Source organism: Ictidomys tridecemlineatus, unplaced genomic scaffold (genome assembly GCF_052094955.1).
Source record: "Ictidomys tridecemlineatus isolate mIctTri1 unplaced genomic scaffold, mIctTri1.hap1 Scaffold_581, whole genome shotgun sequence".
Lineage (NCBI taxonomy): Eukaryota > Metazoa > Chordata > Mammalia > Rodentia > Sciuridae > Ictidomys > Ictidomys tridecemlineatus.
This window is the reverse complement of record NW_027523927.1, coordinates 155,373-227,461: the sequence shown is the minus strand read 5'-3', so window position 1 is coordinate 227,461 and position 72,089 is coordinate 155,373. Positions and strand designations below refer to the sequence as shown.

Below are 72,089 nucleotides of genomic sequence, written 5' to 3'. Positions count from 1 at the left end.
TCCAAAGTGGGACGCCAAGCCCAGCAGTGGGCGCAGATCCAAAGAAGCTAGGACTGCCGCCCACCGGAAAGCTTAGCGCACCTCACCTGTCCTCTGGACCTGACTGTCACCGCGCCCAGGACCGCGCCGCCTGCGCCCCGCACTCACTTTGCCCCGAAACGGGAGCATCCACCGCAGCGCCGTCGACATGGTGGGCATTCGTCCACGCAGCCCCAGCGCCTGCCCTGCGCCCTGGGGGGACCACAGCCTGCAGGACCTGGCCCTGCCAAACGCCGCCGACTAGACGAGCCTGCAGACCCTGCAGAGGCCCCGGCGGAACCCACCTCGCAAAACTCTGCAGCAGCAGCAGCCAACGCCACCGCGCTCACCTCCGTGGTGGTTCTGGCCGCGGGCTGCTCCTTACAGGTACCCATGGATGACGGCGACCTGCTGCTACAGCCTGCGCCAAGCTCGGTCCTGCAAGTGAATCTCCAAGGACACAACCTCATTCTGATCCCCGAGGGCCTCGTGGGAGCCACCGACCAACGCCCAGGAGGCCAGGGAGACTGTCCCGAAGACCCGGAACTGGGCGCCTTCCTGAGACCCCTCGGTGAGAACATGGTCGTCGAGCAGGGATTCTTCTGCGAATTTATGCCAGAGATCGTCAGAAAAATAGAGGCCTTCGAGGAGCAATGGATGGACCCTCCAGCCGGCCCGCAGGGGCCCAACCCATATCTCCCTGCTTGGGCCCCGCCCCTAGTCCAGTGAGGCGCTCTTCTAATCCCGCCTACGACGTGGATTTCCACCTTCTGAGGCCCTTCCCCACCTCACCGCTGCAACCTCTACCTCCCTCTCCAAGTTCAAGTCCCCAGGTGCATCCTCAGCCCTCTCCACGCCCTAGGAGCAAAGCCTGCAGACGTCTGTTCTAGGAAGAAAGGAACTTCTCCCCACCCCACCGCCGGACCCATCATCTCCTGCACACTCTCCTGGGGGGCCTGCTGGATCCCCAGAGCCCCTCAATAGTCAGCAAGTCTGTGCTGACCATTGTTTTTTCTGTACCCGATTGTAAGGAAGTAAAGACATCAATCACCAAGAGAAGGCAGATTCTACATTTCATCTTGGAAATGGAAAATCTTCAGGGAAACCAAAAACTGTGTTTTCAGATTTGGGGGATTCTTCACAGGATCATTCTCTAAACAAACACACACACACACACACACACACACACACACACACACACACACACACCATTTCCCTGCATTTTGTTGACGTTGTTTTCTCTCAAATGCACTATTGAACTCCTATCACCATTCTCCTCCTTTTCCCACAAACCAAGAAATCACTGGATTTCTTATGCTGTGAGTTTCCTTCTGTGTTTGCCCATGGATTTATGAAGACGTTCAGCCATAGCATGTCTAGTTCTTCATTTTTCCACCTGCTGCCCCAGTGAACTGCCAAAGACTATGATGGTTGCTACATCTGATTGTATGGTGTTTGTTCTCAGCAGTCTCTTAACCTGTTGAAGAAATTCTCTTCCAATCTTACTTCTTAAGGTAAATGAGATTTATGTGGAATTTTATCAGATGTTGTCAGCATGCATTGGAATATATTTTTTAAATATATGTTCCTCTGGTGATTTAAACCAATAGACTGATGGAAATGTTTGCTTTACTGCTATTCCGCAGTGTTTTCTACCATTTAAATTGTACCCTGTTTATTTTTTCTAATGTAAATAAAACTTGTAACATTTGAAATGTTAATTTATTACCATGTTTGCTTCATTTCTATAAAGTAAAATATTACAAAACTGAAGTCAAAGGGTCATTTCATTTCAAAACACCAGTAAATATTCAGATTGACCACTGCACCTTACTAATTTTTATTTTTAATTTTTAGTTGTAGCTGAACAGAATACCTTTATTTTATTTATTCCTCTATTTTTTTTTTTTTTCATGTCATGCTGAGGATTGAACCCAGCGCCTGCATGGACTAGGCAAGGGTTCTACTGCTGAGCTACAACTCCAACCCCACATTACCAATTCTTTCCTACCTTTTTTATTCTTAACATTCTACTCATTCAGTCTAGCCTCAATTTTCATCTGGCTGAAGAATATCCTTTAATAGATATTTCTACCATGTCCGAGTGTGGTAAACTCTCTTGGTTCTATAAGTTTGCACATGGTTTTGCATGATAAACTCTTGAAATTCTACGCCTGTTTTTATCCCTCCACCCAAGAAACACCAGTGATTCTGCCCCTTAAGGGCCCAGACAGGTATTTCCCCACAGAGACACCCCACAGCCAAAGCTATTTGCCAGTCGACTCGACTCCTCCCATCTAGGGGCGGAGCTTAGCGTGACACTGGAACTTGGGTTGCGCAGGCCATATCATTGGCCCTCCAGGGCGCATCCAGGTCAGTGCATAGGAGCAAGGTTCCAAGGTGGGACGCCAAGCCCAGCAGTGGGCGCAGATCCAAAGAAGCTAGGACTGCCGCCCACCGGAAAGCTTAGCGCACCTCACCTGTCCTCTGGACCTGACTGTCACCGCGCCCAGGACCGCGCCGCCTGCGCCCCGCACTCACTTTGCCCCGAAACGGGAGCATCCACCGCAGCGCCGTCGACATGGTGGGCATTCGTCCACGCAGCCCCAGCGCCTGCCCTGCGCCCTGGGGGGGACCACAGCCTGCAGGACCTGGCCCTGCCAAACGCCGCGGACTAGACGAGCCTGCAGACCCTGCAGAGGCCCCGGCGGAACCCACCTCGCAAAACTCTGCAGCAGCAGCAGCCAACGCCACCGCGCTCACCTCCGTGGTGGTTCTGGCCGCGGGCTGCTCCTTACAGGTACCCATGGATGACGGCGACCTGCTGCTACAGCCTGCGCCAAGCTCGGTCCTGCAAGTGAATCTCCAAGGACACAACCTCATTCTGATCCCCGAGGGCCTCGTGGGAGCCACCGACCAACGCCCAGGAGGCCAGGGAGACTGTCCCGAAGACCCGGAACTGGGCGCCTTCCTGAGACCCCTCGGTGAGAACATGGTCGTCGAGCAGGGATTCTTCTGCGAATTTATGCCAGAGATCGTCAGAAAAATAGAGGCCTTCGAGGAGCAATGGATGGACCCTCCAGCCGGCCCGCAGGGGCCCAACCCATATCTCCCTGCTTGGGCCCCCGCCCCTAGTCCAGTGAGGCGCTCTTCTAATCCCGCCTACGACGTGGATTTCCACCTTCTGAGGCCCTTCCCCACCTCACCGCTGCAACCTCTACCTCCCTCTCCAAGTTCAAGTCCCCAGGTGCATCCTCAGCCCTCTCCACGCCCTAGGAGCAAAGCCTGCAGACGTCTGTTCTAGGAAGAAAGGAACTTCTCCCCACCCCACCGCCGGACCCATCATCTCCTGCACACTCTCCTGGGGGGCCTGCTGGATCCCCAGAGCCCCTCAATAGTCAGCAATTCTGTGCTGACCATTGTTTTTTCTGTACCCGATTGTAAGGAAGTAAAGACATCAATCACCAAGAGAAGGCAGATTCTACATTTCATCTTGGAAATGGAAAATCTTCAGGGAAACCAAAAACTGTGTTTTCAGATTTGGGGGATTCTTCACAGGATCATTCTCTAAACAAACACACACACACACACACACACACACACACACACACACACACACACCATTTCCCTGCATTTTGTTGACGTTGTTTTCTCTCAAATGCACTATTGAACTCCTATCACCATTCTCCTCCTTTTCCCACAAACCAAGAAATCACTGGATTTCTTATGCTGTGAGTTTCCTTCTGTGTTTGCCCATGGATTTATGAAGACGTTCAGCCATAGCATGTCTAGTTCTTCATTTTTCCACCTGCTGCCCCAGTGAACTGCCAAAGACTATGATGGTTGCTACATCTGATTGTATGGTGTTTGTTCTCAGCAGTCTCTTAACCTGTTGAAGAAATTCTCTTCCAATCTTACTTCTTAAGGTAAATGAGATTTATGTGGAATTTTATCAGATGTTGTCAGCATGCATTGGAATATATTTTTTAAATATATGTTCCTCTGGTGATTTAAACCAATAGACTGATGGAAATGTTTGCTTTACTGCTATTCCGCAGTGTTTTCTACCATTTAAATTGTACCCTGTTTATTTTTTCTAATGTAAATAAAACTTGTAACATTTGAAATGTTAATTTATTACCATGTTTGCTTCATTTCTATAAAGTAAAATATTACAAAACTGAAGTCAAAGGGTCATTTCATTTCAAAACACCAGTAAATATTCAGATTGACCACTGCACCTTACTAATTTTTATTTTTAATTTTTAGTTGTAGCTGAACAGAATACCTTTATTTTATTTATTCCTCTATTTTTTTTTTTTCATGTCATGCTGAGGATTGAACCCAGCGCCTGCATGGACTAGGCAAGGGTTCTACTGCTGAGCTACAACTCCAACCCCACATTACCAATTCTTTCCTACCTTTTTTATTCTTAACATTCTACTCATTCAGTCTAGCCTCAATTTTCATCTGGCTGAAGAATATCCTTTAATAGATATTTCTACCATGTCCGAGTGTGGTAAACTCTCTTGGTTCTATAAGTTTGCACATGGTTTTGCATGATAAACTCTTGAAATTCTACGCCTGTTTTTATCCCTCCACCCAAGAAACACCAGTGATTCTGCCCCTTAAGGGCCCAGACAGGTATTTCCCCACAGAGACACCCCACAGCCAAAGCTATTTGCCAGTCGACTCGACTCCTCCCATCTAGGGGCGGAGCTTAGCGTGACACTGGAACTTGGGTTGCGCAGGCCATATCATTGGCCCTCCAGGGCGCATCCAGGTCAGTGCATAGGAGCAAGGTTCCAAAGTGGGACGCCAAGCCCAGCAGTGGGCGCAGATCCAAAGAAGCTAGGACTGCCGCCCACCGGAAAGCTTAGCGCACCTCACCTGTCCTCTGGACCTGACTGTCACCGCGCCCAGGACCGCGCCGCCTGCGCCCCGCACTCACTTTGCCCCGAAACGGGAGCATCCACCGCAGCGCCGTCGACATGGTGGGCATTCGTCCACGCAGCCCCAGCGCCTGCCCTGCGCCCTGGGGGGGACCACAGCCTGCAGGACCTGGCCCTGCCAAACGCCGCCGACTAGACGAGCCTGCAGACCCTGCAGAGGCCCCGGCGGAACCCACCTCGCAAAACTCTGCAGCAGCAGCAGCCAACGCCACCGCGCTCACCTCCGTGGTGGTTCTGGCCGCGGGCTGCTCCTTACAGGTACCCATGGATGACGGCGACCTGCTGCTACAGCCTGCGCCAAGCTCGGTCCTGCAAGTGAATCTCCAAGGACACAACCTCATTCTGATCCCCGAGGGCCTCGTGGGAGCCACCGACCAACGCCCAGGAGGCCAGGGAGACTGTCCCGAAGACCCGGAACTGGGCGCCTTCCTGAGACCCCTCGGTGAGAACATGGTCGTCGAGCAGGGATTCTTCTGCGAATTTATGCCAGAGATCGTCAGAAAAATAGAGGCCTTCGAGGAGCAATGGATGGACCCTCCAGCCGGCCCGCAGGGGCCCAACCCATATCTCCCTGCTTGGGCCCCCGCCCCTAGTCCAGTGAGGCGCTCTTCTAATCCCGCCTACGACGTGGATTTCCACCTTCTGAGGCCCTTCCCCACCTCACCGCTGCAACCTCTACCTCCCTCTCCAAGTTCAAGTCCCCAGGTGCATCCTCAGCCCTCTCCACGCCCTAGGAGCAAAGCCTGCAGACGTCTGTTCTAGGAAGAAAGGAACTTCTCCCCACCCCACCGCCGGACCCATCATCTCCTGCACACTCTCCTGGGGGGCCTGCTGGATCCCCAGAGCCCCTCAATAGTCAGCAATTCTGTGCTGACCATTGTTTTTTCTGTACCCGATTGTAAGGAAGTAAAGACATCAATCACCAAGAGAAGGCAGATTCTACATTTCATCTTGGAAATGGAAAATCTTCAGGGAAACCAAAAACTGTGTTTTCAGATTTGGGGGATTCTTCACAGGATCATTCTCTAAACAAACACACACACACACACACACACACACACACACACACACACACACACACATTTCCCTGCATTTTGTTGACGTTGTTTTCTCTCAAATGCACTATTGAACTCCTATCACCATTCTCCTCCTTTTCCCACAAACCAAGAAATCACTGGATTTCTTATGCTGTGAGTTTCCTTCTGTGTTTGCCCATGGATTTATGAAGACGTTCAGCCATAGCATGTCTAGTTCTTCATTTTTCCACCTGCTGCCCCAGTGAACTGCCAAAGACTATGATGGTTGCTACATCTGATTGTATGGTGTTTGTTCTCAGCAGTCTCTTAACCTGTTGAAGAAATTCTCTTCCAATCTTACTTCTTAAGGTAAATGAGATTTATGTGGAATTTTATCAGATGTTGTCAGCATGCATTGGAATATATTTTTTAAATATATGTTCCTCTGGTGATTTAAACCAATAGACTGATGGAAATGTTTGCTTTACTGCTATTCCGCAGTGTTTTCTACCATTTAAATTGTACCCTGTTTATTTTTTCTAATGTAAATAAAACTTGTAACATTTGAAATGTTAATTTATTACCATGTTTGCTTCATTTCTATAAAGTAAAATATTACAAAACTGAAGTCAAAGGGTCATTTCATTTCAAAACACCAGTAAATATTCAGATTGACCACTGCACCTTACTAATTTTTATTTTTAATTTTTAGTTGTAGCTGAACAGAATACCTTTATTTTATTTATTCCTCTATTTTTTTTTTTTCATGTCATGCTGAGGATTGAACCCAGCGCCTGCATGGACTAGGCAAGGGTTCTACTGCTGAGCTACAACTCCAACCCCACATTACCAATTCTTTCCTACCTTTTTTATTCTTAACATTCTACTCATTCAGTCTAGCCTCAATTTTCATCTGGCTGAAGAATATCCTTTAATAGATATTTCTACCATGTCCGAGTGTGGTAAACTCTCTTGGTTCTATAAGTTTGCACATGGTTTTGCATGATAAACTCTTGAAATTCTACGCCTGTTTTTATCCCTCCACCCAAGAAACACCAGTGATTCTGCCCCTTAAGGGCCCAGACAGGTATTTCCCCACAGAGACACCCCACAGCCAAAGCTATTTGCCAGTCGACTCGACTCCTCCCATCTAGGGGCGGAGCTTAGCGTGACACTGGAACTTGGGTTGCGCAGGCCATATCATTGGCCCTCCAGGGCGCATCCAGGTCAGTGCATAGGAGCAAGGTTCCAAAGTGGGACGCCAAGCCCAGCAGTGGGCGCAGATCCAAAGAAGCTAGGACTGCCGCCCACCGGAAAGCTTAGCGCACCTCACCTGTCCTCTGGACCTGACTGTCACCGCGCCCAGGACCGCGCCGCCTGCGCCCCGCACTCACTTTGCCCCGAAACGGGAGCATCCACCGCAGCGCCGTCGACATGGTGGGCATTCGTCCACGCAGCCCCAGCGCCTGCCCTGCGCCCTGGGGGGGACCACAGCCTGCAGGACCTGGCCCTGCCAAACGCCGCCGACTAGACGAGCCTGCAGACCCTGCAGAGGCCCCGGCGGAACCCACCTCGCAAAACTCTGCAGCAGCAGCAGCCAACGCCACCGCGCTCACCTCCGTGGTGGTTCTGGCCGCGGGCTGCTCCTTACAGGTACCCATGGATGACGGCGACCTGCTGCTACAGCCTGCGCCAAGCTCGGTCCTGCAAGTGAATCTCCAAGGACACAACCTCATTCTGATCCCCGAGGGCCTCGTGGGAGCCACCGACCAACGCCCAGGAGGCCAGGGAGACTGTCCCGAAGACCCGGAACTGGGCGCCTTCCTGAGACCCCTCGGTGAGAACATGGTCGTCGAGCAGGGATTCTTCTGCGAATTTATGCCAGAGATCGTCAGAAAAATAGAGGCCTTCGAGGAGCAATGGATGGACCCTCCAGCCGGCCCGCAGGGGCCCAACCCATATCTCCCTGCTTGGGCCCCCGCCCCTAGTCCAGTGAGGCGCTCTTCTAATCCCGCCTACGACGTGGATTTCCACCTTCTGAGGCCCTTCCCCACCTCACCGCTGCAACCTCTACCTCCCTCTCCAAGTTCAAGTCCCCAGGTGCATCCTCAGCCCTCTCCACGCCCTAGGAGCAAAGCCTGCAGACGTCTGTTCTAGGAAGAAAGGAACTTCTCCCCACCCCACCGCCGGACCCACCATCTCCTGCACACTCTCCTGGGGGGCCTGCTGGATCCCCAGAGCCCCTCAATAGTCAGCAAGTCTGTGCTGACCATTGTTTTTTCTGTACCCGATTGTAAGGAAGTAAAGACATCAATCACCAAGAGAAGGCAGATTCTACATTTCATCTTGGAAATGGAAAATCTTCAGGGAAACCAAAAACTGTGTTTTCAGATTTGGGGGATTCTTCACAGGATCATTCTCTAAACAAACACACACACACACACACACACACACACACACACACACACACACATTTCCCTGCATTTTGTTGACGTTGTTTTCTCTCAAATGCACTATTGAACTCCTATCACCATTCTCCTCCTTTTCCCACAAACCAAGAAATCACTGGATTTCTTATGCTGTGAGTTTCCTTCTGTGTTTGCCCATGGATTTATGAAGACGTTCAGCCATAGCATGTCTAGTTCTTCATTTTTCCACCTGCTGCCCCAGTGAACTGCCAAAGACTATGATGGTTGCTACATCTGATTGTATGGTGTTTGTTCTCAGCAGTCTCTTAACCTGTTGAAGAAATTCTCTTCCAATCTTACTTCTTAAGGTAAATGAGATTTATGTGGAATTTTATCAGATGTTGTCAGCATGCATTGGAATATATTTTTTAAATATATGTTCCTCTGGTGATTTAAACCAATAGACTGATGGAAATGTTTGCTTTACTGCTATTCCGCAGTGTTTTCTACCATTTAAATTGTACCCTGTTTATTTTTTCTAATGTAAATAAAACTTGTAACATTTGAAATGTTAATTTATTACCATGTTTGCTTCATTTCTATAAAGTAAAATATTACAAAACTGAAGTCAAAGGGTCATTTCATTTCAAAACACCAGTAAATATTCAGATTGACCACTGCACCTTACTAATTTTTATTTTTAATTTTTAGTTGTAGCTGAACAGAATACCTTTATTTTATTTATTCCTCTATTTTTTTTTTTTTTCATGTCATGCTGAGGATTGAACCCAGCGCCTGCATGGACTAGGCAAGGGTTCTACTGCTGAGCTACAACTCCAACCCCACATTACCAATTCTTTCCTACCTTTTTTATTCTTAACATTCTACTCATTCAGTCTAGCCTCAATTTTCATCTGGCTGAAGAATATCCTTTAATAGATATTTCTACCATGTCCGAGTGTGGTAAACTCTCTTGGTTCTATAAGTTTGCACATGGTTTTGCATGATAAACTCTTGAAATTCTACGCCTGTTTTTATCCCTCCACCCAAGAAACACCAGTGATTCTGCCCCTTAAGGGCCCAGACAGGTATTTCCCCACAGAGACACCCCACAGCCAAAGCTATTTGCCAGTCGACTCGACTCCTCCCATCTAGGGGCGGAGCTTAGCGTGACACTGGAACTTGGGTTGCGCAGGCCATATCATTGGCCCTCCAGGGCGCATCCAGGTCAGTGCATAGGAGCAAGGTTCCAAGGTGGGACGCCAAGCCCAGCAGTGGGCGCAGATCCAAAGAAGCTAGGACTGCCGCCCACCGGAAAGCTTAGCGCACCTCACCTGTCCTCTGGACCTGACTGTCACCGCGCCCAGGACCGCGCCGCCTGCGCCCCGCACTCACTTTGCCCCGAAACGGGAGCATCCACCGCAGCGCCGTCGACATGGTGGGCATTCGTCCACGCAGCCCCAGCGCCTGCCCTGCGCCCTGGGGGGGACCACAGCCTGCAGGACCTGGCCCTGCCAAACGCCGCGGACTAGACGAGCCTGCAGACCCTGCAGAGGCCCCGGCGGAACCCACCTCGCAAAACTCTGCAGCAGCAGCAGCCAACGCCACCGCGCTCACCTCCGTGGTGGTTCTGGCCGCGGGCTGCTCCTTACAGGTACCCATGGATGACGGCGACCTGCTGCTACAGCCTGCGCCAAGCTCGGTCCTGCAAGTGAATCTCCAAGGACACAACCTCATTCTGATCCCCGAGGGCCTCGTGGGAGCCACCGACCAACGCCCAGGAGGCCAGGGAGACTGTCCCGAAGACCCGGAACTGGGCGCCTTCCTGAGACCCCTCGGTGAGAACATGGTCGTCGAGCAGGGATTCTTCTGCGAATTTATGCCAGAGATCGTCAGAAAAATAGAGGCCTTCGAGGAGCAATGGATGGACCCTCCAGCCGGCCCGCAGGGGCCCAACCCATATCTCCCTGCTTGGGCCCCCGCCCCTAGTCCAGTGAGGCGCTCTTCTAATCCCGCCTACGACGTGGATTTCCACCTTCTGAGGCCCTTCCCCACCTCACCGCTGCAACCTCTACCTCCCTCTCCAAGTTCAAGTCCCCAGGTGCATCCTCAGCCCTCTCCACGCCCTAGGAGCAAAGCCTGCAGACGTCTGTTCTAGGAAGAAAGGAACTTCTCCCCACCCCACCGCCGGACCCATCATCTCCTGCACACTCTCCTGGGGGGCCTGCTGGATCCCCAGAGCCCCTCAATAGTCAGCAATTCTGTGCTGACCATTGTTTTTTCTGTACCCGATTGTAAGGAAGTAAAGACATCAATCACCAAGAGAAGGCAGATTCTACATTTCATCTTGGAAATGGAAAATCTTCAGGGAAACCAAAAACTGTGTTTTCAGATTTGGGGGATTCTTCACAGGATCATTCTCTAAACAAACAAACACACACACACACACACACACACACACACACACACACACCATTTCCCTGCATTTTGTTGACGTTGTTTTCTCTCAAATGCACTATTGAACTCCTATCACCATTCTCCTCCTTTTCCCACAAACCAAGAAATCACTGGATTTCTTATGCTGTGAGTTTCCTTCTGTGTTTGCCCATGGATTTATGAAGACGTTCAGCCATAGCATGTCTAGTTCTTCATTTTTCCACCTGCTGCCCCAGTGAACTGCCAAAGACTATGATGGTTGCTACATCTGATTGTATGGTGTTTGTTCTCAGCAGTCTCTTAACCTGTTGAAGAAATTCTCTTCCAATCTTACTTCTTAAGGTAAATGAGATTTATGTGGAATTTTATCAGATGTTGTCAGCATGCATTGGAATATATTTTTTAAATATATGTTCCTCTGGTGATTTAAACCAATAGACTGATGGAAATGTTTGCTTTACTGCTATTCCGCAGTGTTTTCTACCATTTAAATTGTACCCTGTTTATTTTTTCTAATGTAAATAAAACTTGTAACATTTGAAATGTTAATTTATTACCATGTTTGCTTCATTTCTATAAAGTAAAATATTACAAAACTGAAGTCAAAGGGTCATTTCATTTCAAAACACCAGTAAATATTCAGATTGACCACTGCACCTTACTAATTTTTATTTTTAATTTTTAGTTGTAGCTGAACAGAATACCTTTATTTTATTTATTCCTCTATTTTTTTTTTTTTCATGTCATGCTGAGGATTGAACCCAGCGCCTGCATGGGCTAGGCAAGGGTTCTACTGCTGAGCTACAACTCCAACCCCACATTACCAATTCTTTCCTACCTTTTTTATTCTTAACATTCTACTCATTCAGTCTAGCCTCAATTTTCATCTGGCTGAAGAATATCCTTTAATAGATATTTCTACCATGTCCGAGTGTGGTAAACTCTCTTGGTTCTATAAGTTTGCACATGGTTTTGCATGATAAACTCTTGAAATTCTACGCCTGTTTTTATCCCTCCACCCAAGAAACACCAGTGATTCTGCCCCTTAAGGGCCCAGACAGGTATTTCCCCACAGAGACACCCCACAGCCAAAGCTATTTGCCAGTCGACTCGACTCCTCCCATCTAGGGGCGGAGCTTAGCGTGACACTGGAACTTGGGTTGCGCAGGCCATATCATTGGCCCTCCAGGGCGCATCCAGGTCAGTGCATAGGAGCAAGGTTCCAAGGTGGGACGCCAAGCCCAGCAGTGGGCGCAGATCCAAAGAAGCTAGGACTGCCGCCCACCGGAAAGCTTAGCGCACCTCACCTGTCCTCTGGACCTGACTGTCACCGCGCCCAGGACCGCGCCGCCTGCGCCCCGCACTCACTTTGCCCCGAAACGGGAGCATCCACCGCAGCGCCGTCGACATGGTGGGCATTCGTCCACGCAGCCCCAGCGCCTGCCCTGCGCCCTGGGGGGGACCACAGCCTGCAGGACCTGGCCCTGCCAAACGCCGCCGACTAGACGAGCCTGCAGACCCTGCAGAGGCCCCGGCGGAACCCACCTCGCAAAACTCTGCAGCAGCAGCAGCCAACGCCACCGCGCTCACCTCCGTGGTGGTTCTGGCCGCGGGCTGCTCCTTACAGGTACCCATGGATGACGGCGACCTGCTGCTACAGCCTGCGCCAAGCTCGGTCCTGCAAGTGAATCTCCAAGGACACAACCTCATTCTGATCCCCGAGGGCCTCGTGGGAGCCACCGACCAACGCCCAGGAGGCCAGGGAGACTGTCCCGAAGACCCGGAACTGGGCGCCTTCCTGAGACCCCTCGGTGAGAACATGGTCGTCGAGCAGGGATTCTTCTGCGAATTTATGCCAGAGATCGTCAGAAAAATAGAGGCCTTCGAGGAGCAATGGATGGACCCTCCAGCCGGCCCGCAGGGGCCCAACCCATATCTCCCTGCTTGGGCCCCCGCCCCTAGTCCAGTGAGGCGCTCTTCTAATCCCGCCTACGACGTGGATTTCCACCTTCTGAGGCCCTTCCCCACCTCACCGCTGCAACCTCTACCTCCCTCTCCAAGTTCAAGTCCCCAGGTGCATCCTCAGCCCTCTCCACGCCCTAGGAGCAAAGCCTGCAGACGTCTGTTCTAGGAAGAAAGGAACTTCTCCCCACCCCACCGCCGGACCCATCTCCTGCACACTCTCCTGGGGGGCCTGCTGGATCCCCAGAGCCCCTCAATAGTCAGCAATTCTGTGCTGACCATTGTTTTTTCTGTACCCGATTGTAAGGAAGTAAAGACATCAATCACCAAGAGAAGGCAGATTCTACATTTCATCTTGGAAATGGAAAATCTTCAGGGAAACCAAAAACTGTGTTTTCAGATTTGGGGGATTCTTCACAGGATCATTCTCTAAACAAACACACACACACACACACACACACACACACACACACACACACACACACCATTTCCCTGCATTTTGTTGACGTTGTTTTCTCTCAAATGCACTATTGAACTCCTATCACCATTCTCCTCCTTTTCCCACAAACCAAGAAATCACTGGATTTCTTATGCTGTGAGTTTCCTTCTGTGTTTGCCCATGGATTTATGAAGACGTTCAGCCATAGCATGTCTAGTTCTTCATTTTTCCACCTGCTGCCCCAGTGAACTGCCAAAGACTATGATGGTTGCTACATCTGATTGTATGGTGTTTGTTCTCAGCAGTCTCTTAACCTGTTGAAGAAATTCTCTTCCAATCTTACTTCTTAAGGTAAATGAGATTTATGTGGAATTTTATCAGATGTTGTCAGCATGCATTGGAATATATTTTTTAAATATATGTTCCTCTGGTGATTTAAACCAATAGACTGATGGAAATGTTTGCTTTACTGCTATTCCGCAGTGTTTTCTACCATTTAAATTGTACCCTGTTTATTTTTTCTAATGTAAATAAAACTTGTAACATTTGAAATGTTAATTTATTACCATGTTTGCTTCATTTCTATAAAGTAAAATATTACAAAACTGAAGTCAAAGGGTCATTTCATTTCAAAACACCAGTAAATATTCAGATTGACCACTGCACCTTACTAATTTTTATTTTTAATTTTTAGTTGTAGCTGAACAGAATACCTTTATTTTATTTATTCCTCTATTTTTTTTTTTTTCATGTCATGCTGAGGATTGAACCCAGCGCCTGCATGGGCTAGGCAAGGGTTCTACTGCTGAGCTACAACTCCAACCCCACATTACCAATTCTTTCCTACCTTTTTTATTCTTAACATTCTACTCATTCAGTCTAGCCTCAATTTTCATCTGGCTGAAGAATATCCTTTAATAGATATTTCTACCATGTCCGAGTGTGGTAAACTCTCTTGGTTCTATAAGTTTGCACATGGTTTTGCATGATAAACTCTTGAAATTCTACGCCTGTTTTTATCCCTCCACCCAAGAAACACCAGTGATTCTGCCCCTTAAGGGCCCAGACAGGTATTTCCCCACAGAGACACCCCACAGCCAAAGCTATTTGCCAGTCGACTCGACTCCTCCCATCTAGGGGCGGAGCTTAGCGTGACACTGGAACTTGGGTTGCGCAGGCCATATCATTGGCCCTCCAGGGCGCATCCAGGTCAGTGCATAGGAGCAAGGTTCCAAGGTGGGACGCCAAGCCCAGCAGTGGGCGCAGATCCAAAGAAGCTAGGACTGCCGCCCACCGGAAAGCTTAGCGCACCTCACCTGTCCTCTGGACCTGACTGTCACCGCGCCCAGGACCGCGCCGCCTGCGCCCCGCACTCACTTTGCCCCGAAACGGGAGCATCCACCGCAGCGCCGTCGACATGGTGGGCATTCGTCCACGCAGCCCCAGCGCCTGCCCTGCGCCCTGGGGGGGACCACAGCCTGCAGGACCTGGCCCTGCCAAACGCCGCCGACTAGACGAGCCTGCAGACCCTGCAGAGGCCCCGGCGGAACCCACCTCGCAAAACTCTGCAGCAGCAGCAGCCAATGCCACCGCGCTCACCTCCGTGGTGGTTCTGGCCGCGGGCTGCTCCTTACAGGTACCCATGGATGACGGCGACCTGCTGCTACAGCCTGCGCCAAGCTCGGTCCTGCAAGTGAATCTCCAAGGACACAACCACATTCTGATCCCCGAGGGCCTCGTGGGAGCCACCGACCAACGCCCAGGAGGCCAGGGAGACTGTCCCGAAGACCCGGAACTGGGCGCCTTCCTGAGACCCCTCGGTGAGAACATGGTCGTCGAGCAGGGATTCTTCTGCGAATTTATGCCAGAGATCGTCAGAAAAATAGAGGCCTTCGAGGAGCAATGGATGGACCCTCCAGCCGGCCCGCAGGGGCCCAACCCATATCTCCCTGCTTGGGCCCCCGCCCCTAGTCCAGTGAGGCGCTCTTCTAATCCCGCCTACGACGTGGATTTCCACCTTCTGAGGCCCTTCCCCACCTCACCGCTGCAACCTCTACCTCCCTCTCCAAGTTCAAGTCCCCAGGTGCATCCTCAGCCCTCTCCACGCCCTAGGAGCAAAGCCTGCAGACGTCTGTTCTAGGAAGAAAGGAACTTCTCCCCACCCCACCGCCGGACCCATCTCCTGCACACTCTCCTGGGGGGCCTGCTGGATCCCCAGAGCCCCTCAATAGTCAGCAATTCTGTGCTGACCATTGTTTTTTCTGTACCCGATTGTAAGGAAGTAAAGACATCAATCACCAAGAGAAGGCAGATTCTACATTTCATCTTGGAAATGGAAAATCTTCAGGGAAACCAAAAACTGTGTTTTCAGATTTGGGGGATTCTTCACAGGATCATTCTCTAAACAAACACACACACACACACACACACACACACACACACACACCATTTCCCCTGCATTTTGTTGACGTTGTTTTCTCTCAAATGCACTATTGAACTCCTATCACCATTCTCCTCCTTTTCCCACAAACCAAGAAATCACTGGATTTCTTATGCTGTGAGTTTCCTTCTGTGTTTGCCCATGGATTTATGAAGACGTTCAGCCATAGCATGTCTAGTTCTTCATTTTTCCACCTGCTGCCCCAGTGAACTGCCAAAGACTATGATGGTTGCTACATCTGATTGTATGGTGTTTGTTCTCAGCAGTCTCTTAACCTGTTGAAGAAATTCTCTTCCAATCTTACTTCTTAAGGTAAATGAGATTTATGTGGAATTTTATCAGATGTTGTCAGCATGCATTGGAATATATTTTTTAAATATATGTTCCTCTGGTGATTTAAACCAATAGACTGATGGAAATGTTTGCTTTACTGCTATTCCGCAGTGTTTTCTACCATTTAAATTGTACCCTGTTTATTTTTTCTAATGTAAATAAAACTTGTAACATTTGAAATGTTAATTTATTACCATGTTTGCTTCATTTCTATAAAGTAAAATATTACAAAACTGAAGTCAAAGGGTCATTTCATTTCAAAACACCAGTAAATATTCAGATTGACCACTGCACCTTACTAATTTTTATTTTTAATTTTTAGTTGTAGCTGAACAGAATACCTTTATTTTATTTATTCCTCTATTTTTTTTTTTTCATGTCATGCTGAGGATTGAACCCAGCGCCTGCATGGGCTAGGCAAGGGTTCTACTGCTGAGCTACAACTCCAACCCCACATTACCAATTCTTTCCTACCTTTTTTATTCTTAACATTCTACTCATTCAGTCTAGCCTCAATTTTCATCTGGCTGAAGAATATCCTTTAATAGATATTTCTACCATGTCCGAGTGTGGTAAACTCTCTTGGTTCTATAAGTTTGCACATGGTTTTGCATGATAAACTCTTGAAATTCTACGCCTGTTTTTATCCCTCCACCCAAGAAACACCAGTGATTCTGCCCCTTAAGGGCCCAGACAGGTATTTCCCCACAGAGACACCCCACAGCCAAAGCTATTTGCCAGTCGACTCGACTCCTCCCATCTAGGGGCGGAGCTTAGCGTGACACTGGAACTTGGGTTGCGCAGGCCATATCATTGGCCCTCCAGGGCGCATCCAGGTCAGTGCATAGGAGCAAGGTTCCAAAGTGGGACGCCAAGCCCAGCAGTGGGCGCAGATCCAAAGAAGCTAGGACTGCCGCCCACCGGAAAGCTTAGCGCACCTCACCTGTCCTCTGGACCTGACTGTCACCGCGCCCAGGACCGCGCCGCCTGCGCCCCGCACTCACTTTGCCCCGAAACGGGAGCATCCACCGCAGCGCCGTCGACATGGTGGGCATTCGTCCACGCAGCCCCAGCGCCTGCCCTGCGCCCTGGGGGGGACCACAGCCTGCAGGACCTGGCCCTGCCAAACGCCGCCGACTAGACGAGCCTGCAGACCCTGCAGAGGCCCCGGCGGAACCCACCTCGCAAAACTCTGCAGCAGCAGCAGCCAACGCCACCGCGCTCACCTCCGTGGTGGTTCTGGCCGCGGGCTGCTCCTTACAGGTACCCATGGATGACGGCGACCTGCTGCTACAGCCTGCGCCAAGCTCGGTCCTGCAAGTGAATCTCCAAGGACACAACCTCATTCTGATCCCCGAGGGCCTCGTGGGAGCCACCGACCAACGCCCAGGAGGCCAGGGAGACTGTCCCGAAGACCCGGAACTGGGCGCCTTCCTGAGACCCCTCGGTGAGAACATGGTCGTCGAGCAGGGATTCTTCTGCGAATTTATGCCAGAGATCGTCAGAAAAATAGAGGCCTTCGAGGAGCAATGGATGGACCCTCCAGCCGGCCCGCAGGGGCCCAACCCATATCTCCCTGCTTGGGCCCCCGCCCCTAGTCCAGTGAGGCGCTCTTCTAATCCCGCCTACGACGTGGATTTCCACCTTCTGAGGCCCTTCCCCACCTCACCGCTGCAACCTCTACCTCCCTCTCCAAGTTCAAGTCCCCAGGTGCATCCTCAGCCCTCTCCACGCCCTAGGAGCAAAGCCTGCAGACGTCTGTTCTAGGAAGAAAGGAACTTCTCCCCACCCCACCGCCGGACCCATCATCTCCTGCACACTCTCCTGGGGGGCCTGCTGGATCCCCAGAGCCCCTCAATAGTCAGCAATTCTGTGCTGACCATTGTTTTTTCTGTACCCGATTGTAAGGAAGTAAAGACATCAATCACCAAGAGAAGGCAGATTCTACATTTCATTCATCTTGGAAATGGAAAATCTTCAGGGAAACCAAAAACTGTGTTTTCAGATTTGGGGGATTCTTCACAGGATCATTCTCTAAACAAACAACACACACACACACACACACACACACACACACACACACACACACCATTTCCCTGCATTTTGTTGACGTTGTTTTCTCTCAAATGCACTATTGAACTCCTATCACCATTCTCCTCCTTTTCCCACAAACCAAGAAATCACTGGATTTCTTATGCTGTGAGTTTCCTTCTGTGTTTGCCCATGGATTTATGAAGACGTTCAGCCATAGCATGTCTAGTTCTTCATTTTTCCACCTGCTGCCCCAGTGAACTGCCAAAGACTATGATGGTTGCTACATCTGATTGTATGGTGTTTGTTCTCAGCAGTCTCTTAACCTGTTGAAGAAATTCTCTTCCAATCTTACTTCTTAAGGTAAATGAGATTTATGTGGAATTTTATCAGATGTTGTCAGCATGCATTGGAATATATTTTTTAAATATATGTTCCTCTGGTGATTTAAACCAATAGACTGATGGAAATGTTTGCTTTACTGCTATTCCGCAGTGTTTTCTACCATTTAAATTGTACCCTGTTTATTTTTTCTAATGTAAATAAAACTTGTAACATTTGAAATGTTAATTTATTACCATGTTTGCTTCATTTCTATAAAGTAAAATATTACAAAACTGAAGTCAAAGGGTCATTTCATTTCAAAACACCAGTAAATATTCAGATTGACCACTGCACCTTACTAATTTTTATTTTTAATTTTTAGTTGTAGCTGAACAGAATACCTTTATTTTATTTATTCCTCTATTTTTTTTTTTTCATGTCATGCTGAGGATTGAACCCAGCGCCTGCATGGACTAGGCAAGGGTTCTACTGCTGAGCTACAACTCCAACCCCACATTACCAATTCTTTCCTACCTTTTTTATTCTTAACATTCTACTCATTCAGTCTAGCCTCAATTTTCATCTGGCTGAAGAATATCCTTTAATAGATATTTCTACCATGTCCGAGTGTGGTAAACTCTCTTGGTTCTATAAGTTTGCACATGGTTTTGCATGATAAACTCTTGAAATTCTACGCCTGTTTTTATCCCTCCACCCAAGAAACACCAGTGATTCTGCCCCTTAAGGGCCCAGACAGGTATTTCCCCACAGAGACACCCCACAGCCAAAGCTATTTGCCAGTCGACTCGACTCCTCCCATCTAGGGGCGGAGCTTAGCGTGACACTGGAACTTGGGTTGCGCAGGCCATATCATTGGCCCTCCAGGGCGCATCCAGGTCAGTGCATAGGAGCAAGGTTCCAAAGTGGGACGCCAAGCCCAGCAGTGGGCGCAGATCCAAAGAAGCTAGGACTGCCGCCCACCGGAAAGCTTAGCGCACCTCACCTGTCCTCTGGACCTGACTGTCACCGCGCCCAGGACCGCGCCGCCTGCGCCCCGCACTCACTTTGCCCCGAAACGGGAGCATCCACCGCAGCGCCGTCGACATGGTGGGCATTCGTCCACGCAGCCCCAGCGCCTGCCCTGCGCCCTGGGGGGGACCACAGCCTGCAGGACCTGGCCCTGCCAAACGCCGCCGACTAGACGAGCCTGCAGACCCTGCAGAGGCCCCGGCGGAACCCACCTCGCAAAACTCTGCAGCAGCAGCAGCCAACGCCACCGCGCTCACCTCCGTGGTGGTTCTGGCCGCGGGCTGCTCCTTACAGGTACCCATGGATGACGGCGACCTGCTGCTACAGCCTGCGCCAAGCTCGGTCCTGCAAGTGAATCTCCAAGGACACAACCTCATTCTGATCCCCGAGGGCCTCGTGGGAGCCACCGACCAACGCCCAGGAGGCCAGGGAGACTGTCCCGAAGACCCGGAACTGGGCGCCTTCCTGAGACCCCTCGGTGAGAACATGGTCGTCGAGCAGGGATTCTTCTGCGAATTTATGCCAGAGATCGTCAGAAAAATAGAGGCCTTCGAGGAGCAATGGATGGACCCTCCAGCCGGCCCGCAGGGGCCCAACCCATATCTCCCTGCTTGGGCCCCCGCCCCTAGTCCAGTGAGGCGCTCTTCTAATCCCGCCTACGACGTGGATTTCCACCTTCTGAGGCCCTTCCCCACCTCACCGCTGCAACCTCTACCTCCCTCTCCAAGTTCAAGTCCCCAGGTGCATCCTCAGCCCTCTCCACGCCCTAGGAGCAAAGCCTGCAGACGTCTGTTCTAGGAAGAAAGGAACTTCTCCCCACCCCACCGCCGGACCCATCATCTCCTGCACACTCTCCTGGGGGGCCTGCTGGATCCCCAGAGCCCCTCAATAGTCAGCAAGTCTGTGCTGACCATTGTTTTTTCTGTACCCGATTGTAAGGAAGTAAAGACATCAATCACCAAGAGAAGGCAGATTCTACATTTCATCTTGGAAATGGAAAATCTTCAGGGAAACCAAAAACTGTGTTTTCAGATTTGGGGGATTCTTCACAGGATCATTCTCTAAACAAACACACACACACACACACACACACACACACACACACACACACACCATTTCCCTGCATTTTGTTGACGTTGTTTTCTCTCAAATGCACTATTGAACTCCTATCACCATTCTCCTCCTTTTCCCACAAACCAAGAAATCACTGGATTTCTTATGCTGTGAGTTTCCTTCTGTGTTTGCCCATGGATTTATGAAGACGTTCAGCCATAGCATGTCTAGTTCTTCATTTTTCCACCTGCTGCCCCAGTGAACTGCCAAAGACTATGATGGTTGCTACATCTGATTGTATGGTGTTTGTTCTCAGCAGTCTCTTAACCTGTTGAAGAAATTCTCTTCCAATCTTACTTCTTAAGGTAAATGAGATTTATGTGGAATTTTATCAGATGTTGTCAGCATGCATTGGAATATATTTTTTAAATATATGTTCCTCTGGTGATTTAAACCAATAGACTGATGGAAATGTTTGCTTTACTGCTATTCCGCAGTGTTTTCTACCATTTAAATTGTACCCTGTTTATTTTTTCTAATGTAAATAAAACTTGTAACATTTGAAATGTTAATTTATTACCATGTTTGCTTCATTTCTATAAAGTAAAATATTACAAAACTGAAGTCAAAGGGTCATTTCATTTCAAAACACCAGTAAATATTCAGATTGACCACTGCACCTTACTAATTTTTATTTTTAATTTTTAGTTGTAGCTGAACAGAATACCTTTATTTTATTTATTCCTCTATTTTTTTTTTTCATGTCATGCTGAGGATTGAACCCAGCGCCTGCATGGACTAGGCAAGGGTTCTACTGCTGAGCTACAACTCCAACCCCACATTACCAATTCTTTCCTACCTTTTTTATTCTTAACATTCTACTCATTCAGTCTAGCCTCAATTTTCATCTGGCTGAAGAATATCCTTTAATAGATATTTCTACCATGTCCGAGTGTGGTAAACTCTCTTGGTTCTATAAGTTTGCACATGGTTTTGCATGATAAACTCTTGAAATTCTACGCCTGTTTTTATCCCTCCACCCAAGAAACACCAGTGATTCTGCCCCTTAAGGGCCCAGACAGGTATTTCCCCACAGAGACACCCCACAGCCAAAGCTATTTGCCAGTCGACTCGACTCCTCCCATCTAGGGGCGGAGCTTAGCGTGACACTGGAACTTGGGTTGCGCAGGCCATATCATTGGCCCTCCAGGGCGCATCCAGGTCAGTGCATAGGAGCAAGGTTCCAAAGTGGGACGCCAAGCCCAGCAGTGGGCGCAGATCCAAAGAAGCTAGGACTGCCGCCCACCGGAAAGCTTAGCGCACCTCACCTGTCCTCTGGACCTGACTGTCACCGCGCCCAGGACCGCGCCGCCTGCGCCCCGCACTCACTTTGCCCCGAAACGGGAGCATCCACCGCAGCGCCGTCGACATGGTGGGCATTCGTCCACGCAGCCCCAGCGCCTGCCCTGCGCCCTGGGGGGGACCACAGCCTGCAGGACCTGGCCCTGCCAAACGCCGCCGACTAGACGAGCCTGCAGACCCTGCAGAGGCCCCGGCGGAACCCACCTCGCAAAACTCTGCAGCAGCAGCAGCCAACGCCACCGCGCTCACCTCCGTGGTGGTTCTGGCCTGGCCGCGGGCTGCTCCTTACAGGTACCCATGGATGACGGCGACCTGCTGCTACAGCCTGCGCCAAGCTCGGTCCTGCAAGTGAATCTCCAAGGACACAACCTCATTCTGATCCCCGAGGGCCTCGTGGGAGCCACCGACCAACGCCCAGGAGGCCAGGGAGACTGTCCCGAAGACCCGGAACTGGGCGCCTTCCTGAGACCCCTCGGTGAGAACATGGTCGTCGAGCAGGGATTCTTCTGCGAATTTATGCCAGAGATCGTCAGAAAAATAGAGGCCTTCGAGGAGCAATGGATGGACCCTCCAGCCGGCCCGCAGGGGCCCAACCCATATCTCCCTGCTTGGGCCCCCGCCCCTAGTCCAGTGAGGCGCTCTTCTAATCCCGCCTACGACGTGGATTTCCACCTTCTGAGGCCCTTCCCCACCTCACCGCTGCAACCTCTACCTCCCTCTCCAAGTTCAAGTCCCCAGGTGCATCCTCAGCCCTCTCCACGCCCTAGGAGCAAAGCCTGCAGACGTCTGTTCTAGGAAGAAAGGAACTTCTCCCCACCCCACCGCCGGACCCATCATCTCCTGCACACTCTCCTGGGGGGCCTGCTGGATCCCCAGAGCCCCTCAATAGTCAGCAATTCTGTGCTGACCATTGTTTTTTCTGTACCCGATTGTAAGGAAGTAAAGACATCAATCACCAAGAGAAGGCAGATTCTACATTTCATCTTGGAAATGGAAAATCTTCAGGGAAACCAAAAACTGTGTTTTCAGATTTGGGGGATTCTTCACAGGATCATTCTCTAAACAAACACACACACACACACACACACACACACACACACACACACACACACCATTTCCCTGCATTTTGTTGACGTTGTTTTCTCTCAAATGCACTATTGAACTCCTATCACCATTCTCCTCCTTTTCCCACAAACCAAGAAATCACTGGATTTCTTATGCTGTGAGTTTCCTTCTGTGTTTGCCCATGGATTTATGAAGACGTTCAGCCATAGCATGTCTAGTTCTTCATTTTTCCACCTGCTGCCCCAGTGAACTGCCAAAGACTATGATGGTTGCTACATCTGATTGTATGGTGTTTGTTCTCAGCAGTCTCTTAACCTGTTGAAGAAATTCTCTTCCAATCTTACTTCTTAATGTAAATGAGATTTATGTGGAATTTTATCAGATGTTGTCAGCATGCATTGGAATATATTTTTAAATATATGTTCCTCTGGTGATTTAAACCAATAGACTGATGGAAATGTTTGCTTTACTGCTATTCCGCAGTGTTTTCTACCATTTAAATTGTACCCTGTTTATTTTTTCTAATGTAAATAAAACTTGTAACATTTGAAATGTTAATTTATTACCATGTTGCTTCATTTCTATAAAGTAAAATATTACAAAACTGAAGTCAAAGGGTCATTTCATTTCAAAACACCAGTAAATATTCAGATTGACCACTGCACCTTACTAATTTTTATTTTTAATTTTTAGTTGTAGCTGAACAGAATACCTTTATTTTATTTATTCCTCTATTTTTTTTTTTTCATGTCATGCTGAGGATTGAACCCCAGCGCCTGCATGGACTAGGCAAGGTTCTACTGCTGAGCTACAACTCCAACCCCACATTACCAATTCTTTCCTACCTTTTTTATTCTTAACATTCTACTCATTCAGTCTAGCCTCAATTTTCATCTGGCTGAAGATATCCTTTAATAGATATTTCTACCATGTCCGAGTGTGGTAAACTCTCTTGGTTCTATAAGTTTTGCACATGGTTTTGCATGATAAACTCTTGAAATTCTACGCCTGTTTTTATCCCTCCACCCAAGAAACACCAGTGATTCTGCCCCTTAAGGGCCCAGACAGGTATTTCCCCACAGAGACACCCCACAGCCAAAGCTATTTGCCAGTCGACTCGACTCCTCCCATCTAGGGGCGGAGCTTAGCGTGACACTGGAACTTGGGTTGCGCAGGCCATATCATTGGCCCTCCAGGGCGCATCCAGGTCAGTGCATAGGAGCAAGGTTCCAAGGTGGGACGCCAAGCCCAGCAGTGGGCGCAGATCCAAAGAAGCTAGGACTGCCGCCCACCGGAAAGCTTAGCGCACCTCACCTGTCCTCTGGACCTGACTGTCACCGCGCCCAGGACCGCGCCGCCTGCGCCCCGCACTCACTTTGCCCCGAAACGGGAGCATCCACCGCAGCGCCGTCGACATGGTGGGCATTCGTCCACGCAGCCCCAGCGCCTGCCCTGCGCCCTGGGGGGGACCACAGCCTGCAGGACCTGGCCCTGCCAAACGCCGCCGACTAGACGAGCCTGCAGACCCTGCAGAGAGGCCCCGGCGGAACCCACCTCGCAAAACTCTGCAGCAGCAGCAGCCAACGCCCGCGCTCACCTCCGTGGTGGTTCTGGCCGCGGGCTGCTCCTTACAGGTACCCATGGATGACGGCGACCTGCTGCTACAGCCTGCGCCAAGCTCGGTCCTGCAAGTGAATCTCCAAGGACACAACCTCATTCTGATCCCCGAGGGCCTCGTGGGAGCCACCGACCAACGCCCAGGAGGCCAGGGAGACTGTCCCGAAGACCCGGAACTGGGCGCCTTCCTGAGACCCCTCGGTGAGAACATGGTCGTCGAGCAGGGATTCTTCTGCGAATTTATGCCAGAGATCGTCAGAAAAATAGAGGCCTTCGAGGAGCAATGGATGGACCCTCCAGCCGGCCCGCAGGGGCCCAACCCATATCTCCCTGCTTGGGCCCCCGCCCCTAGTCCAGTGAGGCGCTCTTCTAATCCCGCCTACGACGTGGATTTCCACCTTCTGAGGCCCTTCCCCACCTCACCGCTGCAACCTCTACCTCCCTCTCCAAGTTCAAGTCCCCAGGTGCATCCTCAGCCCTCTCCACGCCCTAGGAGCAAAGCCTGCAGACGTCTGTTCTAGGAAGAAAGGAACTTCTCCCCACCCCACCGCTGGACCCATCATCTCCTGCACACTCTCCTGGGGGGCCTGCTGGATCCCCAGAGCCCCTCAATAGTCAGCAATTCTGTGCTGACCATTGTTTTTTCTGTACCCGATTGTAAGGAAGTAAAGACATCAATCACCAAGAGAAGGCAGATTCTACATTTCATCTTGGAAATGGAAAATCTTCAGGGAAACCAAAAACTGTGTTTTCAGATTTGGGGGATTCTTCACAGGATCATTCTCTAAACAAACACACACACACACACACACACACACACACACACACACACACCATTTCCCTGCATTTTGTTGACGTTGTTTTCTCTCAAATGCACTATTGAACTCCTATCACCATTCTCCTCCTTTTCCCACAAACCAAGAAATCACTGGATTTCTTATGCTGTGAGTTTCCTTCTGTGTTTGCCCATGGATTTATGAAGACGTTCAGCCATAGCATGTCTAGTTCTTCATTTTTCCACCTGCTGCCCCAGTGAACTGCCAAAGACTATGATGGTTGCTACATCTGATTGTATGGTGTTTGTTCTCAGCAGTCTCTTAACCTGTTGAAGAAATTCTCTTCCAATCTTACTTCTTAATGTAAATGAGATTTATGTGGAATTTTATCAGATGTTGTCAGCATGCATTGGAATATATTTTTTAAATATATGTTCCTCTGGTGATTTAAACCAATAGACTGATGGAAATGTTTGCTTTACTGCTATTCCGCAGTGTTTTCTACCATTTAAATTGTACCCTGTTTATTTTTTCTAATGTAAATAAAACTTGTAACATTTGAAATGTTAATTTATTACCATGTTTGCTTCATTTCTATAAAGTAAAATATTACAAAACTGAAGTCAAAGGGTCATTTCATTTCAAAACACCAGTAAATATTCAGATTGACCACTGCACCTTACTAATTTTTATTTTTAATTTTTAGTTGTAGCTGAACAGAATACCTTTATTTTATTTATTCCTCTATTTTTTTTTTTTTCATGTCATGCTGAGGATTGAACCCAGCGCCTGCATGGACTAGGCAAGGGTTCTACTGCTGAGCTACAACTCCAACCCCACATTACCAATTCTTTCCTACCTTTTTTATTCTTAACATTCTACTCATTCAGTCTAGCCTCAATTTTCATCTGGCTGAAGAATATCCTTTAATAGATATTTCTACCATGTCCGAGTGTGTAAACTCTCTTGGTTCTATAAGTTTGCACATGGTTTTGCATGATAAACTCTTGAAATTCTACGCCTGTTTTTATCCCTCCACCCAAGAAACACAAGTGATTCTGCCCCTTAAGGGCCCAGACAGGTATTTCCCACAGAGACACCCACAGCCAAAGCTATTTGCCAGTCGACTCGACTCCTCCCATCTAGGGGCGGAGCTTAGCGTGACACTGGAACTTGGGTTGCGCAGGCCATATCATTGGCCCTCCAGGGCGCATCCAGGTCAGTGCATAGGAGCAAGGTTCCAAAGTGGGACGCCAAGCCCAGCAGTGGGCGCAGATCCAAAGAAGCTAGGACTGCCGCCCACCGGAAAGCTTAGCGCACCTCACCTGTCCTCTGGACCTGACTGTCACCGCGCCCAGGACCGCGCCGCCTGCGCCCGGCACTCACTTTGCCCCGAAACGGGAGCATCCACCGCAGCGCCGTCGACATGGTGGGCATTCGTCCACGCAGCCCCAGCGCCTGCCCTGCGCCCTGGGGGGGACCACAGCCTGCAGGACCTGGCCCTGCCAAACGCCGCCGACTAGACGAGCCTGCAGACCCTGCAGAGGCCCCGGCGGAACCCACCTCGCAAAACTCTGCAGCAGCAGCAGCCAACGCCACCGCGCTCACCTCCGTGGTGGTTCTGGCCGCGGGCTGCTCCTTACAGGTACCCATGGATGACGGCGACCTGCTGCTACAGCCTGCGCCAAGCTCGGTCCTGCAAGTGAATCTCCAAGGACACAACCTCATTCTGATCCCCGAGGGCCTCGTGGGAGCCACCGACCAACGCCCAGGAGGCCAGGGAGACTGTCCCGAAGACCCGGAACTGGGCGCCTTCCTGAGACCCCTCGGTGAGAACATGGTCGTCGAGCAGGGATTCTTCTGCGAATTTATGCCAGAGATCGTCAGAAAAATAGAGGCCTTCGAGGAGCAATGGATGGACCCTCCAGCCGGCCCGCAGGGGCCCAACCCATATCTCCCTGCTTGGGCCCCCGCCCCTAGTCCAGTGAGGCGCTCTTCTAATCCCGCCTACGACGTGGATTTCCACCTTCTGAGGCCCTTCCCCACCTCACCGCTGCAACCTCTACCTCCCTCTCCAAGTTCAAGTCCCCAGGTGCATCCTCAGCCCTCTCCACGCCCTAGGAGCAAAGCCTGCAGACGTCTGTTCTAGGAAGAAAGGAACTTCTCCCCACCCCACCGCCGGACCCATCATCTCCTGCACACTCTCCTGGGGGGCCTGCTGGATCCCCAGAGCCCCTCAATAGTCAGCAATTCTGTGCTGACCATTGTTTTTTCTGTACCCGATTGTAAGGAAGTAAAGACATCAATCACCAAGAGAAGGCAGATTCTACATTTCATCTTGGAAATGGAAAATCTTCAGGGAAACCAAAAACTGTGTTTTCAGATTTGGGGGATTCTTCACAGGATCATTCTCTAAACAAACACACACACACACACACACACACACACACACACACACACACACACCATTTCCCTGCATTTTGTTGACGTTGTTTTCTCTCAAATGCACTATTGAACTCCTATCACCATTCTCCTCCTTTTCCCACAAACCAAGAAATCACTGGATTTCTTATGCTGTGAGTTTCCTTCTGTGTTTGCCCATGGATTTATGAAGACGTTCAGCCATAGCATGTCTAGTTCTTCATTTTTCCACCTGCTGCCCCAGTGAACTGCCAAAGACTATGATGGTTGCTACATCTGATTGTATGGTGTTTGTTCTCAGCAGTCTCTTAACCTGTTGAAGAAATTCTCTTCCAATCTTACTTCTTAAGGTAAATGAGATTTATGTGGAATTTTATCAGATGTTGTCAGCATGCATTGGAATATATTTTTTAAATATATGTTCCTCTGGTGATTTAAACCAATAGACTGATGGAAATGTTTGCTTTACTGCTATTCCGCAGTGTTTTCTACCATTTAAATTGTACCCTGTTTATTTTTTCTAATGTAAATAAAACTTGTAACATTTGAAATGTTAATTTATTACCATGTTTGCTTCATTTCTATAAAGTAAAATATTACAAAACTGAAGTCAAAGGGTCATTTCATTTCAAAACACCAGTAAATATTCAGATTGACCACTGCACCTTACTAATTTTTATTTTTAATTTTTAGTTGTAGCTGAACAGAATACCTTTATTTTATTTATTCCTCTATTTTTTTTTTTTCATGTCATGCTGAGGATTGAACCCAGCGCCTGCATGGACTAGGCAAGGGTTCTACTGCTGAGCTACAACTCCAACCCCACATTACCAATTCTTTCCTACCTTTTTTATTCTTAACATTCTACTCATTCAGTCTAGCCTCAATTTTCATCTGGCTGAAGAATATCCTTTAATAGATATTTCTACCATGTCCGAGTGTGGTAAACTCTCTTGGTTCTATAAGTTTGCACATGGTTTTGCATGATAAACTCTTGAAATTCTACGCCTGTTTTTATCCCTCCACCCAAGAAACACCAGTGATTCTGCCCCTTAAGGGCCCAGACAGGTATTTCCCCACAGAGACACCCCACAGCCAAAGCTATTTGCCAGTCGACTCGACTCCTCCCATCTAGGGGCGGAGCTTAGCGTGACACTGGAACTTGGGTTGCGCAGGCCATATCATTGGCCCTCCAGGGCGCATCCAGGTCAGTGCATAGGAGCAAGGTTCCAAAGTGGGACGCCAAGCCCAGCAGTGGGCGCAGATCCAAAGAAGCTAGGACTGCCGCCCACCGGAAAGCTTAGCGCACCTCACCTGTCCTCTGGACCTGACTGTCACCGCGCCCAGGACCGCGCCGCCTGCGCCCCGCACTCACTTTGCCCCGAAACGGGAGCATCCACCGCAGCGCCGTCGACATGGTGGGCATTCGTCCACGCAGCCCCAGCGCCTGCCCTGCGCCCTGGGGGGGACCACAGCCTGCAGGACCTGGCCCTGCCAAACGCCGCCGACTAGACGAGCCTGCAGACCCTGCAGAGGCCCCGGCGGAACCCACCTCGCAAAACTCTGCAGCAGCAGCAGCCAACGCCACCGCGCTCACCTCCGTGGTGGTTCTGGCCGCGGGCTGCTCCTTACAGGTACCCATGGATGACGGCGACCTGCTGCTACAGCCTGCGCCAAGCTCGGTCCTGCAAGTGAATCTCCAAGGACACAACCTCATTCTGATCCCCGAGGGCCTCGTGGGAGCCACCGACCAACGCCCAGGAGGCCAGGGAGACTGTCCCGAAGACCCGGAACTGGGCGCCTTCCTGAGACCCCTCGGTGAGAACATGGTCGTCGAGCAGGGATTCTTCTGCGAATTTATGCCAGAGATCGTCAGAAAAATAGAGGCCTTCGAGGAGCAATGGATGGACCCTCCAGCCGGCCCGCAGGGGCCCAACCCATATCTCCCTGCTTGGGCCCCCGCCCCTAGTCCAGTGAGGCGCTCTTCTAATCCCGCCTACGACGTGGATTTCCACCTTCTGAGGCCCTTCCCCACCTCACCGCTGCAACCTCTACCTCCCTCTCCAAGTTCAAGTCCCCAGGTGCATCCTCAGCCCTCTCCACGCCCTAGGAGCAAAGCCTGCAGACGTCTGTTCTAGGAAGAAAGGAACTTCTCCCCACCCCACCGCCGGACCCATCATCTCCTGCACACTCTCCTGGGGGGCCTGCTGGATCCCCAGAGCCCCTCAATAGTCAGCAATTCTGTGCTGACCATTGTTTTTTCTGTACCCGATTGTAAGGAAGTAAAGACATCAATCACCAAGAGAAGGCAGATTCTACATTTCATCTTGGAAATGGAAAATCTTCAGGGAAACCAAAAACTGTGTTTTCAGATTTGGGGGATTCTTCACAGGATCATTCTCTAAACAACACACACACACACACACACACACACACACACACACACACACACACCATTTCCCTGCATTTTGTTGACGTTGTTTTCTCTCAAATGCACTATTGAACTCCTATCACCATTCTCCTCCTTTTCCCACAAACCAAGAAATCACTGGATTTCTTATGCTGTGAGTTTCCTTCTGTGTTTGCCCATGGATTTATGAAGACGTTCAGCCATAGCATGTCTAGTTCTTCATTTTTCCACCTGCTGCCCCAGTGAACTGCCAAAGACTATGATGGTTGCTACATCTGATTGTATGGTGTTTGTTCTCAGCAGTCTCTTAACCTGTTGAAGAAATTCTCTTCCAATCTTACTTCTTAAGGTAAATGAGATTTATGTGGAATTTTATCAGATGTTGTCAGCATGCATTGGAATATATTTTTTAAATATATGTTCCTCTGGTGATTTAAACCAATAGACTGATGGAAATGTTTGCTTTACTGCTATTCCGCAGTGTTTTCTACCATTTAAATTGTACCCTGTTTATTTTTTCTAATGTAAATAAAACTTGTAACATTTGAAATGTTAATTTATTACCATGTTTGCTTCATTTCTATAAAGTAAAATATTACAAAACTGAAGTCAAAGGGTCATTTCATTTCAAAACACCAGTAAATATTCAGATTGACCACTGCACCTTACTAATTTTTATTTTTAATTTTTAGTTGTAGCTGAACAGAATACCTTTATTTTATTTATTCCTCTATTTTTTTTTTTTCATGTCATGCTGAGGATTGAACCCAGCGCCTGCATGGACTAGGCAAGGGTTCTACTGCTGAGCTACAACTCCAACCCCACATTACCAATTCTTTCCTACCTTTTTTATTCTTAACATTCTACTCATTCAGTCTAGCCTCAATTTTCATCTGGCTGAAGAATATCCTTTAATAGATATTTCTACCATGTCCGAGTGTGGTAAACTCTCTTGGTTCTATAAGTTTGCACATGGTTTTGCATGATAAACTCTTGAAATTCTACGCCTGTTTTTATCCCTCCACCCAAGAAACACCAGTGATTCTGCCCCTTAAGGGCCCAGACAGGTATTTCCCCACAGAGACACCCCACAGCCAAAGCTATTTGCCAGTCGACTCGACTCCTCCCATCTAGGGGCGGAGCTTAGCGTGACACTGGAACTTGGGTTGCGCAGGCCATATCATTGGCCCTCCAGGGCGCATCCAGGTCAGTGCATAGGAGCAAGGTTCCAAAGTGGGACGCCAAGCCCAGCAGTGGGCGCAGATCCAAAGAAGCTAGGACTGCCGCCCACCGGAAAGCTTAGCGCACCTCACCTGTCCTCTGGACCTGACTGTCACCGCGCCCAGGACCGCGCCGCCTGCGCCCCGCACTCACTTTGCCCCGAAACGGGAGCATCCACCGCAGCGCCGTCGACATGGTGGGCATTCGTCCACGCAGCCCCAGCGCCTGCCCTGCGCCCTGGGGGGGACCACAGCCTGCAGGACCTGGCCCTGCCAAACGCCGCCGACTAGACGAGCCTGCAGACCCTGCAGAGGCCCCGGCGGAACCCACCTCGCAAAACTCTGCAGCAGCAGCAGCCAACGCCACCGCGCTCACCTCCGTGGTGGTTCTGGCCGCGGGCTGCTCCTTACAGGTACCCATGGATGACGGCGACCTGCTGCTACAGCCTGCGCCAAGCTCGGTCCTGCAAGTGAATCTCCAAGGACACAACCTCATTCTGATCCCCGAGGGCCTCGTGGGAGCCACCGACCAACGCCCAGGAGGCCAGGGAGACTGTCCCGAAGACCCGGAACTGGGCGCCTTCCTGAGACCCCTCGGTGAGAACATGGTCGTCGAGCAGGGATTCTTCTGCGAATTTATGCCAGAGATCGTCAGAAAAATAGAGGCCTTCGAGGAGCAATGGATGGACCCTCCAGCCGGCCCGCAGGGGCCCAACCCATATCTCCCTGCTTGGGCCCCCGCCCCTAGTCCAGTGAGGCGCTCTTCTAATCCCGCCTACGACGTGGATTTCCACCTTCTGAGGCCCTTCCCCACCTCACCGCTGCAACCTCTACCTCCCTCTCCAAGTTCAAGTCCCCAGGTGCATCCTCAGCCCTCTCCACGCCCTAGGAGCAAAGCCTGCAGACGTCTGTTCTAGGAAGAAAGGAACTTCTCCCCACCCCACCGCCGGACCCATCATCTCCTGCACACTCTCCTGGGGGGCCTGCTGGATCCCCAGAGCCCCTCAATAGTCAGCAATTCTGTGCTGACCATTGTTTTTTCTGTACCCGATTGTAAGGAAGTAAAGACATCAATCACCAAGAGAAGGCAGATTCTACATTTCATCTTGGAAATGGAAAATCTTCAGGGAAACCAAAAACTGTGTTTTCAGATTTGGGGGATTCTTCACAGGATCATTCTCTAAACAAACACACACACACACACACACACACACACACACACACACACACACACCATTTCCCTGCATTTTGTTGACGTTGTTTTCTCTCAAATGCACTATTGAACTCCTATCACCATTCTCCTCCTTTTCCCACAAACCAAGAAATCACTGGATTTCTTATGCTGTGAGTTTCCTTCTGTGTTTGCCCATGGATTTATGAAGACGTTCAGCCATAGCATGTCTAGTTCTTCATTTTTCCACCTGCTGCCCCAGTGAACTGCCAAAGACTATGATGGTTGCTACATCTGATTGTATGGTGTTTGTTCTCAGCAGTCTCTTAACCTGTTGAAGAAATTCTCTTCCAATCTTACTTCTTAAGGTAAATGAGATTTATGTGGAATTTTATCAGATGTTGTCAGCATGCATTGGAATATATTTTTTAAATATATGTTCCTCTGGTGATTTAAACCAATAGACTGATGGAAATGTTTGCTTTACTGCTATTCCGCAGTGTTTTCTACCATTTAAATTGTACCCTGTTTATTTTTTCTAATGTAAATAAAACTTGTAACATTTGAAATGTTAATTTATTACCATGTTTGCTTCATTTCTATAAAGTAAAATATTACAAAACTGAAGTCAAAGGGTCATTTCATTTCAAAACACCAGTAAATATTCAGATTGACCACTGCACCTTACTAATTTTTATTTTTAATTTTTAGTTGTAGCTGAACAGAATACCTTTATTTTATTTATTCCTCTATTTTTTTTTTTTCATGTCATGCTGAGGATTGAACCCAGCGCCTGCATGGACTAGGCAAGGGTTCTACTGCTGAGCTACAACTCCAACCCCACATTACCAATTCTTTCCTACCTTTTTTATTCTTAACATTCTACTCATTCAGTCTAGCCTCAATTTTCATCTGGCTGAAGAATATCCTTTAATAGATATTTCTACCATGTCCGAGTGTGGTAAACTCTCTTGGTTCTATAAGTTTGCACATGGTTTTGCATGATAAACTCTTGAAATTCTACGCCTGTTTTTATCCCTCCACCCAAGAAACACCAGTGATTCTGCCCCTTAAGGGCCCAGACAGGTATTTCCCCACAGAGACACCCCACAGCCAAAGCTATTTGCCAGTCGACTCGACTCCTCCCATCTAGGGGCGGAGCTTAGCGTGACACTGGAACTTGGGTTGCGCAGGCCATATCATTGGCCCTCCAGGGCGCATCCAGGTCAGTGCATAGGAGCAAGGTTCCAAAGTGGGACGCCAAGCCCAGCAGTGGGCGCAGATCCAAAGAAGCTAGGACTGCCGCCCACCGGAAAGCTTAGCGCACCTCACCTGTCCTCTGGACCTGACTGTCACCGCGCCCAGGACCGCGCCGCCTGCGCCCCGCACTCACTTTGCCCCGAAACGGGAGCATCCACCGCAGCGCCGTCGACATGGTGGGCATTCGTCCACGCAGCCCCAGCGCCTGCCCTGCGCCCTGGGGGGGACCACAGCCTGCAGGACCTGGCCCTGCCAAACGCCGCCGACTAGACGAGCCTGCAGACCCTGCAGAGGCCCCGGCGGAACCCACCTCGCAAAACTCTGCAGCAGCAGCAGCCAACGCCACCGCGCTCACCTCCGTGGTGGTTCTGGCCGCGGGCTGCTCCTTACAGGTACCCATGGATGACGGCGACCTGCTGCTACAGCCTGCGCCAAGCTCGGTCCTGCAAGTGAATCTCCAAGGACACAACCTCATTCTGATCCCCGAGGGCCTCGTGGGAGCCACCGACCAACGCCCAGGAGGCCAGGGAGACTGTCCCGAAGACCCGGAACTGGGCGCCTTCCTGAGACCCCTCGGTGAGAACATGGTCGTCGAGCAGGGATTCTTCTGCGAATTTATGCCAGAGATCGTCAGAAAAATAGAGGCCTTCGAGGAGCAATGGATGGACCCTCCAGCCGGCCCGCAGGGGCCCAACCCATATCTCCCTGCTTGGGCCCCCGCCCCTAGTCCAGTGAGGCGCTCTTCTAATCCCGCCTACGACGTGGATTTCCACCTTCTGAGGCCCTTCCCCACCTCACCGCTGCAACCTCTACCTCCCTCTCCAAGTTCAAGTCCCCAGGTGCATCCTCAGCCCTCTCCACGCCCTAGGAGCAAAGCCTGCAGACGTCTGTTCTAGGAAGAAAGGAACTTCTCCCCACCCCACCGCCGGACCCATCATCTCCTGCACACTCTCCTGGGGGGCCTGCTGGATCCCCAGAGCCCCTCAATAGTCAGCAATTCTGTGCTGACCATTGTTTTTTCTGTACCCGATTGTAAGGAAGTAAAGACATCAATCACCAAGAGAAGGCAGATTCTACATTTCATCTTGGAAATGGAAAATCTTCAGGGAAACCAAAAACTGTGTTTTCAGATTTGGGGGATTCTTCACAGGATCATTCTCTAAACAAACACACACACACACACACACACACACACACACACACACACACACCATTTCCCTGCATTTTGTTGACGTTGTTTTCTCTCAAATGCACTATTGAACTCCTATCACCATTCTCCTCCTTTTCCCACAAACCAAGAAATCACTGGATTTCTTATGCTGTGAGTTTCCTTCTGTGTTTGCCCATGGATTTATGAAGACGTTCAGCCATAGCATGTCTAGTTCTTCATTTTTCCACCTGCTGCCCCAGTGAACTGCCAAAGACTATGATGGTTGCTACATCTGATTGTATGGTGTTTGTTCTCAGCAGTCTCTTAACCTGTTGAAGAAATTCTCTTCCAATCTTACTTCTTAAGGTAAATGAGATTTATGTGGAATTTTATCAGATGTTGTCAGCATGCATTGGAATATATTTTTTAAATATATGTTCCTCTGGTGATTTAAACCAATAGACTGATGGAAATGTTTGCTTTACTGCTATTCCGCAGTGTTTTCTACCATTTAAATTGTACCCTGTTTATTTTTTCTAATGTAAATAAAACTTGTAACATTTGAAATGTTAATTTATTACCATGTTTGCTTCATTTCTATAAAGTAAAATATTACAAAACTGAAGTCAAAGGGTCATTTCATTTCAAAACACCAGTAAATATTCAGATTGACCACTGCACCTTACTAATTTTTATTTTTAATTTTTAGTTGTAGCTGAACAGAATACCTTTATTTTATTTATTCCTCTATTTTTTTTTTTTCATGTCATGCTGAGGATTGAACCCAGCGCCTGCATGGACTAGGCAAGGGTTCTACTGCTGAGCTACAACTCCAACCCCACATTACCAATTCTTTCCTACCTTTTTTATTCTTAACATTCTACTCATTCAGTCTAGCCTCAATTTTCATCTGGCTGAAGAATATCCTTTAATAGATATTTCTACCATGTCCGAGTGTGGTAAACTCTCTTGGTTCTATAAGTTTGCACATGGTTTTGCATGATAAACTCTTGAAATTCTACGCCTGTTTTTATCCCTCCACCCAAGAAACACCAGTGATTCTGCCCCTTAAGGGCCCAGACAGGTATTTCCCCACAGAGACACCCCACAGCCAAAGCTATTTGCCAGTCGACTCGACTCCTCCCATCTAGGGGCGGAGCTTAGCGTGACACTGGAACTTGGGTTGCGCAGGCCATATCATTGGCCCTCCAGGGCGCATCCAGGTCAGTGCATAGGAGCAAGGTTCCAAAGTGGGACGCCAAGCCCAGCAGTGGGCGCAGATCCAAAGAAGCTAGGACTGCCGCCCACCGGAAAGCTTAGCGCACCTCACCTGTCCTCTGGACCTGACTGTCACCGCGCCCAGGACCGCGCCGCCTGCGCCCCGCACTCACTTTGCCCCGAAACGGGAGCATCCACCGCAGCGCCGTCGACATGGTGGGCATTCGTCCACGCAGCCCCAGCGCCTGCCCTGCGCCCTGGGGGGGACCACAGCCTGCAGGACCTGGCCCTGCCAAACGCCGCCGACTAGACGAGCCTGCAGACCCTGCAGAGGCCCCGGCGGAACCCACCTCGCAAAACTCTGCAGCAGCAGCAGCCAACGCCACCGCGCTCACCTCCGTGGTGGTTCTGGCCGCGGGCTGCTCCTTACAGGTACCCATGGATGACGGCGACCTGCTGCTACAGCCTGCGCCAAGCTCGGTCCTGCAAGTGAATCTCCAAGGACACAACCTCATTCTGATCCCCGAGGGCCTCGTGGGAGCCACCGACCAACGCCCAGGAGGCCAGGGAGACTGTCCCGAAGACCCGGAACTGGGCGCCTTCCTGAGACCCCTCGGTGAGAACATGGTCGTCGAGCAGGGATTCTTCTGCGAATTTATGCCAGAGATCGTCAGAAAAATAGAGGCCTTCGAGGAGCAATGGATGGACCCTCCAGCCGGCCCGCAGGGGCCCAACCCATATCTCCCTGCTTGGGCCCCCGCCCCTAGTCCAGTGAGGCGCTCTTCTAATCCCGCCTACGACGTGGATTTCCACCTTCTGAGGCCCTTCCCCACCTCACCGCTGCAACCTCTACCTCCCTCTCCAAGTTCAAGTCCCCAGGTGCATCCTCAGCCCTCTCCACGCCCTAGGAGCAAAGCCTGCAGACGTCTGTTCTAGGAAGAAAGGAACTTCTCCCCACCCCACCGCCGGACCCATCATCTCCTGCACACTCTCCTGGGGGGCCTGCTGGATCCCCAGAGCCCCTCAATAGTCAGCAATTCTGTGCTGACCATTGTTTTTTCTGTACCCGATTGTAAGGAAGTAAAGACATCAATCACCAAGAGAAGGCAGATTCTACATTTCATCTTGGAAATGGAAAATCTTCAGGGAAACCAAAAACTGTGTTTTCAGATTTGGGGGATTCTTCACAGGATCATTCTCTAAACAAACACACACACACACACACACACACACACACACACACACACACACCATTTCCCTGCATTTTGTTGACGTTGTTTTCTCTCAAATGCACTATTGAACTCCTATCACCATTCTCCTCCTTTTCCCACAAACCAAGAAATCACTGGATTTCTTATGCTGTGAGTTTCCTTCTGTGTTTGCCCATGGATTTATGAAGACGTTCAGCCATAGCATGTCTAGTTCTTCATTTTTCCACCTGCTGCCCCAGTGAACTGCCAAAGACTATGATGGTTGCTACATCTGATTGTATGGTGTTTGTTCTCAGCAGTCTCTTAACCTGTTGAAGAAATTCTCTTCCAATCTTACTTCTTAATGTAAATGAGATTTATGTGGAATTTTATCAGATGTTGTCAGCATGCATTGGAATATATTTTTTAAATATATGTTCCTCTGGTGATTTAAACCAATAGACTGATGGAAATGTTTGCTTTACTGCTATTCCGCAGTGTTTTCTACCATTTAAATTGTACCCTGTTTATTTTTTCTAATGTAAATAAAACTTGTAACATTTGAAATGTTAATTTATTACCATGTTTGCTTCATTTCTATAAAGTAAAATATTACAAAACTGAAGTCAAAGGGTCATTTCATTTCAAAACACCAGTAAATATTCAGATTGACCACTGCACCTTACTAATTTTTATTTTTAATTTTTAGTTGTAGCTGAACAGAATACCTTTATTTTATTTATTCCTCTATTTTTTTTTTTTCATGTCATGCTGAGGATTGAACCCAGCGCCTGCATGGACTAGGCAAGGGTTCTACTGCTGAGCTACAACTCCAACCCCACATTACCAATTCTTTCCTACCTTTTTTATTCTTAACATTCTACTCATTCAGTCTAGCCTCAATTTTCATCTGGCTGAAGAATATCCTTTAATAGATATTTCTACCATGTCCGAGTGTGGTAAACTCTCTTGGTTCTATAAGTTTGCACATGGTTTTGCATGATAAACTCTTGAAATTCTACGCCTGTTTTTATCCCTCCACCCAAGAAACACCAGTGATTCTGCCCCTTAAGGGCCCAGACAGGTATTTCCCCACAGAGACACCCCACAGCCAAAGCTATTTGCCAGTCGACTCGACTCCTCCCATCTAGGGGCGGAGCTTAGCGTGACACTGGAACTTGGGTTGCGCAGGCCATATCATTGGCCCTCCAGGGCGCATCCAGGTCAGTGCATAGGAGCAAGGTTCCAAAGTGGGACGCCAAGCCCAGCAGTGGGCGCAGATCCAAAGAAGCTAGGACTGCCGCCCACCGGAAAGCTTAGCGCACCTCACCTGTCCTCTGGACCTGACTGTCACCGCGCCCAGGACCGCGCCGCCTGCGCCCCGCACTCACTTTGCCCCGAAACGGGAGCATCCACCGCAGCGCCGTCGACATGGTGGGCATTCGTCCACGCAGCCCCAGCGCCTGCCCTGCGCCCTGGGGGGGACCACAGCCTGCAGGACCTGGCCCTGCCAAACGCCGCCGACTAGACGAGCCTGCAGACCCTGCAGAGGCCCCGGCGGAACCCACCTCGCAAAACTCTGCAGCAGCAGCAGCCAACGCCACCGCGCTCACCTCCGTGGTGGTTCTGGCCGCGGGCTGCTCCTTACAGGTACCCATGGATGACGGCGACCTGCTGCTACAGCCTGCGCCAAGCTCGGTCCTGCAAGTGAATCTCCAAGGACACAACCTCATTCTGATCCCCGAGGGCCTCGTGGGAGCCACCGACCAACGCCCAGGAGGCCAGGGAGACTGTCCCGAAGACCCGGAACTGGGCGCCTTCCTGAGACCCCTCGGTGAGAACATGGTCGTCGAGCAGGGATTCTTCTGCGAATTTATGCCAGAGATCGTCAGAAAAATAGAGGCCTTCGAGGAGCAATGGATGGACCCTCCAGCCGGCCCGCAGGGGCCCAACCCATATCTCCCTGCTTGGGCCCCCGCCCCTAGTCCAGTGAGGCGCTCTTCTAATCCCGCCTACGACGTGGATTTCCACCTTCTGAGGCCCTTCCCCACCTCACCGCTGCAACCTCTACCTCCCTCTCCAAGTTCAAGTCCCCAGGTGCATCCTCAGCCCTCTCCACGCCCTAGGAGCAAAGCCTGCAGACGTCTGTTCTAGGAAGAAAGGAACTTCTCCCCACCCCACCGCCGGACCCATCATCTCCTGCACACTCTCCTGGGGGGCCTGCTGGATCCCCAGAGCCCCTCAATAGTCAGCAATTCTGTGCTGACCATTGTTTTTTCTGTACCCGATTGTAAGGAAGTAAAGACATCAATCACCAAGAGAAGGCAGATTCTACATTTCATCTTGGAAATGGAAAATCTTCAGGGAAACCAAAAACTGTGTTTTCAGATTTGGGGGATTCTTCACAGGATCATTCTCTAAACAAACACACACACACACACACACACACACACACACACACACACACACACCATTTCCCTGCATTTTGTTGACGTTGTTTTCTCTCAAATGCACTATTGAACTCCTATCACCATTCTCCTCCTTTTCCCACAAACCAAGAAATCACTGGATTTCTTATGCTGTGAGTTTCCTTCTGTGTTTGCCCATGGATTTATGAAGACGTTCAGCCATAGCATGTCTAGTTCTTCATTTTTCCACCTGCTGCCCCAGTGAACTGCCAAAGACTATGATGGTTGCTACATCTGATTGTATGGTGTTTGTTCTCAGCAGTCTCTTAACCTGTTGAAGAAATTCTCTTCCAATCTTACTTCTTAAGGTAAATGAGATTTATGTGGAATTTTATCAGATGTTGTCAGCATGCATTGGAATATATTTTTTAAATATATGTTCCTCTGGTGATTTAAACCAATAGACTGATGGAAATGTTTGCTTTACTGCTATTCCGCAGTGTTTTCTACCATTTAAATTGTACCCTGTTTATTTTTTCTAATGTAAATAAAACTTGTAACATTTGAAATGTTAATTTATTACCATGTTTGCTTCATTTCTATAAAGTAAAATATTACAAAACTGAAGTCAAAGGGTCATTTCATTTCAAAACACCAGTAAATATTCAGATTGACCACTGCACCTTACTAATTTTTATTTTTAATTTTTAGTTGTAGCTGAACAGAATACCTTTATTTTATTTATTCCTCTATTTTTTTTTTTTCATGTCATGCTGAGGATTGAACCCAGCGCCTGCATGGACTAGGCAAGGGTTCTACTGCTGAGCTACAACTCCAACCCCACATTACCAATTCTTTCCTACCTTTTTTATTCTTAACATTCTACTCATTCAGTCTAGCCTCAATTTTCATCTGGCTGAAGAATATCCTTTAATAGATATTTCTACCATGTCCGAGTGTGGTAAACTCTCTTGGTTCTATAAGTTTGCACATGGTTTTGCATGATAAACTCTTGAAATTCTACGCCTGTTTTTATCCCTCCACCCAAGAAACACCAGTGATTCTGCCCCTTAAGGGCCCAGACAGGTATTTCCCCACAGAGACACCCCACAGCCAAAGCTATTTGCCAGTCGACTCGACTCCTCCCATCTAGGGGCGGAGCTTAGCGTGACACTGGAACTTGGGTTGCGCAGGCCATATCATTGGCCCTCCAGGGCGCATCCAGGTCAGTGCATAGGAGCAAGGTTCCAAAGTGGGACGCCAAGCCCAGCAGTGGGCGCAGATCCAAAGAAGCTAGGACTGCCGCCCACCGGAAAGCTTAGCGCACCTCACCTGTCCTCTGGACCTGACTGTCACCGCGCCCAGGACCGCGCCGCCTGCGCCCCGCACTCACTTTGCCCCGAAACGGGAGCATCCACCGCAGCGCCGTCGACATGGTGGGCATTCGTCCACGCAGCCCCAGCGCCTGCCCTGCGCCCTGGGGGGGACCACAGCCTGCAGGACCTGGCCCTGCCAAACGCCGCCGACTAGACGAGCCTGCAGACCCTGCAGAGGCCCCGGCGGAACCCACCTCGCAAAACTCTGCAGCAGCAGCAGCCAACGCCACCGCGCTCACCTCCGTGGTGGTTCTGGCCGCGGGCTGCTCCTTACAGGTACCCATGGATGACGGCGACCTGCTGCTACAGCCTGCGCCAAGCTCGGTCCTGCAAGTGAATCTCCAAGGACACAACCTCATTCTGATCCCCGAGGGCCTCGTGGGAGCCACCGACCAACGCCCAGGAGGCCAGGGAGACTGTCCCGAAGACCCGGAACTGGGCGCCTTCCTGAGACCCCTCGGTGAGAACATGGTCGTCGAGCAGGGATTCTTCTGCGAATTTATGCCAGAGATCGTCAGAAAAATAGAGGCCTTCGAGGAGCAATGGATGGACCCTCCAGCCGGCCCGCAGGGGCCCAACCCATATCTCCCTGCTTGGGCCCCCGCCCCTAGTCCAGTGAGGCGCTCTTCTAATCCCGCCTACGACGTGGATTTCCACCTTCTGAGGCCCTTCCCCACCTCACCGCTGCAACCTCTACCTCCCTCTCCAAGTTCAAGTCCCCAGGTGCATCCTCAGCCCTCTCCACGCCCTAGGAGCAAAGCCTGCAGACGTCTGTTCTAGGAAGAAAGGAACTTCTCCCCACCCCACCGCCGGACCCATCATCTCCTGCACACTCTCCTGGGGGGCCTGCTGGATCCCCAGAGCCCCTCAATAGTCAGCAATTCTGTGCTGACCATTGTTTTTTCTGTACCCGATTGTAAGGAAGTAAAGACATCAATCACCAAGAGAAGGCAGATTCTACATTTCATCTTGGAAATGGAAAATCTTCAGGGAAACCAAAAACTGTGTTTTCAGATTTGGGGGATTCTTCACAGGATCATTCTCTAAACAAACACACACACACACACACACACACACACACACACACACACACACACCATTTCCCTGCATTTTGTTGACGTTGTTTTCTCTCAAATGCACTATTGAACTCCTATCACCATTCTCCTCCTTTTCCCACAAACCAAGAAATCACTGGATTTCTTATGCTGTGAGTTTCCTTCTGTGTTTGCCCATGGATTTATGAAGACGTTCAGCCATAGCATGTCTAGTTCTTCATTTTTCCACCTGCTGCCCCAGTGAACTGCCAAAGACTATGATGGTTGCTACATCTGATTGTATGGTGTTTGTTCTCAGCAGTCTCTTAACCTGTTGAAGAAATTCTCTTCCAATCTTACTTCTTAAGGTAAATGAGATTTATGTGGAATTTTATCAGATGTTGTCAGCATGCATTGGAATATATTTTTTAAATATATGTTCCTCTGGTGATTTAAACCAATAGACTGATGGAAATGTTTGCTTTACTGCTATTCCGCAGTGTTTTCTACCATTTAAATTGTACCCTGTTTATTTTTTCTAATGTAAATAAAACTTGTAACATTTGAAATGTTAATTTATTACCATGTTTGCTTCATTTCTATAAAGTAAAATATTACAAAACTGAAGTCAAAGGGTCATTTCATTTCAAAACACCAGTAAATATTCAGATTGACCACTGCACCTTACTAATTTTTATTTTTAATTTTTAGTTGTAGCTGAACAGAATACCTTTATTTTATTTATTCCTCTATTTTTTTTTTTTCATGTCATGCTGAGGATTGAACCCAGCGCCTGCATGGACTAGGCAAGGGTTCTACTGCTGAGCTACAACTCCAACCCCACATTACCAATTCTTTCCTACCTTTTTTATTCTTAACATTCTACTCATTCAGTCTAGCCTCAATTTTCATCTGGCTGAAGAATATCCTTTAATAGATATTTCTACCATGTCCGAGTGTGGTAAACTCTCTTGGTTCTATAAGTTTGCACATGGTTTTGCATGATAAACTCTTGAAATTCTACGCCTGTTTTTATCCCTCCACCCAAGAAACACCAGTGATTCTGCCCCTTAAGGGCCCAGACAGGTATTTCCCCACAGAGACACCCCACAGCCAAAGCTATTTGCCAGTCGACTCGACTCCTCCCATCTAGGGGCGGAGCTTAGCGTGACACTGGAACTTGGGTTGCGCAGGCCATATCATTGGCCCTCCAGGGCGCATCCAGGTCAGTGCATAGGAGCAAGGTTCCAAAGTGGGACGCCAAGCCCAGCAGTGGGCGCAGATCCAAAGAAGCTAGGACTGCCGCCCACCGGAAAGCTTAGCGCACCTCACCTGTCCTCTGGACCTGACTGTCACCGCGCCCAGGACCGCGCCGCCTGCGCCCCGCACTCACTTTGCCCCGAAACGGGAGCATCCACCGCAGCGCCGTCGACATGGTGGGCATTCGTCCACGCAGCCCCAGCGCCTGCCCTGCGCCCTGGGGGGGACCACAGCCTGCAGGACCTGGCCCTGCCAAACGCCGCCGACTAGACGAGCCTGCAGACCCTGCAGAGGCCCCGGCGGAACCCACCTCGCAAAACTCTGCAGCAGCAGCAGCCAACGCCACCGCGCTCACCTCCGTGGTGGTTCTGGCCGCGGGCTGCTCCTTACAGGTACCCATGGATGACGGCGACCTGCTGCTACAGCCTGCGCCAAGCTCGGTCCTGCAAGTGAATCTCCAAGGACACAACCTCATTCTGATCCCCGAGGGCCTCGTGGGAGCCACCGACCAACGCCCAGGAGGCCAGGGAGACTGTCCCGAAGACCCGGAACTGGGCGCCTTCCTGAGACCCCTCGGTGAGAACATGGTCGTCGAGCAGGGATTCTTCTGCGAATTTATGCCAGAGATCGTCAGAAAAATAGAGGCCTTCGAGGAGCAATGGATGGACCCTCCAGCCGGCCCGCAGGGGCCCAACCCATATCTCCCTGCTTGGGCCCCCGCCCCTAGTCCAGTGAGGCGCTCTTCTAATCCCGCCTACGACGTGGATTTCCACCTTCTGAGGCCCTTCCCCACCTCACCGCTGCAACCTCTACCTCCCTCTCCAAGTTCAAGTCCCCAGGTGCATCCTCAGCCCTCTCCACGCCCTAGGAGCAAAGCCTGCAGACGTCTGTTCTAGGAAGAAAGGAACTTCTCCCCACCCCACCGCCGGACCCATCTCCTGCACACTCTCCTGGGGGGCCTGCTGGATCCCCAGAGCCCCTCAATAGTCAGCAATTCTGTGCTGACCATTGTTTTTTCTGTACCCGATTGTAAGGAAGTAAAGACATCAATCACCAAGAGAAGGCAGATTCTACATTTCATCTTGGAAATGGAAAATCTTCAGGGAAACCAAAAACTGTGTTTTCAGATTTGGGGGATTCTTCACAGGATCATTCTCTAAACAAACACACACACACACACACACACACACACACACACACACACACACCATTTCCCTGCATTTTGTTGACGTTGTTTTCTCTCAAATGCACTATTGAACTCCTATCACCATTCTCCTCCTTTTCCCACAAACCAAGAAATCACTGGATTTCTTATGCTGTGAGTTTCCTTCTGTGTTTGCCCATGGATTTATGAAGACGTTCAGCCATAGCATGTCTAGTTCTTCATTTTTCCACCTGCTGCCCCAGTGAACTGCCAAAGACTATGATGGTTGCTACATCTGATTGTATGGTGTTTGTTCTCAGCAGTCTCTTAACCTGTTGAAGAAATTCTCTTCCAATCTTACTTCTTAAGGTAAATGAGATTTATGTGGAATTTTATCAGATGTTGTCAGCATGCATTGGAATATATTTTTTAAATATATGTTCCTCTGGTGATTTAAACCAATAGACTGATGGAAATGTTTGCTTTACTGCTATTCCGCAGTGTTTTCTACCATTTAAATTGTACCCTGTTTATTTTTTCTAATGTAAATAAAACTTGTAACATTTGAAATGTTAATTTATTACCATGTTTGCTTCATTTCTATAAAGTAAAATATTACAAAACTGAAGTCAAAGGGTCATTTCATTTCAAAACACCAGTAAATATTCAGATTGACCACTGCACCTTACTAATTTTTATTTTTAATTTTTAGTTGTAGCTGAACAGAATACCTTTATTTTATTTATTCCTCTATTTTTTTTTTTTCATGTCATGCTGAGGATTGAACCCAGCGCCTGCATGGACTAGGCAAGGGTTCTACTGCTGAGCTACAACTCCAACCCCACATTACCAATTCTTTCCTACCTTTTTTATTCTTAACATTCTACTCATTCAGTCTAGCCTCAATTTTCATCTGGCTGAAGAATATCCTTTAATAGATATTTCTACCATGTCCGAGTGTGGTAAACTCTCTTGGTTCTATAAGTTTGCACATGGTTTTGCATGATAAACTCTTGAAATTCTACGCCTGTTTTTATCCCTCCACCCAAGAAACACCAGTGATTCTGCCCCTTAAGGGCCCAGACAGGTATTTCCCCACAGAGACACCCCACAGCCAAAGCTATTTGCCAGTCGACTCGACTCCTCCCATCTAGGGGCGGAGCTTAGCGTGACACTGGAACTTGGGTTGCGCAGGCCATATCATTGGCCCTCCAGGGCGCATCCAGGTCAGTGCATAGGAGCAAGGTTCCAAAGTGGGACGCCAAGCCCAGCAGTGGGCGCAGATCCAAAGAAGCTAGGACTGCCGCCCACCGGAAAGCTTAGCGCACCTCACCTGTCCTCTGGACCTGACTGTCACCGCGCCCAGGACCGCGCCGCCTGCGCCCCGCACTCACTTTGCCCCGAAACGGGAGCATCCACCGCAGCGCCGTCGACATGGTGGGCATTCGTCCACGCAGCCCCAGCGCCTGCCCTGCGCCCTGGGGGGGACCACAGCCTGCAGGACCTGGCCCTGCCAAACGCCGCCGACTAGACGAGCCTGCAGACCCTGCAGAGGCCCCGGCGGAACCCACCTCGCAAAACTCTGCAGCAGCAGCAGCCAACGCCACCGCGCTCACCTCCGTGGTGGTTCTGGCCGCGGGCTGCTCCTTACAGGTACCCATGGATGACGGCGACCTGCTGCTACAGCCTGCGCCAAGCTCGGTCCTGCAAGTGAATCTCCAAGGACACAACCTCATTCTGATCCCCGAGGGCCTCGTGGGAGCCACCGACCAACGCCCAGGAGGCCAGGGAGACTGTCCCGAAGACCCGGAACTGGGCGCCTTCCTGAGACCCCTCGGTGAGAACATGGTCGTCGAGCAGGGATTCTTCTGCGAATTTATGCCAGAGATCGTCAGAAAAATAGAGGCCTTCGAGGAGCAATGGATGGACCCTCCAGCCGGCCCGCAGGGGCCCAACCCATATCTCCCTGCTTGGGCCCCCGCCCCTAGTCCAGTGAGGCGCTCTTCTAATCCCGCCTACGACGTGGATTTCCACCTTCTGAGGCCCTTCCCCACCTCACCGCTGCAACCTCTACCTCCCTCTCCAAGTTCAAGTCCCCAGGTGCATCCTCAGCCCTCTCCACGCCCTAGGAGCAAAGCCTGCAGACGTCTGTTCTAGGAAGAAAGGAACTTCTCCCCACCCCACCGCCGGACCCATCATCTCCTGCACACTCTCCTGGGGGGCCTGCTGGATCCCCAGAGCCCCTCAATAGTCAGCAATTCTGTGCTGACCATTGTTTTTTCTGTACCCGATTGTAAGGAAGTAAAGACATCAATCACCAAGAGAAGGCAGATTCTACATTTCATCTTGGAAATGGAAAATCTTCAGGGAAACCAAAAACTGTGTTTTCAGATTTGGGGGATTCTTCACAGGATCATTCTCTAAACAAACACACACACACACACACACACACACACACACACACACACACCATTTCCCTGCATTTTGTTGACGTTGTTTTCTCTCAAATGCACTATTGAACTCCTATCACCATTCTCCTCCTTTTCCCACAAACCAAGAAATCACTGGATTTCTTATGCTGTGAGTTTCCTTCTGTGTTTGCCCATGGATTTATGAAGACGTTCAGCCATAGCATGTCTAGTTCTTCATTTTTCCACCTGCTGCCCCAGTGAACTGCCAAAGACTATGATGGTTGCTACATCTGATTGTATGGTGTTTGTTCTCAGCAGTCTCTTAACCTGTTGAAGAAATTCTCTTCCAATCTTACTTCTTAATGTAAATGAGATTTATGTGGAATTTTATCAGATGTTGTCAGCATGCATTGGAATATATTTTTTAAATATATGTTCCTCTGGTGATTTAAACCAATAGACTGATGGAAATGTTTGCTTTACTGCTATTCCGCAGTGTTTTCTACCATTTAAATTGTACCCTGTTTATTTTTTCTAATGTAAATAAAACTTGTAACATTTGAAATGTTAATTTATTACCATGTTTGCTTCATTTCTATAAAGTAAAATATTACAAAACTGAAGTCAAAGGGTCATTTCATTTCAAAACACCAGTAAATATTCAGATTGACCACTGCACCTTACTAATTTTTATTTTTAATTTTTAGTTGTAGCTGAACAGAATACCTTTATTTTATTTATTCCTCTATTTTTTTTTTTTCATGTCATGCTGAGGATTGAACCCAGCGCCTGCATGGACTAGGCAAGGGTTCTACTGCTGAGCTACAACTCCAACCCCACATTACCAATTCTTTCCTACCTTTTTTATTCTTAACATTCTACTCATTCAGTCTAGCCTCAATTTTCATCTGGCTGAAGAATATCCTTTAATAGATATTTCTACCATGTCCGAGTGTGGTAAACTCTCTTGGTTCTATAAGTTTGCACATGGTTTTGCATGATAAACTCTTGAAATTCTACGCCTGTTTTTATCCCTCCACCCAAGAAACACCAGTGATTCTGCCCCTTAAGGGCCCAGACAGGTATTTCCCCACAGAGACACCCCACAGCCAAAGCTATTTGCCAGTCGACTCGACTCCTCCCATCTAGGGGCGGAGCTTAGCGTGACACTGGAACTTGGGTTGCGCAGGCCATATCATTGGCCCTCCAGGGCGCATCCAGGTCAGTGCATAGGAGCAAGGTTCCAAAGTGGGACGCCAAGCCCAGCAGTGGGCGCAGATCCAAAGAAGCTAGGACTGCCGCCCACCGGAAAGCTTAGCGCACCTCACCTGTCCTCTGGACCTGACTGTCACCGCGCCCAGGACCGCGCCGCCTGCGCCCCGCACTCACTTTGCCCCGAAACGGGAGCATCCACCGCAGCGCCGTCGACATGGTGGGCATTCGTCCACGCAGCCCCAGCGCCTGCCCTGCGCCCTGGGGGGGACCACAGCCTGCAGGACCTGGCCCTGCCAAACGCCGCCGACTAGACGAGCCTGCAGACCCTGCAGAGGCCCCGGCGGAACCCACCTCGCAAAACTCTGCAGCAGCAGCAGCCAACGCCACCGCGCTCACCTCCGTGGTGGTTCTGGCCGCGGGCTGCTCCTTACAGGTACCCATGGATGACGGCGACCTGCTGCTACAGCCTGCGCCAAGCTCGGTCCTGCAAGTGAATCTCCAAGGACACAACCTCATTCTGATCCCCGAGGGCCTCGTGGGAGCCACCGACCAACGCCCAGGAGGCCAGGGAGACTGTCCCGAAGACCCGGAACTGGGCGCCTTCCTGAGACCCCTCGGTGAGAACATGGTCGTCGAGCAGGGATTCTTCTGCGAATTTATGCCAGAGATCGTCAGAAAAATAGAGGCCTTCGAGGAGCAATGGATGGACCCTCCAGCCGGCCCGCAGGGGCCCAACCCATATCTCCCTGCTTGGGCCCCCGCCCCTAGTCCAGTGAGGCGCTCTTCTAATCCCGCCTACGACGTGGATTTCCACCTTCTGAGGCCCTTCCCCACCTCACCGCTGCAACCTCTACCTCCCTCTCCAAGTTCAAGTCCCCAGGTGCATCCTCAGCCCTCTCCACGCCCTAGGAGCAAAGCCTGCAGACGTCTGTTCTAGGAAGAAAGGAACTTCTCCCCACCCCACCGCCGGACCCATCATCTCCTGCACACTCTCCTGGGGGGCCTGCTGGATCCCCAGAGCCCCTCAATAGTCAGCAATTCTGTGCTGACCATTGTTTTTTCTGTACCCGATTGTAAGGAAGTAAAGACATCAATCACCAAGAGAAGGCAGATTCTACATTTCATCTTGGAAATGGAAAATCTTCAGGGAAACCAAAAACTGTGTTTTCAGATTTGGGGGATTCTTCACAGGATCATTCTCTAAACACACACACACACACACACACACACACACACACACACACACACACACCATTTCCCTGCATTTTGTTGACGTTGTTTTCTCTCAAATGCACTATTGAACTCCTATCACCATTCTCCTCCTTTTCCCACAAACCAAGAAATCACTGGATTTCTTATGCTGTGAGTTTCCTTCTGTGTTTGCCCATGGATTTATGAAGACGTTCAGCCATAGCATGTCTAGTTCTTCATTTTTCCACCTGCTGCCCCAGTGAACTGCCAAAGACTATGATGGTTGCTACATCTGATTGTATGGTGTTTGTTCTCAGCAGTCTCTTAACCTGTTGAAGAAATTCTCTGCCCATCTTACTTGAACATGGTTTTGCATGATAAACTCTCTTAGTATTGTATGCCTGAAAATCCATTATTACTCATGTATGATTATTTGAATTTGGTGTCAACACACCTTATGTATAATCAGGGATATAATAAATTATTGTATCGTGGTGTATTAAGAATTGTAATGCAAAATAAATTTTAAAAAGAAAAAAATGGCATTATTACATATTCATCCTTAAATATAAAATGATATATAACTGACCGAATGATGTTCACCTATTGCCATTTTTGTGGTTGCAAAATAAAACGTCTGCCAATCAAGTTGTTTTTCTTTTATATGTGACTTTTCTACTCATTGTAGTATATTTTTAAGTTGTCTTATTTTACTTTTTGAGTTCCTTGATTTTTAAATGTTTTTATTATTGCATTATAGTTATACATAATAGTGGGGTTCATTTTGGACACGCATACATGCATAGAATATCATTGGTTCCATTTCAATACCCAGTACTTCCATTTTTCCTTATCTCCTTTCTTTCCTGTTCCTCTTCCTCTCTCTACCCTTCCTTCTTTTTATTTTTAGCTTTTTAATCATTTTCTTTATAGATAATACATAATGATAGAATGCACTATGACATGTTCACATTAGTACATAGCATAATATGATAAATTTTATTCCACAGTTCTACCCTTTTCCCATCTCTCCTCCTTCTCCCTCAATTCCCTTCTTCCATTCCACTGATGTCCCAAAGAAAAAAAATTAAGAGCATGAATAAAGAGCTTTTAGAATGAGAAAATCTTTACCACTACTCTTCTGACAGGGAATTAATACTTAGAATATATTAAGAACTCAAAAATCTTAATCCCCCCCCAAAAAAATTACTAAATAAGCAATCAATAATTGGGCAAAAGAATTAAACACACTTCTGAAAATAAGAAATACAATCGACTAACAAACATGAAAAAAAATGTTCAAAATGTCTCTAGAAATCAGGGAAATGTACATCAAAACTACATTGACATTTCATCTCCAATTAGAATGGCAATAATCAAGAATAAAAAATGATAAATACTTGAGAGGATGTAGAGGAAGTAATACACTCAAACATTGTTAGTGGTACTACAAATTAATAGAATCACTGTGTAAAGCAGTGTGATTTGAGTCTCAACAGGAACACAACCATCATATGACCCAACTACCCTTGATATTTATCCCAAAGAACTAATATCAGCACAGTATAGTGATATAGACACATCAGTGTTTAGAGCAATGCAAGACACAATAGCCAAGTTATGGAACCTGCCCAGGTGCCCATCAACAGAGGAGTGGAGAGAGAAAATATGGTGTGTATATATACACAATTTGTGTGTGTGTGTGTGTGTGTGTGTGTGTGCGTGTGTGTGTGTGTGTATGTACAGTTATAAAGAAGAATGAAACTATGTTATTTGCTGGCAAATGGATGGAACTGGAGAACATTATGTAAGTGAAATAAACCAGAGTCAGAAAATCAAAGATGAAATGTTTTCTCTCATATGCAGAAGCTAGAGAAAAATAAAGGGGGAAAGGGTGATCACATTTTAGTATTTTTAAAAATGTTTATTTGCCTTTCGTTTCCACAGCCTTCCTGCAATGTTGTCTAGAGGTAGGCTCTCTTGCCCTTTGGCTTGATAGAATTTAACAAAATCTTAGGATCTGTAATTTCAGTATATCTTACATATCCCCAGGTTGAAAATCCAATCACATACATAATGGCATTATCCAATGTATCTTTTGTTTATGCTTCTGTAGGAAAGTTTTTGTTTCAATGATTTTGTTTTCCTCGATTTTTACCTACTTCTTGTTTTAAAACTTCTCCCACTGGGTATCAGAAAGTTCTATTTAGGTATGTTCATGGATATTGCTTCAATACTTAAGTTTTGAAAATTTTTAAATTCTTAACTGTTCAGTTACTTCAATTTCCTTTTGTTGTTGTTGTTGTGTTTGTACTAGAGATTGAACTCAGGGGCACTTGACCACTGAGCCACATCCCCAGCCTTTTTTAATATTTTATTTAGAGACAGGGTCTCACTGAGTTGCTTAGGGCCTCACTAAGTTGTTGAGGCTGCCTTTGAACTTGTGACCCTCCTGCCTCAGAGTTACTGGAATTGTAGGCATGTGCCACCATTCCTGGCTAATTCAATTTTCTTACAAGTAAAATCTCCCATTGTTTTTAATCACATTGGGTTGCCTCATAAACTTAGTAGACATCATTGGTGGGAATAGAGTGGAAATTCATCTTCAGTATCCAGTTTCCACTTCCTAGTTCACCAAGGACCACTACTCAGAATCAGACCTTTGGAAGTCTTATAACTTGTCTCTCTGAAAAATTACAGGTCTTATCCCCAAGCAATCCCACAGCTGCTCATTTTCAGTTTCCACCTGCCTCTCCTGATCCACTGCAGGCCCCTTGAAATAGTGGTCAGTGCCTCCTCAGCCTCTAACCATGGCAGTAGGCTGATTTTCAGTCACCTAAAAGGAGTCGAAATCCCAAATGCCACTATATATTTTAGTCTCACTACAAGAAATACATTAAAATATCAGGTCTGCATTCAGAAATAGAACTTTCTACTCCATTTCTGATACCTAGAAGTCTGTATCTTCCTTTTGAGAGTAGATATCTACTTTAATATGATTTAATACATCAGTGCTGTGTCTACAGTAGATGAAATCTCTTTGTATTTACTATTGTCTTGTCCACAGTTCCCACCATGACTCAGCCCTCCCTCCTGCTCCCTCAATAGCTCAGCAGTTAGTCATTCATAAATCTCTACCTAATTATCTGCTAATTCTGTAGATCAGTGGCCCTATCTACAAAACTGTGTCTTCTATTACAAGAGCCTCCTAATCTAAACTAGACACTAAGCACATCCATTTTCAGTCACATGTTAATGGAACAGTTCCAAGAGATCCTTAAAAACAATTCTCTTGAAAGCCATGGAGAAAAGTTAATATTTTAATGGGATAACACATATTTTAAAAATGTAATAGAAATCATTCAAAGCCAAAACTGGTGACCAATTATGAATCTAGAGAAGACAGTAGATGTTGAAGCAAGAAATCTCCTTTAGAATCTATGGTGACCTAGAGCTTTGGATGTAATGGCCTATTTATTGGAGACAGAAAATAAAATTCAGTGCTTACACAACACTGAAGAGAAAATCCCAGGCTTCTAGTGATTCTAAGCTCTTAACCCAAACTTTAAGAATACATAAGGAAACACACCACTACAAAAGAGAAAAAGTAGACCTAAAACAGGACAAAGGAGTCAGTCCCTCAAATGGTTGTGATAGATTATCAACTATAAAATATTTTTAAATAAATGTAATTTATTGGGCTGGGGATGAAGCTCAGTTGGTAGAGTGCTTGCCTCCCTTGCACAAGGCCCTGAGTTCAATCCCCAGAACCACAAAAAAAATCAATAAATGTAATTTGATTGAGAGAGATGGAATCTTTAAAGGGGAACCAAAGGAAACTTACAGGAATTAAATACATAAACATTGTAATGGTGAATATAAGGAATGGGTTAACCATAGAGAGAACTAACTGGAAATGTAAATATACTGAAAACATGTATAAAGCTAAGGGGAAGAGCTAAAAATATATAAAACTTGCCAGGGAAGCTCAAGAACTTTATACAGAGGTTTCCATCTACCATCACTGTCAGAGACAAAGAGGATGAGCACCCAGAGAATAGGAAAGCAGTATGAATGAGGATTCTGTGGATGTGTTGATAGAAAAATCATTCATTCATTCATTCATTCATTCATTCATTTATTCAACAAATATGTATTGAGTACCTTCTGTGTACCAGATATTTTTCCAAACCCTGGGAATACAGCCAAGAACAAATTGGTTAAAAATCAATCTTTGTGGAGTGCAATAATTCACACAAGAAATGATTCTGCCCTAAATGAAAGTAGTTAACAGAAACAATGATATGAAGAGGTATTTCTGAGACATATTTTCTGGTGGTTGGGGGCAGGGGTGGTTACCAGGGATTGAACTAAGGGGCACTCAACCACTGAGCCACATCCCCAGCCCCATTTTGTATTTTATTTAGAGACAGAGTTTTACTGATTTGCATAGTGCCTTGCTTTTTGCTAAGTCTGGCTTTGAGCTTTTGGTCCTCTCACCTCAGCCTCTGAAGCTGATTGGATCACAGTTGATTGGATTACAGGGTTATAGGTGTGTGCCACCATGCCCAGCTCTCAGATATATTTTGAAGATTGGAAAAAAACAAGATTTGTTGAAATGAAAGATGTGGGAGGGTTAGGGTTCTTGAAGGGTTGGAGCCTGAGCTCATACACACACACACACACACACACACACACACACACACACACGCATGCATGAACACACCAAAAAAGATGGAAATATTGTTTTCTGAGGTCAGAAAGCCTTTGAGAGGAGAAAATGATTTTTAAATTAGTTCAGTCTTGGATATGTATGATTTGAGTTGCTCGTTACAAAGCTAAATGAAGATATTGACTAGAAAATGAGATACAGGAATTTGGATTGCTTGAGAATGATGAAAGATAGAGACATACCATTGTTTTGGAAGTATTATCCAAGCATATTTTTAAATCATTAGGAATTATGACAGAATCAATGTGGAACAGTGTGACAGAATCAATGTGGAATAGAGAAAAAAGCATTCAAGAAATGAGGAGCAAGAGCCCCAGTGTTTGAAAGAGAGTGGAGGGCTGCACTAAGAAAGAGTAGTGGGCGGGATGGGTGTGGTGGCACCCATATTCCCAGCAGATCATCCCTACATCTGAAGGCTGAGGCAGGAGGGTCACAAATTCAAAGCCATCCTCAGCAACTTAGTGAGGCCCTAAGCAACTCAGTGAGACCCTGTCTCTAAATAAAGTATTAAAAAGGACTGGGCGGGGTGGCTCAGTGGTTGAGTTCCTCTGGGTTCAATCCCCAGTACCAAAAAAAAAATTGAGCTCTGATAATATTAAATTCAGAAAGGAGAAAGAACTGGTTGGGAAGTGGCAATGAGGAGCAATAAAAACAAAGAAGAAGATGAACACAGCAATTGGGATCAAGAGGAACCCCTAGAAATACTAGGGCTGTGTAAGACACTCTCCAGTGTTGAAGCTTACAGGGAAAGCAGGGTACCCAGAGCAAGCAAGGTCAGTTATAGAAAGATAAAGGGATGCCAGGGAAGCTGGAGATCTTGCAGTTTTGAATTATTGACTATGAGCTCCAGAATACCAAATAAAATATGTGAAAGATGGAGGAGAAGTGAAGAAGATAGAAGATGTCATGTACAGGGTATTTGAAGATTTAAATCTTATGAGATAAAAAGAGACTCTCACCTTGAACAAGGACAAAACACATGAGATTAGTCTTCCTGATCCTACAGCAATAGAGGTGGGGGTTTGCAATGCTGAAGAAAGAACACACCTAGTTCTGGGCATAGTTTTAGCATCCTCTTTAAAGAAGCACAATGATGTTCAAGATCATAAATAAGGACACATTTAGACAGATTATTGTAAGCCTACAAAACACCAAATCCTAAGGAGAGGCCATATAGAAAGAGTAGGTGAGGCCCTAGGTTCAATCATCAGCACCACAAAAAGAAAAGGGGGATAGATTCATGGCAGAAAGAGAAGATGACTACAATGAAGAAGCAAAGAGTTGGAAAGCTGATTTCTCAATAGGAAAAAAAAAATGGAAGACAATAAAATAGTGGAATAACAGCTGCAAAGCACTGATACAAAACAACTGGAAAGATATGCATAAAATAAGAATGGAAAATTATACTGTATGTATGTATACTATGTCAAAATACACTCTAATGTCATGTATATCTAGAAAGAACAAATAAAAAGTTAAATAAAAAACAAAAATTAAAATATGAATAAAGCATTTCTTAATTTATTATGTGAACTCCCAGTCAAAATCATAGAAACAGAGAGTATAAGGGTAGTTAGTGGTTGGGAGACAGTGAATGGTATTGGTCAAGGGATACAAAGATTCAGTTTCACCAAAATAAGTTTTGAGATATACAGTATAGCATGATGGCTATTGTTAATAGTTGTGTGTTGTATACTTCAAAACTGCTAAAATAGGTTCTAAATGTTGGCTCCAAAAACGAAAAGTATATGAAGTGGTGAGTATGTTAATTAAAAATTGTTACATGATCTTAAAGGACCCTGTCTCAATTTTTTTAAAAAAATGAATTTAAAAGTCTAGGGATGTAGCTCAGCAGTAAAGAGTCTATGAGGTCAATCCCCAGTATCAAAAAAAAAAAAAAGTAAATGTAATAATTTAAAATGTCAACTGTATGAAATTATCTCCGGCTAAACAATAAAATCAATGCAACAGAAAGATTAAAAAAAATCCACACTTAAATGAATATATATATGCATGTATGTATACATTTATATTTTTTAAATAGGAAATTGTTCAGTTCAGTGGGGAAAGATGAATTTTTCAATTAAAAAATATCAGGACAATTGGTTTTACATATGGCAAAAAACTGGATCACTATCTCATGATTACAAAAGAGCCTGCTCCATCTGGATAAAGAGTTTAAATTTTGAAAGGTGAAGATGTAAATATTGGAAGAGATATAGAATGACCTTGGAATAGGGAGTATTTCTGAAACAATACACAAACATCACAATCATAAAGAATAAAACTCATGGAGTTGAAACCATTTTAAAATTAAGCATTTGTTTAATATAAATAAGGTGAATAAAAACAAATCACAAAATGGATAAAGATCATTTCAATATATGTAATTAAGAAACAAGTTCCAAAAATCAGTAACAAAAAAATATGGGCAAACAACAAAGATATTCCACAGAAGATGTTACATGGATGGCTGATACATATGTGAAAACATGATCAATGTCATGAGTAATCAGGGAAATAGAAAACACATGGCATACCATTTCATACCAACAGACTGATAAATGCTTTAAAATCCAACCTCATTAAGCGCAGGCAAGAATGAGGTACAGAGAGAACACAACCTCCCAGCGGTGTTCCCTTACACAAAGATGCTTTGGGGCAGCCAGGTAGAAAGTTTGCATTATCTATTATTGTTTAGATGCCACTCAATACCCAGAAATTTCATATCTAATTGCCCTAATCATAAAGGTAAAAAATAAAACATTGTGTCTTATAAAATTAAACATGTGTTTTTTCGGGGACGGGGTGTTTGGTATAAGATTGAACCAGGAGCACTTCACCACTGAACCACATCCCCAGTCCTTTTTAATATTTTATTTAGAGACAGGGTCTTTCTAAATTGCCTTAGGGCCTTGCTAAGTTGCTGCAGCTGGCTTTGAATCTGGCTATCCTCCTGCCTCAGCCTCTCAATGATCCGCTGGTATTACAAGCTTGAGCAGCTGCACCCAAATAAACATGTGTATTTGATTCCCGTGTCCCACACAAATCAGGCATTTAATTTTGAAAAACTTTCTTTCCTTCTCTTAACTATTTGTGAGGATAAACTAATTTTTACACTTAATAAAGGTCAAATATCAGATTTGAATACAAAAAATCTTATTTTTTTCTTTTGAGCCTGACTTCCAACAAAATACTATTCTCTTTATTTCCTAAAAAGCTCTTTTATCAAAGAAAATTTTGGTATTTCTAATTTCTCTCATAAATGAAAGAAATTTCTAGAACATATGTAGATAGGCTGGAAAAGCAGTGATGAGTGCTGAGATAAAGCTCTCTTTCATAGTCTTCTGGAAAATTTAGAAGAGAAATTAGACATAGGCTACTTCTAAAGTAAGCAAGTCGTTTATAGGTTGCATTTTGGGTTTTAGTCGGTTGGTTTGTTTTTAATCAGAAATATGAGCAATAAGGACCACTGATCCCGGCGATGTTCCCTTTCCGAGCCTTCCTAAAACCCTTCCCTGCTATTGCACTACACAGCGCCTGTCCAGCTGGCCCTGCCCTGAGCCATCAAAGTCTGGAGGCAGCGCTTCTGCTGAGCCCGGGCAGGTGATTCCCCAAACCGGGCTAGCAACTGAGCCTGCAGAGGGAAAGCCAATTATTCCAGGGTGGAGCCCAGAGATGGGTGTGGTTCTCCAGAAGCCTGGACTGCGGCCCGCCCTCCCAGCTAGCCTAACCTGTCATCCAGACCTGTCTGTCATCGCCCACGCGCAGGACCGCGCCATCCGCGGCCGCACTCACTCGGCTGGGACTCGAGAGCGCAACCGCAATAATGGTCTTGTGCCCACGCAGCCCCAAGCGCCTGCCCGGCGCCCGGGTGGGGACCACAGCCGGGAGGACCCGACTTTGCCAAGCGCCGCCTACTGGACGACCCCGCAGACCCTGCAGAACCCCAGGCGGCGCCCAGCCTGCGAGATTCCGCGGGGACAGCTGACACCACCGCCCTCATCTCTGTGGTGGTCCTGGCCGCGGGTATCTACAGGCACCCCAGAACGACGTCGACCTGGTGTTGAAGCCCGCGCCAACCTCGGTCCTGCAAGTGTCTCTTCAACGACACACCCTCATCCTGATCCCTGAGGGCCTCGTGGGCGCCACCAACCAACGCCCAGGAGGCCAGGGAGACTCTCTTGATGGCCCGGAACTGGGCGCTTTCCTGAGCGCCCCCGGGAAGGACGTGGTCGGATTCGCAGAAGAATCTGTCCCAGAGATCGCCAGCCAAGAAGAGCCTATGAGAAAGAGGACATGGACCCTCCAGCCGGCCAGGGACTGGGGCTCTTTCCCTCCAAGTGAGTCGTTAGGCTCCTTCCTTCCAAGTTCTCACCGGTACTTGCTACTTGAGACTCCAGCGCTGTCCAGAACCTCAGTGGCAGCAAAAACCTCTACCAGGAGTGAACTGACTCCATTTGGTTGAGGGTATTAGTGGATCTGCAAGACTCATTGTAAGCACAGAAGAAGCAACCACCCAGAGACGCGACATCTTCATTCGAGGACCGTGGACAGCTACATATTTCCTTTTTGGTTGGTTTGAGATTGTTCTCTCCTTCGTTTTGTTTTGTTTAGCGGAATTTCTTAATCAGTAGCAGGTGAAGACACCAAAAAAGAAGAGAAGGCTGGCACTTTTGTGAATAAGTAAGCTCAGAGAACCCACCATAGACTATCAGTTCCCTGGCCTCTGCCCCTGAGCTATTTCTTCCACCTCTGCCAACTCCTGTCTCCTTGTTTCATCCTAACTCTTGCTTAAAACTCAACTTTTTTTTTTCAATTTTACCCGATTTTTCACCACTTCCATATGTATCTCTCTATTCTCTAAGATCAAGGTTGTTGTCTTTCCTTCTTTATGTAATTATGAATTTGCTTGTAGGATTGCTCCAATATCTTATGAGGCGCTGCTGATTAATGATTTTTTTTTTCCTGTTTCTTCTTGCTTTCCTTAATTTCTTTTCTTGGATCTGGTCAACCAAGATAATATATATTAGATATATATGATATATATATATATATGATATATATATATATATATGATATATATATATATATATATATATTAGATATATATATGAAAAAACACAAGTGTAATGCACTGGACCTTTTGGAAATGTTTCTAAAACCTGAGGGTGGTAAAAAGTAAAACTGCTCACTACCACACCCTTGGTTTCAAGCACAGACATTAGGTCTAATTTATTTTTTGAGAATTTTTTTCATTCCCAATGTGCATGAGCCCACCACCCAGAATTGGAGTTATTCTTAGTACTATTTCCTCAGTGTCTTTTTTACTTCAAAGAAATTTTTTTTGAGAGAGAGAGAGAGAGAGAAAGAGAGAGAGAGAGAGAGAGAGAGAGAGAGAGAGAGAGAGAGATTTCAATATTTATTTTTTAGTTTTCAGCGGACACAACATCTTTGTTTGTATGTGGTGCTGAGGATCAAACCGGGCCGCATGCATGCCAGGCCAGCGTGATACCACTTGAGCCACATCCCAAGCCCAAAGAAATTAGTTTAAATGATGTATATCCTTTTACCACATTCCTCGCTTCTATTCCCAGAACATTCCTATCATAACATGAAGTTGGTATTATTCCAATCAAAATACAAATGCTACATATACATTATACATAAGTATAGATATAAGTAAGCAAAGTTTATGTTGTTTTGTAAGTGATTAGATTTTCATACCTGGCTTCATATTCTTTGATTTGTTTTTTTCCCTCACTCTGTTTTTAAAATCATGACTTACAAATATAGTTGATGTTTCCTAAAGATTTGAGTTTCCATCATATGAATATGCCATTCTTTTTTTGGGGAGGGTGTAGGGTATCAGGGAGTGAACTCAGGAGCACTAAACTACTGAGCCACATCCCCAGCCCAATTTTGTATTTTATTAGAGACAAGGTTACACTGAGTTACTTAGCACCTCCCCGTTATTGAGGCTAGCAAGCTTTGAACTGGAGATCCTCCTGTCTCAGCCTCCTGAGCCACTGGGATGCCATATTTTATCTATTCATTAGATTCATAGTGATTGCGGTTTTTACTATTACAAATGAACTTAAACTTGTCATCCTGTGTGCCTAGGAAGAGTGTCTCTAGGAAATACACCTGGTTATATTAATGGGTTGTAATTTCAGTAGAGTTTACCAAATTGTTCTCTAGAGTGATTACAACATTTGAACAGCTCCAGAAGTCTCTTATCAGACCATATCACTTTAAATTGTTTTCCAATGGTATCTCAGTTTTAAATTTTGTACTTTCATAATTACTGGTAAAATAATGCAATTTTTTAATGTGTACAAGGGGATCACTTTTAAAATAACCTGATGCACTTTAATACATTGTAAATCTTACTGTTTCAATTTACCACAAGTTCAGTGGGAAGGACAGGTACAACCTGGATTAAAGCACTTACTTTTCAGCTGGCTCCTTTTTAGTCCATTATTAGACAATTAGCAAGAGAATCAAATTTTCCCCAGGCATAAAATTGACATCTTAATTTATTAAACAAAATTTAAATAGTAAAAGCTAAGTTTGGAGGTCTGAACATAGAGTTTTAACAGAAAACAGTGCAAAGAGAACCAACATCTAACTGGGTAAAAATTAAAAGAGAAAAAGACTAGTCTTTCCAAAAAAGTAGAATGTGGAAAAGAAAAGGCAGACAAAATAAAAAGCATTCATTACTCCCAGACACCATAACTTCTAGCTTCTGTAATTCAAAATCCTTCATATTATTTGAGAAGAAGGCGAGAGAGAGAGAGAGAGAGAGACAGAGAGAGAGAGAGAGAGAGAGAGAGAGAGAGAGGGAGAGAGACAGAGAGACAGAGAGACAGAGAGACAGAGACAGAGGTATTTTGGCCTTACTTCCTTTTTAAGAATCTGGTAAAGACAAGGAGGATGATACTCAGGTGAGGAAAGCCTCCATCCACCATGTACCCAGCCACCATCTTGAGGAAGAGTAGGGGAGGAGGGCATCCACACACAGGGAGCATTTCCTACAAGCTGCCATATTATCTGAAAGAGAATTAGAACCCAGCCTGTCTGGGATTCACTTGTGTGGGATGTTAGAGTGGCCCTCTTCCCCACCCCACGCTCAAACCCCCTAAACCTATGAGGTAGAGGCCCATATGGAAAATGAAAAGTATGTCCAATAAAGATTTTCTTTACATGACTAAGCAGAAACCTGTTCACTGATCTTCTGTTTGCTGTCAATTTACATCCTTTAACCGTTCTTTTCTATTGTTACATCTATTAGATTTTTCCTTATTCATTCGACATTTTTTTTCATGATTCCTCATTATATATCTTGTAAATATTTTTTCCAATGTGTCACTTGGCTTTTAACTTGTTCAATACACAGGCTTTATAATTCTCATAAACTGAAATCTCAAGGTCGTTTCTTTATAATTTATATTTTGTGTCAGTTTAAGAAATCTTTCCCAGGATACAACATAAATATATTTCATACATCTCTAATCAAATCTCAAAATTGTTTTTCTTTTTTTTCCAATTTAAACATTTAATCTGTCAGAATTTTCCTTTTTAATTTTTTATTTTATTTTATTTATTTATTTTTACAGTTCAGGGTAGGAATATTTTTTCTTTCAGATGGAAAGTCACTGTTCCAGGATTTACTAAGGAATTGTCTACCCTTTCACTACTTACTTATAATGCCAATTCTGTCCTCTACAGATGTTCACCCTATAAGGGCAAACTAAAGAAATAAGCAAATACTGAGTTTACAACAGCAGGCCCTTGCTAAAGGAAATCCTGAATGATACAAAAGAGATCCCAAAGTGGAAGTTCTGGAAAGCAAAGGGTTGAGGAGGGGATGAAAATCAAGGAAAGCCAGGTGTAGTGGTGCATACCTGTAATCCCAGAAGATCATTGATCATCCGGAGGCTGAGGCAGGAGGATGGCAAGTTCAAAGCCAGCCTGTGCAACAAGTGAGGCACTCAGCAACTCAATGATTCCCTGTCTCTATAAATAAAATACAAAATAGGCCTAAGATGCGGCTCAGTGGTCTAGTGCCCCTGAGTTCAATCCCTGGTAACCACACCCCAAAAAGTGTAGTATTTATGTAGGTAAACTTAAAGGAACAGTGATTGGATAAAACAATAATGTCTTGAGGGTATAAAAACAAATCAAAGATAGGATTAAAATACATGGTAAGTGTAGCATTTTAAGCAAGAGATTATAAAATGTTTTCAGATCTTTGCATGGCTTGAGGGGTGAGGGAGATAAAATCATTGAATAACTAAAGACTCCATTAATCCTAGACTCTGATATGTAAAACATGCATGATTTAGTATAGAAGTTAATTAATATAGGAAAAACAGAGGACTAATAGACATTCAATTCATTCAAAGTGGGCCACGAAAATAGACAAAACAGAAAATACTGGACAATATTAATTGGTATCATTAAACCCAAATATGCCACCTATTATCTTAAATGTAAATGGACTAAATGCTCCAGTTAAAAGACAAGAATTATGAAATTTTATATTAAAAATCAAATATTATGTTGTGTATAAGGGAATGTTACAGAAATGTTGAATATAAAAGAATTGAAAAGATATATAATGCAATAATCACTAAAAGAAATATGTTGATAGTAAGTAAAATAAACAATATGGAGAAATAAGGAGCATTGCTAGGAGAAAAGAGACTCACTAGAAATGATATAAAAATTTACCAGGATTATATAGCAATTGTGTGTGTGTGTGTGTGTGTGTGTGTGTGTGTGTGTGTGTGTGTGTATATATATATATATATATATATATATATTAGCCTTGAAACATAAAACAAAAATTAGCAAAACAAATAAATTGCATTACTGTAACTAACCCAGTAACTGAAAGAATGAAGACTTTTAAAATGGGTAAGGACTGAGGATCCTGCTCGGAAGCAAAAATCTCAATAAGCCTACTTCAGGGACCTTTTATTTTTTATTATTTTTGTTTTGTTTTCTTCAGGTTTTTTTTAAAACAAAAAATAATAATAAAATAAAATGTATAAGGATATTTAAGACTAGAACACCAGAGGCCCAATAGAAAAATTTAGAGCCCTAAATTCAATATGTTTTTTTCTTCAAATGCACACAGAAATTCTAAAACTGAATATACAGTGGATCACAAAGCAGGTCTTAACAGACTTTAAATGATAAAAACCATATGGAGCATATTCGTTGACTATAGTATGACTAAGTGATAAATCAATGATAAAAAGGAAAATAAACAAATTGCCAAATGGTATATGCTTCTAAATAGCCAATAATTCCAAGAAAACATGCAAATTCGTATTTTAATTATGCAATAACAAAAATACTACATATCAATACATGTGGAATACAATCAAAATAGTTCTAAGGAGAAAATTTATCTCTGAAATCAATAAGCTAAGGAACTATGTTAAAAAGTTAGACTGAGCCAGTATGGTGCAACACACCTATAATCCCAGCTACTCAAGAGGCTGAGGCAGGAGGATCACAAGTTCTAGTTCAGTCTGGGCAACTTATTTATGTAAACATAAAAATAAAAAGGGCTGGAAATGTAGCTCAGTGTTATAGCACTGGCCTACAATGTGAAAAGCCCTGAGTTCAATACCCAGTATCACAGTATTAAATGTAAACAAATTAGAAAGATAAAAAATTCTATTATAAATTGATGAAATAGAAAGAAAACAGGATTTTGAGCAAAAGATGGAAGTCACAAAATAATATATGGCATTATAGTACTGTTATAAAGATCAAAACAGCTGGGTGCCGTGGCACATGCCTGTAATCCCAGTGACTCTGGAGGCTGAGGCAGGAGGATTATGACTTCAAAGCCAGCCTCAGCAATGGTAAGGCACTAAGCAACTCAGTGAGACCCTGACTTTAAATAAAATACAAAATAGGGATGAGGATGTGGCTCAGTGGTTGAGTGCTCCTGAGTTCAATCCCCAGCACAAACAAATAAAATCAAAACAAATATAACTACACTATCCAGATTGTCCAAGGCAACCAACCAATCTGCAATGTAAGAGAAAATAGGTGCCTGCCTAAAGAAATGGTATGCATGCTATAGTTACAGAAAACTATACTTACACAGGCTGTAGTTACAGAAGTTACAGTTACAGAAAAGACACCACTGAATTTCCTCATCCCTAAAAAATAAAAGCCAGTGTTACCCTGATACTAAAACCAGCAAAGACATAACAGAAAAGCAAATAGCAAAAAACAATAAGTGTCATGTACATAGCCACAGAAATTCTTACAAGATATTAAAAAGATGAATCCAGTAAAATGTAGGAGGATAATGAACAAATGGGCTGTATCCTAGTAAGGCAAGATTGGTTCAGTACTCAATGATCAATGTAACTCACTACATAAAGAAGAAAATTCATATCATCCCAGTAGATTCAGAAAAAGCATTGAACAAAATTTAATGTCCATTTGTGATTTTCTTTAAAAGAAAAAAATTCCAAGAGAGCTAGGAGTAAAAAAAAAAAAAAAAGGAATTTCCTCACCTAAATAAATGATGTCCACAAAACTATGGTAAAAGTCTGAATATTTTTCCCCTAAGATTAGGATCAAGGTGAGGATATTGTTCTCAGACCTTCTGATCAACATTGTACTGGAGGTTCTAGCTAATATAATAAGGCAAGAAATCGAAATTAAAGTGTAAAGACTCATTCCAATCATAATGGCAGCTATCGTGAAGACAAACAACAATAAGTGTTGGCGAGGATGTGGGGGAAAAGGCATACTCATACATTGCTGGTGAAACTGCAAATTGGTGAAGCCAATATGGAAAGAAGTATGGATATTCCTTGGAAAGCTGAGAATGAAACCACCATTTGACCCAGCTATCCCTCTCCTCAGTCTATACCCAAAGGACATAAATACAGCATACTTCAGGGACACAGCCAAATCAATGTTTATAGCAGCAAAATTCACAACAGCTAAACTGTGGAACCAATCTAGATGCCCTTCAGTAAATGAATGGATTAAAAATGTGCATATATATACAATGAAATATTATTCAATAATAAAAGAGAATAAAATCATAGCATTTGCAGGTAAATGGATAGAGTTAGAGAAGATAATGCTAAGTGAAGTTAGCCAATCCCAAAAATCAAGTGCCAAATGTTTTCTTTGATATAAAGAGGCTGATTCATTGTGGGACAAGGATAGGGAGCATGGGCGAACAGACAAACTCTAGATAGGGCAGAGGGGTGGGAAGGAAAGGGAGGGGGCATGGGGTTAGAAATGATGTGATGATCATTATTATCCAAAGTACATGTATGAAGACACAAATTGGTGTGGGGAATATTCTTTGTATACAACCGGAGAAATGAAAAATTGTGCTCTATATATTTATTAAGAATTGTAATGCATTCTGCTGTCATATATAAATAAAAACAAAAACAAAAAAAGATTTTGGAAGAGTATATTGTGTGTATAACATACAGAAATAAAATTCTCTGTTTACAAAAGATATGCTTGTCTGGGGCTGGGACTGTGGCTCCGTGGTAGAGCACTTGCCTAGCATGTGGGAGGCATTGGTTTGATCCTAACACCACAAAAAAATATAAAATTAATAAACAAAGATATAAAAAAGATATGCTTGTCCAAATAGTAAAATCCCAAAGAATCTTTAGAAAACTACTATAACATGTTTAGTAAAAACATGAAAAACATAGGTGTAAAGACAAGGAAATAAATTACAAATCTATACTTTAAAAATAGGAAGTTTTGATGGATAGTAACAAATTCTTAGTAAACAGAGAGACATACCATGTCAATAGACAGGAAGACAATGTTATTAATGTCAGTGCTTCCCAAAATTATCTATAGATTCCATGGAAATTCTTTAAAAATACTACAGAATGTTTTTTTAGAAATTGATAATCTGATTCTAAAATGTATATGGAAAATAAAGTAGACTGAACAGCTGAAACAATTTCAAAAGAGAAGATTGAAATTAAAGGCTTACTTTACCTGATTTCAAGGCTTATTATAACTTTTAAGTTAACATAATCAAAAATATAGTATTTGTGAAAGAATAGACAAATAGATCTATGGGACAGAACAGAAGAAAGAGTCCTAAAATAGTTTGTGGTTTCTTTAAAACTTTTTTAATTGCAAGTACAATTCAATGAATAAAAACTTACAAATGATGAAGGGGAATAAGGAATTTTGACCCACACTTCCACACTGCACACCAAAAATTTTTAAAAAATTACTCAAATGGACCACAGACCTAAATGTAAAATGTTAAATTGAAAGTCTTAGAATAAAATATGAAAGGCAATCTTTGTTTCTTTAAATGAAGCAGATTTCTTAAATCTGACACTAAAAACATAATTCAAGCAATCTTCATCCAGACTAGTGTCTGTTTCACCCTATTCTTCTTCTAGTTACTTAACTACAACTTCTAGTAAGTAACTTAACTACAACTCAGATAAAGCTCACAAACATAATGTTGAGTAAAAAATAGCCAGACACACAAAGGTGAGTGCACGTTTTATTATTTGCAAAATAGAATATCTTCTGGAATACGCAAAATAATCTATGGTGTTAGATTCAGAATCCTGGTTACCTCAGAGCAATAGGAAAGCATGGAGATTGGAGGTCCTCTGAAATGCCAATAATGTTCTCTTTCTTGACCCAAGTCATGGTTACCTGAGTACTACCTGAGCCTGAATTTCCTGGGAAACAACCTAAGAGAGGAATTAAGGGCTTTATTTGGGAATTACTGTTCCAGGGCAGTAAAAATGAGAGAAAAGGGAAATTAGGCCTAAAAAAAGGTGGAGAATAATACAAGTTGATGCAGTACTAGTCACTCAGCTCCATCACTTGGAACAGATACATGGGGGAAACATGCCTTACAGTAAGAAGTCCAGGAAGGAAAAAGAAAGCCCCTTCCTCGATTTTGCCCAAGTTTTCCCTGAGGAAAGCTGCCTTCCCCATACCTTTCAAGTGCATCACATGGCCCCGCAGACAGCCTCTTGGGAATATGGACACCACTCTTTGTGTGGCGTGGTGTCCTTCTAGTGTCAGGAGGATCCAGGAAGTCCACAGGGGAGCCCTATTAGATTGAACAGCTTTGATCAGCCACAGACATAATGGTGGCCACATGGAGAAGCAGCCAGGGGCCATTGAAGCTGGCCTTGTGACAGTCCCTAGATTGAATCTAATACAACTATTTGTGCACTTTTCTGCATGCACTGTACTTCAGGGAATAAATTGTTTCAAAATATGAATATAGATATTTTGAGGTGAAGCAAATCAGAAACTTTTACAATAGGACAATTGTGGCTGGGTGGTCTTTGTTCCTTCAAAAAGGGCTGGAATACCAAGACAAGGCATGGGAGATGCCAACTAGAATCATCTGCCCCATTTAACAATTAAGTTGGGGTTTATGACTTCTCTAAGAAGTGTCCATCAGTGGTTGTTGTACCTTCCTAATTGAAATGATGTGGCTGACCCTCTAAAACTTGCTCTCTCCCAACAAACTGTCATCAGCTCTAGATTTTCCAAATCTTGGACATCCAAGGCCTTACCCTAAATTTTTATATGACTCACCCAGCAACCTTGGAAGGGATAGATTGTTGTACATCATTTTTAGCACCAGGTTCTATTAAGGAGGGAACACCTGGATCCTGAAAAATCTGTAGCTTTCCAGCAATCAAATTTCTGGCACATCAAATTGGGAAAGTAGCTGCATCCTGCAAGTTCTTTACATAAACACTGGATTTTTTCTGGAATATTCTCAGAAGAGGACAAGGAAATTTACCTTCCTTTGTTGGATATTTGGGGATTTGGCACAAAAATGGGGTAAACTGAATGAGGTCTGTCTTATCAACTCATGGATCCAAAACTCAGTCTTCAGAGATATTTGTAGACTTATGACAGGGTGACTTTCCAGCCTAAGCTCTGATATTTTAATCACTTACTTCTCTGTCTTCTGTTGGTGCAATTGAAATATCCCTTGAATTTACACACTGGAAGTTCTCTGTAACTCAACTTGCAAACTGTCACTAATAGAATTAGGAGTAGAGGTCTGTAGGTTTTCCCCCATTCCTCTTCAACATTTTGAAAGAAGATTGAGAGTAGACAGCCATGCTTCTTCTAATATTTCATACAATTCACTGATGAAACTGCTACACCCAGAACTTCTACTTATTAGTGTTTCTCCCCACCTCCATTCCAGTGATGGACACTTAACCCAGGTCGGGCCTTGGACAAATGCTCTATACCAGTCACCTCTATCCCCAGCCTCACCTTGTGTTTGCTTCCTGATTTAATGGCAATCAAGTTGTAGATTTGTTCAGGTGTTCTTGTTGATTCAGTGTTGGTAGCCCTCTTCACTGTTAGCATTCATTCCACTTGATGGGATTTGGACATGACAATTATTCAGAGCCTTCTGGGTGTGTCTAGTAATCATTGGCATGTGGGATAGCAACTGAAGTGCAGACCCTCCCTAAAGTTGGGCAGAACAGCATCTGATAAGATGGTGGCTTGCTTGGAATAAATGTTGAAAGAACAAGGAAGCAGCATCAAATGCCAGTGCTTCTCTTCTTGTTGGCTGCTGCCATCACTTGAGGATATCTGACTCTTACTTCTTCACTCCTGCAAAGTGGATTGTGCCAGGGATTGTCTAGGGAGTTTCCAGAAGCCTGGGATAGTAATTAATTCATTACTTTATTTATTTATTTATGTATTTATTCACTCTTCCAGGGTGTAATGGTCCTTTCCAATGGCCAACTTAATGAGATTAAGAGATGTAGAGGATCAAGAGGCTCATGGGTGTGTCAGTGAGGGTCTGTCTGCACATGATTGGCATATGGGATAGCCTATGGAAACAAAGACACTCCCTAAGCATGGGCAGCAGCATCCAATAAGAGGATGGCTAAGAAGAACCAGCAAAGCAGCAGCAGATGCAAGCGGATTCCTCTTGAACAGTTCCTGATTGCTGCTGGGATTGAATGTTGAACTCTTGCTTCTTCTCTCTTCCAAAGCAGGCTGTGCCAGTGATTCTCCAGAAGCCTTTGGCCTACTACTAGGGGAGCACCCTGATCTCTCTTGTTCTGGGCATTTATCTGCTTGTTCTTCCAGTTCTCCAGCTCTCAGACTGCCATTTTAAACTATCCAGCTTGTGGTGCGTAAGCCAACCCAGTGAGTCTCCTTTTCATAACCAAACTTACTGTTGATTCTGTTCCTCTCAAGAACCCTAATGCAGAGGGATTGATCCCAAACTGATTAACCACTGAGCCACATCCTCAGCATTCTTTTCCTCTTTTTTTTTTTCCAGCAACGTCTCCTCAAATGCTTAGGGTCTAGCTCAAATGCTGAGGCTGGCTTTGAACTTGCAATCCTCCAGCCTCAGCCTCCTCCAAGGCTGACTCTTAGTCTCTCTCCATCTCTCCTTCTCTATTTCTACCTCTTCTCTCACTTTCCCTCCTTGGAGACCAGGGTAGTCAGGTGTAGGTCATGGTCACCAGTGATGGGGATCCCAGGAGTTTAGAAAGTGGTTTGAAACCTATCTATCAACAACATCCATTCAATCCAACACCAACATCCAAGATGATTGAATTTGCCCTTAAGCATAAATGTACCTATGAAATCCTGTCTCCATAAGTTCCACACCCTGTGTTTCAGGTCAAGAGGAGCCTAGGAGAGTAGAAAGTATCTTGCAAGCGGTCTCTGAAGACTTTTTCCCCTCTGAGAGTCTGCAACTATGAAGAAGCATTTTCCCTGCTGTGTGAGGGAGGCCTGGGATTGTGGAGAGTATGCTCCAGGGCCCCAGGCACTAACAGCCGTTGAGGAAGCAGATGCTGAGCCCTGGTCTCTGCCTTTGTATCCCAGGCTGGGCTTCCTTCTGGGGATCACCAGGACTTCAACCACGAAACACTTTTACCATCCTGTGGGTTTCTCAGCTCTGACTGCTCCATCCACGGATCCAGATTGCCCAGCACTTTGAGAAGAGGCCCAGAGCTGCCTGCCTGCCTGCCCTGGCCCAAGGTCTCAGACCCAGCAGGAGCCACCGGCCCCACCAGGAGAGTTGGACGCCTCTAAGAAACCAGGAAGACCGGTGCCCAGGCTGCCCAATTGGACCAAGGGATCCCGAGATCGTCCATACTCTTTCCAGCATCTTGCTGTCCTGGTGCCAGGAGCCTCTGCCTGAGGTTTCCACTCCCATGCAGAGGCTTTACATTTGAAGGCTCTGGCCTCCTGGCTGCCTGCCTTTGGCTTGAGAGCACTGGCATCTCCGTGAACATGGTGCAATGGATGATCCTCTGAGAAGAAACCATGTTCAAATAGACAATTCTCAGATTATCAGTCGAGGGAGAAGTCTATGGCTTCCTGGATTTTTATGAAATTTTCTGTCCCTTGTATAATAAAATCATGGAAACAATCGTTTTCCACTAGTGTGCTTGATTTGGAGGTTGGGAAATGAAAGGTGGGTTGGCTGGATGCCAGCATGGGCCCTGTGCAGGTGTCTTTTCTTGGCGGGAAAAGGGATGGATGCTGGGATCCCCTTTGCACAGGTCCACACAGGGTTCTCCCTTGTCTGCGAATCCTGCCCATTATCAATGTATGGTAAATGTTCATTACAAGAATTATTCAGCTCATCTCACTTCTGTCATTGTTCTGGGGCCAAACATTCACAGGGCTCAATCCTAGGGTTGTCTGAACTTTTGGACCCCTTCCCTCCATTTCCTAGAGTGCAAAAGTCTTACTTTTACACCTTTGACTCACCACAGGCAGATGTTGTACTTTCTCAGATTCAAAAGGAATATTTTCAGGAAAGGCAAAACATGCTAAGCAAAGTATGTTCCCAGAGAAACTGATGACCCAGATCAGTTGTAGACATGTGCATATGCCTTCAAGGAAGTCCTTCAATTTTCAGCTTTTGGTCTTCAAAAAACTTTTATTCATTTTTTTAAAGAGTTGAACACTAAAAACACAACCAGGAAGAACCAGAAGTGAAGGACAGTCCCAAATTTTATACTTTATTTCATGCACAACTTTAACGGCATCATTCGCAAAGTACATTATTGAAATTTTGGTGAAATATGAAATTTTGGTGCAATTGAAATATCCCTTGAATTCACACACTGGCAGTTCTCTGTAATCTATCTTGCAAATTGTCACTAATAGAATTTGGAGTAGAGGTCTGCAGGCTTTTCCCCGTTCCTCTTCAACATTTATTCACTGTAGCAGGGTGTAATGGTCCTTTCCAATGGCCAACTTGATGTAATTAAGACATGCAAAGGATCCAGACGCTCGTGGGTGTGTCAGTGAGGGCGTGTCCTGACCTGATTGGCATGTGGGATAGCCAATGGAATCAAAGACCCTTTCTAAGCTTGGGCAGCACCATCTAGTAAGATGATGGCTTCATTTTTTCTAGACTTTCCTAAATTTTTTTTCTCTTCTAAACCTTGTCTTTTTCCCCTCATAATAGAGTGAAGTATATTAAACCAAGATCCCATTCATTTCCCTGTCTTTAAAAATAGGGAGAAATTGACTGCCAGACTCTTTCAAAGTAGGAAAAAATCATTCTGTTTAAATTATTCTTATTATTGTATTTTTAATAATTTAATATAAAATTATTTTATAGCACTTTATGTCATCATATTTTGGTATTGTTAAATGATAAATATTTTATTTCTCATAGCAATATGGTTGTATATTTATATATAATAATTAATATAAAATTTATATTTTAATGTATAATATTCTTATGGTATTTTAATGATGTAAAATTTAAAACCTAAATTAATAAAAATTAAATATAAAATATTACATTACTATATTGTTATATCATTGTTCTATGTAACTGACATAAACATTTTATGTTTTCACACTGCCCGTTGTGAACATAACTTCCTGAACATGGGATTGTTGTGGGAGAGGTCCTGCAAGTTTGTTTCTCCAATGGGACTGCATTTCTTCATAGTTGCCTGTATTATTTATCTAAAAGAGAA

At 45.9% G+C, this 72,089-nt stretch overlaps 1 protein-coding gene across 1 annotated transcript; it reads left to right on the top strand.

The window, feature by feature from the left end:
* Positions 1 to 48,363: 48,363 nt before the first annotated feature.
* On the top strand, positions 48,364 to 49,086 carry LOC144374115 (proline-rich protein 23C-like). Its single transcript, XM_078037065.1, has one exon. The coding sequence runs from the start codon at positions 48,364 to 48,366 to the stop codon at positions 49,084 to 49,086; it is 723 nt and encodes a 240-aa protein (XP_077893191.1).
* Positions 49,087 to 72,089: the final 23,003 nt, after the last annotated feature.

What these genes read in the sequence shown, in the direction of transcription:
- LOC144374115 (XM_078037065.1), top strand. Translation starts at nt 48,364, where the DNA reads ATGGTGGGCATTCGTCCACGCAGCCCCAGCGCCTGCCCTGCGCCCTGG.